General features: G+C 45.7%; 4 protein-coding genes across 6 annotated transcripts; 1 reads left to right on the forward strand and 3 right to left on the reverse strand.

Moving 5' to 3' along the window:
* Positions 1-8970: 8970 nt before the first annotated feature.
* Positions 8971-10309, reverse strand: LOC136522377 (thioredoxin-like protein Clot). Its single transcript, XM_066516197.1, has 2 exons — positions 9488-10309; positions 8971-9392 (listed from the first exon to the last, which is right to left on the reverse strand). The coding sequence occupies exons 1-2, from the start codon at positions 9639-9641 to the stop codon at positions 9124-9126; spliced, it is 423 nt and encodes a 140-aa protein (XP_066372294.1). The 5' UTR covers positions 9642-10309; the 3' UTR covers positions 8971-9123.
* Positions 10310-11568: 1259 nt separating this feature from the next.
* On the reverse strand, positions 11569-12692 carry LOC136520055 (thioredoxin-like protein Clot). The gene is made up of 2 exons (XM_066513459.1): positions 12406-12692; positions 11569-12310 (listed from the first exon to the last, which is right to left on the reverse strand). The coding sequence occupies exons 1-2, from the start codon at positions 12557-12559 to the stop codon at positions 12042-12044; spliced, it is 423 nt and encodes a 140-aa protein (XP_066369556.1). The 5' UTR covers positions 12560-12692; the 3' UTR covers positions 11569-12041.
* A 184-nt stretch (positions 12693-12876) lies between these two features.
* On the forward strand, positions 12877-18735 carry LOC136520053 (CDK5RAP3-like protein). The gene is made up of 10 exons (XM_066513454.1): positions 12877-13222; positions 13452-13546; positions 13633-13727; positions 13829-13964; positions 14105-14254; positions 14359-14889; positions 15124-15332; positions 15524-15656; positions 16261-16380; positions 16474-18735. The coding sequence occupies exons 1-10, from the start codon at positions 13027-13029 to the stop codon at positions 16909-16911; spliced, it is 2103 nt and encodes a 700-aa protein (XP_066369551.1). The 5' UTR covers positions 12877-13026; the 3' UTR covers positions 16912-18735.
* Positions 18736-18875: 140 nt separating this feature from the next.
* Positions 18876-28224, reverse strand: LOC136520054 (beta-glucosidase 24-like). Of its 3 annotated transcripts, XM_066513456.1 has the most exons (13): positions 27921-28224; positions 27741-27810; positions 21979-22037; positions 21821-21896; positions 21360-21437; positions 21203-21290; positions 20813-21068; positions 20244-20359; positions 19914-20131; positions 19796-19827; positions 19524-19626; positions 19321-19429; positions 18876-19187 (listed from the first exon to the last, which is right to left on the reverse strand). In XM_066513456.1, exons 1-13 carry the CDS (start codon positions 28056-28058, stop codon positions 19019-19021), a joined length of 1512 nt encoding a protein of 503 aa, XP_066369553.1. In that variant the 5' UTR covers positions 28059-28224; the 3' UTR covers positions 18876-19018. The 3 variants fall into 3 exon arrangements, with proteins under 3 accessions (XP_066369553.1, XP_066369555.1, XP_066369554.1); XM_066513458.1 differs by lacking the exons at positions 27741-27810; positions 27921-28224 and adding an exon at positions 23879-27090; XM_066513457.1 differs by lacking the exons at positions 27741-27810; positions 27921-28224 and adding an exon at positions 23879-27090 and having other exon boundaries at positions 21821-22037.
* Positions 28225-71076: the final 42852 nt, after the last annotated feature.

Here is a 71076-nt window from a genome sequence, read left to right on the forward strand (position 1 = left end):
TTTCATGTTTTAGGGATACATTCAGAGAGTCAAGGGGGCACAGCCCGGGTGCCAGGGGATGGGTCACGACGAGCCGGGGAGCCTACGGAAGAGGCACGCTGGGGCCAGGAGAAGGGGCGTGCGGCACCTTGGTGGGGCTATAGACAGGGCGGGCTAGGGCCGGCATGCGTCGCACTGTGGAAAGACGAGCCACGCGCTGTGGGAAGGCTAGGGTGAGTCGCTCGCATCGAATGGGCTCCTGTGGATCGCATCGTACGATTTGGAAGCTCTGTTCGGCCGTGCAGCATGGGCCGGACGTTCGGGCGCAAGTGCCTCCCTTCTGAATACAGGGTTTGTTTGGTAGGGATCCAAATTCACTAGATTTAGATTTAGTAGCTTGGATCCACCAAAAAATTTGCCAAACACACTAGATCCACTAGATTCAGATTCACCAAAATGGTAGATTTGGGGGCTGGATTCACCATTTTGGTGGATCTCCTCAGGGGGTGCTTCACCACGGGAGGCCGCAGTAGGGGCCGGCACCATGGGAGGCTACGGCAACCTCCTGCAGGTCGCGCCCCACCGCCCCAACATGCCCAACCAGCCTCACCGTGTGCCTATCCGCGGGCCACCCTGCAGGTCACGCCCCGCCACCCTAGCCTGCGCTTTTTTTCCTTGACGTGAATCTGTGTGAGGAGGAAGAAAGATGATAGACATTGACAGGTGGGTCCTATGCCAAGGGTAAATCTGGTCATTCCAACGAAAATACCCTTGCGTGGATCTGGAGCTGCTATATTTGCCAAGCAGTTCACTGAAGATCCACGGTGGACCTAATCCACAGTGAATCCTAAATCTAGATTCACTTTTTATGTGGTGAATCCATACCAAACATGTCCATAGCTATCCCAAGTTCTATCCACCAGCAGCGCGTCCAACTTTGGCTACTATATTCGTCGGTCTCTGGACAACTTCAGCTACTATGTTCGCTGATCTCTGGATGATTCAGATGAACATGTCTCATCCTCAAAGTGAACATTAAATTGTTTATATACTTAGGGTCTGTTTGGCACAACTCATAACAGCTAGCTATTTTTTTGCCAAACATCTTTTCTTAAAAAAGCTCCATGGGTGAAGCTATTTTTTCCTCGTCTCACAAAGGAATAGAATGGGAGAGAGCTGAAAAAAATAGCTTATCCCTCCTTCATCCAACATAAGTGGGCCCCACTAAGGACAAAAAGACTATTTCCCACCTGAGATGAGAGGGAGCGCGCGGCGAGGCCTTGCCGTGGACGTGGGTAGAGCTCGCCGGGGACGCGTGCAGCCTGGGGCGCGGCCGCCGGGCCTCGACACCTGAGGGTGCTGCCGCTGGGAGGCGTGGCCGTCTGGGGACCACCGAGCGCCAGGAGGCGCGACTGCCCAGGTGCTCCCATCTCGGGGTCGGGGGTGGGTGCTGCTGCCAAGGCGCTCCCGCTGGGGCCGTCGACGCCGGAGGGCATAGCCGCCGACAAGAGGCCAGGGCGAGACCGCTGGCGCGGAGCCAAGACGCGGCCCCTCCAGCGCGAGGCCAGGGTGTGACCTCCGGTGCGGGGCCAGCGCGTGGTTGCTGGAGCGAGACGCAGCCCGCGAGTACGCAGTGCTGGGCGCGGCCGCCTCGGCCTCAGTTGCCGGCGAAGTCCTCTACGTGGGGTCGATTCGGTAAGTTCTTGCGTGAGATTTCTGAGGAAGACGACGACGGAAGGAGTAGGAAACAAAAAAAGGTAAGTAGGGGCATAAGGGTCTTTTTATTCATTGTTGTCTCATGTAAAGTTGTTTTGCCAAATACTTTTTTCAAAATAGATTAGCATCACCTAGAAAGCTGATTGTAAAGTTATTTTATTAAAAAAAAAAACTTCACTATCAAAGCTGAGCTATGCAAAAAAGACCTTAATATGACATTTTTGTTCAGATTGTTCGAGCATGTACGGTCTACAAGGGAAAGAGCAAGTGCAAAGCATTGTACTGTCTACATTGCTGTTGCTGGCCTCTTTTACAACATCAACCGAATTGGACTGATCTGTTATTCTACTAGTGAGAATGTGTGTTGCATGAAACTATGAATAAATAATGATGAATTATCTTAGTCTTTACTCAACCCCGTGACATGCAATGATTTAATTAAACCTTATATTCGGATTCTGGGAATGTAGAACGAGAAACAGCACCATCGAGTTACTAGCTTCACTATTATCGAATTACTAGCTTTACTAGGTATTTCCCAGATTCTGGTTCCTCATACATGAACTGATTTATTTATTAGCTTCACACAATTTCCCAGCTTCTGGTTCGGCATACACGAGCTGAATTACAGATTGACGATGCTTTTACATGTGTGCCATTAAAAAAGTTGATAATTAACCACAAGTCAGTAAAAAAGTTGAGCTCTCACGAGTGCCACTGCTCTAAACTCTTTTGTCTCCCATGCCATTTCGTCGACCTTCCATTCATTTTTTACTGTTTGCTCGCCCTGACATGTGAGCCCGGTCAGCAAAGATGTCCAAACTAACCTTATCTCCCAATCCCTCTTCCCTCGGGCCGCTTATGCCTTCCTTTTGTGCACACCTCCATGCTCGCTGCGCCACCACTCTCGTTGCCGCACTCCCTCGTGCTGAGCTCGCCCATGACGCTCGTGATGGCGTGGCCAGAGCTCGTGCGCGTGCCATTCGTGGTGGCTGGGGCGTGGCTGAGATGGAGCTCGCCTCCTCGCGTCGTGTCTACTGGCCACCGAGGACCGTCTATGACATCTCCGTCGGCCATGGCAGCTAGGGTAGCAGCGCCATAGGCCAAGGCAGCTGCGCCCGCGATCAAGGAAGGCGTGCCCCCAGCCAGGCCACCAGCAACCACGGCCAGGTGGCTGCGCCCCGAGACACGAGGCCGGCCATGGCAGCTGCTATGGCAGAACCGCCTAATCTAATGCCTCATAGGAGTGCTTGTCTTCCATTAGACACTAAGCACTCGAAGGAGAACACTAAATTACTCGGTTCCGTCGGGCACACCCCTGGGAAGAACCCGAAAATCCACATTTTTGCCATCAGGATCACAAATGAGAGAATAAAGCTTACATCATTCTTAACTATTTCTTACATCACTTTTAATACAACATCGGAGGATAATATTTATTATTATAACAGCGGAATGTAATTATATTATCAGAGTATGAACAATTTAATTTAACAGCGAAATATAAACATGTGATCATACTTACAGCGAAAATAAATAGCTAATCATGACATGATGAGGTATTGATATATATATAAACTACGACAACAGATTATGAAACTTTTATTTACAAAAGCATTTGGTGAGAGTTATAAATAACAACTACAATTGCAGCGTAAAGAAATTCCTCGCTGAGCCCACCAGCAGGTATCCACACACAAGGGTCAGCTCTAGCATTCACCTATCACCTGCAATAGGGGAAATAAAACCCTGAGTACTCAATTGTACTCAGCAAGACTTACCCGATAGGAGGAAAGACAAGACTCCAAAGGTATGCAAGGCTATCTGGCTTGTGAGTTTATTGCATTTGCAGGAAGCATTACTAAGCGTGCGTCCTTATATTTAATTTTTATTAATAGTCACATTGGTTCATTAACTAACCATTCTATGTAAGCACCTGTGCTACTTCCAAGCAGGTGGTCAGCAATCAGATTTCCCTTTTTCCATCTTTCATCTTTTAGTTCTCACTACGATGCTAAATCGTAGACAAGCCGTACCGGATCGCCCGACGATTCGCGAATCAATGCCCCCAGCTAGGTACCCCAAAAACACATGCCACACTTGTACCCAAGGCACAAGCAAGACCAACCCATTACTCTCCTGTCCCGGGTGTCCAGGTCCCCGTCCAAACTGGGACTCCATGTCCCCGCCCCTGAGTCCTGGACTCAGTGCGGGGCAAGGACCTCCTCCACCAAAATAAAACCCTGACAGTTAGTCCAGATCCACGACAAGAGAGCAACAAGTCTTTCAAGCGCCCATACCCAAGTATGTGCTTGGGATAATAAGTCTGTGACTTGCCTCGATGGCTTATGCAACGAACGGTCCTTAACCGATCAGACAGGGAAAGTAGTGTAACCAAGCTATGCCCCGTGTCCACGGCGACACAACCTCTTACACTCACCAATACCCAAACCATATCCCTGCCTGGTCATCATTTTTCCTTTCCACCATTTATATTTCCCAGGTGATAATAATATAGTAATATATTTCCTAGCTCTCGCGAGTGACAGCCATCACTCGACTTCTACCGGAGTCCTGTAGCATAGCAATCTACACGATACTGTCATACTAGTAAGACTCATGGGATAAAGATATATATATGCAAGTGGGTTTCATTCAACTCCTTAAAACTTAATGCACAAATATAATTTAAACTGCAGAAAAGTAGGGGTTATGCACCGGGACTTGCCTGGGTAAGATATATATTAAAAAGTTAGTATCTGTATCTTCAGATCATCCACCATCAGCTGAATAACAAGTCCGTTGCATCATCTCCTAGAGAGAATACCCTTACACCATCTTCGGATTCCCAATCATCCTTCGATCGATCCGTTGATCTATCATCGCACCTATATGATATGCATGCGATGCAATGTAAAAATATAATTAATCAACTGCAATCGTGACTTGTAAAATAAGACGTACGCCTCTAGAGTTATCGGGCTAGTTCTAACGGCGACCATACTTAGCTATGTATCCATGATGCCGAATAAGGCGTTATTTCCCAACGATTATTTTAGTTATGTAAACCCAAGTTGCTTCTTTATTTTTTTATCAATTTACTCTTTATTTGAAATAGAGCATAATTATCTATTTAGCAAACTAATTATTCCGGAGCTATAAAAATTACAGTGAGTACCTAATATTGCTAGGAATCTACTATACAAATTTCAGATTCAACACTATTACCAATTTACCACAAAAATTTCTACAAGTTCTCCTTTTAACAATATTAAGCATTTTAAAATAATTAGAGCAATCCTAACAACATACCGAGTCTACGTGAATAAAATACACTACTAGGTGGATCAAGATTTTTGGAACTTGACAAAACTAGTTTCACCATTTTTGGACTCCTAAATGATTTTATATGTAAACAACAAAATTTGCTCAGAATTTATATTAGGAAATCCACTCCAATTCACTGGAAAACAGGAAATAATGCCGTGGCCCAGGCAGGCAAACCGGCTTGGCCCGTAGGCGCATGCACGACCTGCTTACCAGGCATGGCCCAGGCGGCAGTGGACCAAGGCCAGCCCAGGCGCAAGCAGCGAGCGGCCCACAGGCGCACACGGCAGGCCGGCCCAACAACTAGCATAGCCGGCGGCCCAGCGACAACGGTAGGCCAGCCCAGCGTGGCGCGGCGCGAGCGGCCCAACCGTACACAGGCGTGAACGGCCCAGGCGGGAAGACCTAGGGCACGACGTGTTTTTGCAGAAAACCCCCTCTACGATTATCTAATCGCCAAACCCAATTTGCACTATTTATCACTCTCTCTGTCTCTCCACCATAACCCCTACACTTACTCCTATTTAGAAACCCCAGTCCACGAAGACTCCAGAGCAAAGCACCGGCAGGGAGCGGTCCGGCGGCGGCCAAACCGGTCGAGGAGGGCACGGTGGCACCGGAGGGGTGACCGCTAGAGGCGCAGGGCCACCGGGGGGTTAGCACGACTACGCAGGACCCCATAAGCCCGTGGTGGCGTGCAGGGCACATTTGCCTGCGTGCAGACATAGATGTCGGCTATGGCATGCGCGTTCCGACCACCTACAACCTCGGAGACAAACAAAAATATGGAGGAGCATCAGGACCTTACCCCGGACACGGCTATGGTGTCGTCAGGAGTCGAAACAGCCCATGCAAGGATGGCCACATGCACGGTGAAGGGCGGCGGCACTCAGAGCATGGCGCGGTCGTGTTAGCTCATCGCCAATGAAGGCCCTAACCAAGCTAAGATGAGCACCAGATAGAGGAGGCCAAATCACAACTACTGATGCCACCAATTGAACCATTACCGATGGTGAAAGCCCTACCCCCAATCACACTCTGCTCCAGCGACGAACTGACTGACGACGACGGGACTCCAAAATAGGTCATCGCTAACACACGACTGTGACTCAATGCGGGTCGGGCGGTTGGCTAGCTCCGCGACCTAACTACTGACGCGAACAATTGCCCTGAGATGGCCCCTACGTTGGGAATTTGAACGACGCCCGTCGACAGCAGCACAAGGGCGTGGCAGAGCATAGCAGGCAACTGTGCACGTCACAGGGTGATTCGACATGCTGTGGCATGAGGGCGATAGGGCGACTGCGCTATGGGACAGTGGAGACGGCGTCTACTTGACGGGACCACTTGAAGCGAAATGGCCGAGCTTGAACAGAGCTCACCACTATTGGCTAGCGGGATAGGGTGGACAGGTGGGGCTGAGCCGGGAGGAGTCTCGTTGCAACAGCGGCGGGGCCAACGACATAGTCGCGATGACTTGGCGCACGCCCTAGTACTATTCGCTATTGGTGGAGCGGACGGTGAGGCAAACGCCATGTCAGCCAAGCGACAGTGGCTGCAGCGTTGGGCTCGACCCCACGCGATACGGCGGACAGCGCACGCGCGTGGGCTCACAGGGTTGGCAGCACGGTAGGGAATGGCTGGCCAACCCAGCCAGGCACGGGACCGACAGCCACAGGGCCGACCAGTGAGGCAACGACTACGGCCACAGCGCCAACCAAGGTAGTAGCGTGCGCGCGGTGACCACGCCCTAAGCCCGAACAGCTAGAAACGGTGCTACACACGCTTTTTAAAGTGAAACAAAAGCCACTTAGTATTTCGCTTGAGGTCCAACCGAAGCCACCAACCTAAAGTCGGCACTAACAGCTATCTAGCGAAGTAAACTTCATGACCAGTGAGCAACTAGAGAGGGAGATAAGGGACTGCCAACCTGAGTTCGTCACCTGGGTGCCAAAGTCATGGACAAGGTTCCACAATCTGTTTCCCTGTGCATTCTACGAAGATTAGGGCAAATTTGAAGAGTGCATCGCGACCTCGCACACCACCTCAAACTACACCACGCTCGTGAGCTCACTTAGTGACAACCAATAGTGCAAAAACATGCCACGGTTATTTATCATTTTTGTTAGAATTTAAATACCAAAGATGGCATTGTCAACAACAACTCGATGTTTGCCGACTTAGCCGAAAAGAGTGGAGTTAATTTCCAATTTGATTTTTGAGCTTCCAATAAAACTAACTAGCAACATTTATCTTCCCAAAATTAAAGTGACCTATTCCTCTACATATCTTCCCCATCAACTTAACTTAAGTAACATGCACAAGTTTATTATCTATGTTTTAAATAAAAAATTCGAGAAACTCGTTTCAAAAGTTTTACTTAGGTCTAAATCGCGGCGCTAAATAAGATCGTAACACCGGGGTGTTACAGCTGTGCCTTCCCTAATTTGCTCACGAACCAAGATTTGTTCATGTACCCTCTACCCTCTATCCCCAATCTCATTTTGAGAGTCAATAACAGCCAAGATTGATTCCAAGCCAAATTATGTTTCTCTTAAGCTAGCGGCAGAGCGCGCCCTTTCTCCAGCTCGCGTCCCTTTTCCAACTCCTTCATCTTCCGTCTCGAGGGGTTCTAGAAGCAGATCGGGGCGAGTGGCCGGCGACGACGCTGCCCATGGATGTTGTACCACGCAGGGCGAGCAGCTGGCACGACGCGGCGCTGGCCCTGAGCGCGCAGTGCCGTGGGGTGAGTGGCTGGCGGCAGCGCTGCCCCCTGGACACCGTATCGAGCAGGAAGAGTAGCCGACGGCGGTGGTGGGACGAGAGTCAAGAGAGACTTGGAGTCGGAGAAGCAAATTCGTACGCTCGAGCGACCCTTTGAGGACCGCAATGTAACCCTCGACACCTGCGCCCATGACTTCCTTGTCATCGGTTGTGGGCGGCATCCGGCGCGGGATTCACGGTTGGGTGGCGTCTGGCAGACTGCTCGTTGGCGGTGACGCAGGATTTACGGTGGCCTGCTAGATGGCGGCGTGTTGAGGTGCTAGAGCGCCTGCTCACGGTGGCCCGCGTGTTGCGTGTTGATTCGGCCACCGGGATGGCATCCCCCACGTAGGGGTGACAGACGGTGGCCGTGCCGTCTGCGCCTCCGCAGGCGGTGCCTAGGGTGCTGGCTGCGAGTCACTCGACAGCTTCGCTCGGCTACTCCGTAGAGAAGAGAGAGAGGAAAGTTTGGCGGTCCCCACTGTAGGGTAAAGTGATCATTTCATCTATCTGTTTAACACCGTTAGGGCATGTACAACCCACAGACAAGGTGCTATCTGTATGATGATGTCACATGACAAACAAACGGCTAAATAGATAGCTTGTACAGTGGGTTGTCTGTTTGGCTGTCTATTGTTTATCTAATGCTTGCATGTAGTTAATATCCGGTGTGAATATTATTGGTGTAAACCATTGTGATGCTTATTGATACAAAATCGATCAAACGAAAAATAATAAGATAATCATGGTTATAACATTTTTTTTGGAAGCATCAATATATATAGTATATTTATATATTATAATATAATATGATGGATTCTTTTTGAACCTATTTAAGGTCTTCGTTTATTATTTTATTTTTTATACAAATGAGATGTTCAGTGACAGAGCTGCATTCATTTATAAACAATACAGTGCATATATAACATGCCTCGCACACTCATCTAGCCACGGAGTCGCTCGCTACCATCGGTTGGTACAGCGGTAGACGAAGCCGTTAATTTGCCTAGGAGCACCATACGGGGCCATCGTCCCGTGAGACGACGGACACGCTCTCTCTCCACATTGAATACGTCGTATGGAGCTTGTATCTGCAAAAACAGCATTATCCAGACGGCCTTCCGCAGCGCGTTGTAAGTGCCCTTTGTAAGCGCCCTTAGAGATAAAACTAGACGGAATGGTTTTAGAAAGAGTTTAGAACAGTGACATTTAAGAGAGCTCAACTTTTTAATAGCATATGGTTAATTAACAAATTTTTAAATGCTACACAGGTACCGGCCTCCAGATTGATTGTTATAGCCGCTCTACGGGAAGGAACCCAACGGGAAACCGGATCTGTCAGTTGCCGCCAGAAGTGCAGAGGAGGGCGTCGACCTTATCCTTGAGGTGCGCCTCGTCGTCGCCGAGGCGGGCGGCGGCGGCGCCATCCTCCCACCGGATCAGCGTGGGCACGCCCTTGAGCCCGAACCTAGGGTCCACCCTCCATGGGTGCGCCGGGTCGCGCCACGTGGGCTTGTCCCCGACGTAGGCGCGCAGGAGCACCGCGTCCCTGCCCTGCAGTGCCTCCTCCAGCCGCTCGTAGATCACCGGCTCCGCCACGTTGCAGTCTGCGGCGCCGCACGGCGACGGTGAGTAAGCACGGGACCAGGGCGACACGACGACTATTGCTGAACGGAATCTCATTGGCGACGATTCTTCTTACCGGGGCACCAGGTGAGGGAGGAGTCAGGCTCGCGGTCGGCCAGGAAGAGCAGCAGCTTCACCTTGCCGTCGGAGGCGGCGTCCGGGGAAGCGAAGAGGCGGTCGAAGTAGGCGTCGAAGTCCGCCAGCGCCGCGTCCACCTTCTCCACCGTCATCTCGCCCTTCTCTCTTCTTTGGCTGGCAGCAAGAGCGGATTGGGGCAGCAAGAGCGGTTAGCGGATTGGGAGAGAGATTGGTGGGAAGACGAAGGAAGGAAGCAGACGAGACGGAGACGGCCGCCGAATTTATTCCCCGTTGTTCACGGGGCCGCGTGCCGCCTGATTCCTTTCTGGGATTCTTCGCAGGCTGCCAGTGGTCCCCGCACCGCAACCCGCGTGTCGCGTACGCGAGCCGGAATCGAGGGAGGTTTGGGCCGGCTCTATGGACTGAAGAGGCCCAAGCACTACTCTCAAGCCCAGCAACCAAGTGCAGCCGAGTCCAACGGAGTCATCCACCATTCACTCTCGTCGTCCATCTCCCCGATCGGCTCCGGCCTGCGTGCGGCGCTCGAGTTCGTCGTCCCCTTCCCCCTCGCCGGCCGGCCGCGTGATCCGCCCGCCGCGCGGACCCCGCGGGCGCGACGATGCGCGACCCGTCGGAGATCCGCAACCTCCCCATCGACATCGCCTTTGGCCGCCTCCAGGAGTGGCTCGTCGACCGCAAGCGAGTGCCGCACGACTGGCGGAAGCGCCTCGCCGGCATTCGCGCCCGTGTCACCGCCGCCTTCGCCGCCCTGCCGCGGGATCTGCACCCCTCGCTCCAAGCCCTCGACCCCGAAGGTGGCGGAGTTACAGCTGGGGTGTTACAGCTGGCGCTAAATAAGATCGTAACACCGGGGTGTTACAGCTGTGCCTTCCCTAATTTGCTCACGAACCAAGATTTGTTCATGTACCCTCTACCCTCTATCCCCAATCTCATTTTGAGAGTCAATAACAGCCAAGATTGATTCCAAGCCAAATTATGTTTCTCTTAAGCTAGCGGCAGAGCGCGCCCTTTCTCCAGCTCGCGTCCCTTTTCCAACTCCTTCATCTTCCGTCTCGAGGGGTTCTAGAAGCAGATCGGGGCGAGTGGCCGGCGACGACGCTGCCCATGGATGTTGTACCACGCAGGGCGAGCAGCTGGCACGACGCGGCGCTGGCCCTGAGCGCGCAGTGCCGTGGGGTGAGTGGCTGGCGGCAGCGCTGCCCCCTGGACACCGTATCGAGCAGGAAGAGTAGCCGACGGCGGTGGTGGGACGAGAGTCAAGAGAGACTTGGAGTCGGAGAAGCAAATTCGTACGCTCGAGCGACCCTTTGAGGACCGCAATGTAACCCTCGACACCTGCGCCCATGACTTCCTTGTCATCGGTTGTGGGCGGCATCCGGCGCGGGATTCACGGTTGGGTGGCGTCTGGCAGACTGCTCGTTGGCGGTGACGCAGGATTTACGGTGGCCTGCTAGATGGCGGCGTGTTGAGGTGCTAGAGCGCCCGCTCACGGTGGCCCGTGTGTTGCGTGTTGATTCGGCCACCGGGATGGCATCCCCCACGTAGGGGTGACAGACGGTGGCCGTGCCGTCTGTGCCTCCGCAGGCGGTGCCTAGGGTGCTGGCTGCGAGTCACTCGACAGCTTCGCTCGGCTACTCCGTAGAGAAGAGAGAGAGGAAAGTTTGGCGGTCCCCACTATAGGGTAAAGTGATCATTTCATCTATCTGTTTAACACCGTTAGGGCATGTACAACCCACAGACAAGGTGCTATCTGTATGATGATGTCACATGACAAACAAACGGCTAAATAGATAGCTTGTACAGTGGGTTGTCTGTTTGGCTGTCTATTGTTTATCTAATGCTTGCATGTAGTTAATATCCGGTGTGAATATTATTGGTGTAAACCATTGTGATGCTTATTGATACAAAATCGATCAAACGAAAAATAATAAGATAATCATGGTTATAACATTTTTTTTGGAAGCATCAATATATATAGTATATTTATATATTATAATATAATATGATGGATTCTTTTTGAACCTATTTAAGGTCTTCGTTTATTATTTTATTTTTTATACAAATGAGATGTTCAGTGACAGAGCTGCATTCATTTATAAACAATACAGTGCATATATAACATGCCTCGCACACTCATCTAGCCACGGAGTCGCTCGCTACCATCGGTTGGTACAGCGGTAGACGAAGCCGTCAATTTGCCTAGGAGCACCATACGGGGCCATCGTCCCGTGAGACGACGGACACGCTCTCTCTCCACATTGAATACGTCGTATGGAGCTTGTATCTGCAAAAACAGCATTATCCAGACGGCCTTCCGCAGCGCGTTGTAAGTGCCCTTTGTAAGCGCCCTTAGAGATAAAACTAGACGGAATGGTTTTAGAAAGAGTTTAGAACAGTGACATTTAAGAGAGCTCAACTTTTTAATAGCATATGGTTAATTAACAATTTTTTAAATGCTACACAGGTACCGGCCTCCAGATTGATTGTTATAGCCGCTCTACGGGAAGGAACCCAACGGGAAACCGGATCTGTCAGTTGCCGCCAGAAGTGCAGAGGAGGGCGTCGACCTTATCCTTGAGGTGCGCCTCGTCGTCGCCGAGGCGGGCGGCGGCGGCGCCATCCTCCCACCGGATCAGCGTGGGCACGCCCTTGAGCCCGAACCTGGGGTCCACCGTCCACGGGTGCGCCGGGTCGCGCCACGTGGGCTTGTCCCCGACGTAGGCGCGCAGGAGCACCGCGTCCCTGCCCTGCAGTGCCTCCTCCAGCCGCTCGTAGATCACCGGCTCCGCCACGTTGCAGTCTGCGGCGCCGCACGGCGACGGTGAGTAAGCACGGGACCAGGGCGACACGACGACTATTGCTGAACGGAATCTCATTGGCGACGATTCTTCTTACCGGGGCACCAGGTGAGGGAGGAGTCAGGCTCGCGGTCGGCCAGGAAGAGCAGCAGCTTCACCTTGCCGTCGGAGGCGGCGTCCGGGGAAGCGAAGAGGCGGTCGAAGTAGGCGTCGAAGTCCGCCAGCGCCGCGTCCACCTTCTCCACCGTCATCTCGCCCTTCTCTCTTCTTTGGCTGGCAGCAAGAGCGGATTGGGGCAGCAAGAGCGGTTAGCGGATTGGGAGAGAGATTGGTGGGAAGACGAAGGAAGGAAGCAGACGAGACGGAGACGGCCGCCGAATTTATTCCCCGTTGTTCACGGGGCCGCGTGCCGCCTGATTCCTTTCTGGGATTCTTCGCAGGCTGCCAGTGGTCCCCGCACCGCAACCCGCGTGTCGCGTACGCGAGCCGGAATCGAGGGAGGTTTGGGCCGGCTCTATGGACTGAAGAGGCCCAAGCACTACTCTCAAGCCCAGCAACCAAGTGCAGCCGAGTCCAACGGAGTCATCCACCATTCACTCTCGTCGTCCATCTCCCCGATCGGCTCCGGCCTGCGTGCGGCGCTCGAGTTCGTCGTCCCCTTCCCCCTCGCCGGCCGGCCGCGTGATCCGCCCGCCGCGCGGACCCCGCGGGCGCGACGATGCGCGACCCGTCGGAGATCCGCAACCTCCCCATCGACATCGCCTTTGGCCGCCTCCAGGAGTGGCTCGTCGACCGCAAGCGAGTGCCGCACGACTGGCGGAAGCGCCTCGCCGGCATTCGCGCCCGTGTCACCGCCGCCTTCGCCGCCCTGCCGCGGGATCTGCACCCCTCGCTCCAAGCCCTCGACCCCGAAGGTGGCGGAGTTGTCCCCCCCCCCCCCCCCCCCCCCCCCCCTCTTAGCGGATCGTCCGTGAAGGAATTTCGGCGAACTCGTCATGTTATTATAAACCCTCCCGCCGGCCGCCGAACCGCCCCCCTTCCGTCTTCCTTGCCTTGCTTCTTAGGGCGCGCGATTCGGTTTTCTCACTATCTGTGTCTGTGTGGAATGTAATCCTTTGCTTCTGATTCCTTGCCTTGGTTCAGAAATTGGCTACCTTGAAGCGAAGAAGATATACGGCATTCTTCTTGACTCCAACACCGAGAGTCGCAACATATTTGGCCGCCTGACGGGATCCGCGGTAGTGTTTGCTTTTCCTTCTGTGAGACAAATGCATCGTCGTTTGCTGGAATTGAAATCCCAACTGATTGCAATTGTATTTTCTAGGGTGAATGGGAGTCCATTGTTAAAGCTTATGAGAAGGACCATGTCTTCCTTGGAGAGGCAGCGCAGATCATGGTTCAAAATGTTAACTATGACATGTATGGAGTCTGTCTAGATATTGAGTCTGCCTGCTAACTAAATTTGCGTTTAGCTATGCTTGACCATGGTTAATTGATTTTATTTTTTTGGCTCCTTCAAGTCCATATCAGAGGAAGCAGATGCAGAAGACTCAGCAGCAGCTTGCAGAGCTTGATCGAAGGGAGGCTGACATCAAGCGTCTTGCAGCATTGTCAGCTACTAGATATGTAGAAGCTTGCCAGGAACTTAGTTTGCAAGTCAGCTTCTCTACCTTTTTCCCTACCTTTGAGGGCATTTGGCTTCTCTATCTGACCACCTGCACTAATTTTCCTACTACATTGCTCACCGCATCATACTGATCTGGAGTGCCACTTGTTTTAAACTTTGTCATCTGCAGGGAATAAATGTGAGGGAAGAACTAATAGATTCTGCAAAAACACTTCCATCTACTTTTAGCAGAATCTTGGAGGTCCTGAACAGTGATCCTGTCTCAAATGCCATGGAGTACTACACAACTTTTGTTAAGGACTGCCATACTGAGGACAAGGTACAATCAGGACTATGTAGAACATATCACTTACTGAATACACAATTTTAAGCTTCTAGAAACATTTTTGTGAATTTTAACCACTTTGTTCTTCTGAACTTCAGGGAAATTGTGATTCTGTGCTACACAAGCTGAAAGAGTTGCAGGCCAACCCTCCTTCTTTGCATGTCTCAGTATATAATGAGATCAAAAGTTCTCTTGGAGAGGCACCGGAATCTTATGGGTTTACTGTGAGCGCAGGACAAATTGACTCAAATGTTGCTGCTGATGATATTGATTGGGACATTTCTGTGGACGCTAATGAAATTGATTGGGACATTGGTGCTGTGGAACAGCCTGTCGAAGAATCTGGCAATGGCTTTGGATCGTATGAAATTATTGACGCTAATATAAAGCTGGCCGGTTCTGAAAATTATAATGTTAGTGTCTCAGACAAATCCTTGAACAAAGAAGATCTTGCATCATCTGAGTCTGGTATTTGCTGGGACATCACTGCTGATAGTTCTGAAGAAATTGCTAGTATACAGAATACTCCATCTGAATTAGAGCAACCACAGTCTCAAATGGTAACTGAAGATAGAAGTCGGTTGTTTGAAAAGGAATATAGGAATGACATTCTGGATGATTTACTTGAGGTATGTTGACCATCCCCCCTCCCTCCCCTCTCATTTCTAGTTCAGATGATATTGCATAATCTGTCTTATTAAGACCTTTCCTTTCATCTTGCCTGTACTGAATAATAATGTTATAATGTTATTTTAGAAATTCAGTTGGTGACTAGTGTTTTTGTTGTATGATGAGGCTGCTTTCTGGTTGCACCTTCTTATTGCATAGTGCTGTAATTCATTAATTTATGATAACTGAAACAGGTAAAATCATTTTTGACTCAACGCTTAGGGGAGATGAGGAATGCAGATACATCATCTCTACAGCATCAAGTGCAAGCTGTCTCACCTTTTGTTCTCCAGCAGCACGCTCCTGATAGTTTGGAGACTATGCTTGTAGAGGTTTCTTCAGCAATCTCATTGCTAACTAATCAGAAGACTCTTGACCTTATAATGATCCTTAATTCTAAAAGGTAAGGGATTATGAAGCTTCCTGCTCCTTAATGTCTTTCATTACTACTAGTTCAATAAAGTAATGCAAAAATTCTTTCTTAGCCTATTCTTGAAGGCTTGCATACTACACCAGTTTTTCCAGTTTCCACCATAAATGCATAATGTTTCTATATTTTCTTTGACTGGTTACTGTTTCTTTCCTCTTCCCAAGGTTTCTGGACAGATTAGTGTCAACCTTAGAAGAGAAGAAGCATCATGAGGTTAAATTACGGGAAGGTTTAGGTGATTTATCTGTTAAGCGTATGGAGCTGCAAAACGCACTGTCATCATCATGGCCAAAGCAAGTAAGTGAACAAAGTTTCCTTGGTAAAATTGGCTACAGAAAATACAATTTCATCAGTTGCTGAGACACTCTGTAAAAGCATTTTTATCTGATCGATGATGCAATTATCCTGGCCATTTGCTATTGAACTCAATGCTGCTCAGACACATGACACTCCATTTGCTGGTGGATGATGGAAAAGATCACCTTTAAATTTCCACATTTTTGACCAGCTAATTTCATTTTGCAAAGTAGCTCTGCAGGTGTGCCCTTGCAAATTCTAACGAAGTACTGTGTCTGGAAATCAATTTCAATTATATTCTGTTGTACTGTTCATCTGCACGTATACTTCTACAGTTTTACTGAGTTTAGTAAAAAAACACCATGTAGTAGCACATAATGCGAAGCTGTGACCTAAACTCAATAAGAGAGCATTGTTGCAAAAATACGTAGGCTTATGATTCATATTTGCTCTTTGCAAATTCGAGTTATTCTTCCATTATGTGCTAATAATGAACCAAAACACCAATATGTCTCCTTGGCCCTTGTGCTTTATATAGCCAATAAATCTATTTTAATTTGCTGAAGGTGGAGTGTGTTAAATATTTGCCTTTTCACATATACAGGAGGCAACAATTACAAAAGCAAGGGAACTAAAGAAGCTGTGTGAGTCAACACTATCGTCTGTTTTTGATGGAAGGCCAGTGCATATAATAGGAGATATCAATACTTTACTGAGCTCAAGTGTTAGTCAATTAGCTGTATGACTGTATTTTTGTTCCTGGACCAAATAAGATTGAGGTTGCAAAATTATTGTCTTATGTTGTATACTTCTGAAGGGGCGGGCCTATGAGGATCTTTTCCGACGTTTGAGTACGAAGGAAGGAGAGAAGGACATTTATAGGATGGCTAGGGTTCGCGACAGGAAGACGAGGGACTTCAACCAAGTCAAGTGCATAAAGGATGAGAGGGAGCAGCTTTTGGTGAAGGAGGATGAGATCAGACATAGATGGCAAGAGTATTTTGATAAATTGTTCAATGGTGAGAACGAGAACACCACTGTTCAGCTGGACGACTCGTTTGATGACACTAACAGGCACTTTGTGTGGAGGATTCAAGAATCGAAGGTCAGAGAAGCCTTGAAAAGGATGAAAGGGGGCAAAGCGATGGGCCCTGATGGTTATCCCAATCAAGGTGTGGAGATGCCTCGGGGATATAGCTATAGTATGGCTAACCAAGATGTTCAACAATGTCTTTCGATCAAACAAGATGTCTGATAAGTGGAGAAGAAGCATATTGGTACCAATATACAAGAACAAGGGAGATATCTAAAGTTGTACTAATTATCGGGGAATTAAGTTGATGAGCCATACTATGAAGTTATGGGAGAGAGTCGTCGAGCAACGCGTGCGAGGAAAGACGTAGATATCAACAAACCAATTTAGTTTTATGCCCGGAAGGTCAACCACAGAAGCAATCTTCTTAATAAGACAGGTTATGGAGCGGTTTAGAGAGCAGAAGAAAGACCTCCACTTGATTTTCTTTGACTTGGAGAAGGCTTATGACAAGATATCAAGAAATGTTATGTGGTGGTCTTTGGATAAACATAAAGTCCCATCAAAGTACGTGACCCTCATCAAGGACATGTACAACAATGTTGTGACTAGTGTTCGAACAAACAATGGTAACACAGATTACTTCCCGATTAAAATTGAATTTCATCAAGGGTCAGCCTTTAGCCCGTATCTCTTTGCCTTGGTAATGGATGAGGTTACTAGGAACATATAAGGGGATATCCTTTGGTGTATGTTTTTCGCTAATGATGTAGTGTTAGTGGACGAAAGCCAGGCGGAAGTAAATAGGAAACTAGAGTTATGGTGGCAGACCCTTGAGTCTAAAGGTTTTAGATTGAGCAGAACTAAAACTGAATACATGATATGCGACTTTGGCAGAGTTGTACAGGAGGAGGGGGATGTGAGTTTGGAAGGAAAGTAGTGCCTAAGAAGGATACCTTTCGGTATCTGGGATCGATGCTACAGAGGGATGGAGATATTGATGTGGACGTTAGCCATAGAATCAAAGCAGGGTGGATCAAGTGGCGACAAGCTTCTGGCATTCTCTGTGACAAGAGGGTACCACAAAAGCTAAAAGGCAAGTTTTATAGAACGGCGATTAGACCGGCTATGTTGTATGGAGCAGAATGTTGGCCAACAAAGATTCAACATGTTCAACAACTGAGTGTTGCAGAAATACGTATGTTGCAATGGATTTGCGGTCACACAAGAATGGACCGAGTTCAGAACGATGATATACGTGATCGCCTAGAGGTAGCACCAATTGAAGAAAAACTTGTCCAACATCGGTTGAGGTGGTTTGGCCATGTCCAAAGGAGACACCAGTGCATTGTGGAGTCCTAAGCCAAGCTAATAATATGAGGAGAGGTAGAGGAAGACCGAAATTGACATGGGGGGAGGCAATAAAAAGAGATTTGAAAGCTTGGGATATACCTAGAGATCTATGTTTGAATAGAAGTACTTGGAAAACAGCTATTGAAGTGGCTGAACCGTGACTTGAGGCTCTTAGTGGGTTTCAACTCTAGCCTACCCCAACTTGCTTGGGACTGAAAGGCTATGTTGTTGTTGTTGGTGTTGTTGTATGGTATATACTTCTGAATATTTATGATTTCCTGCTCCTGTTGCTTTACTGCTCAGAAGTCCGTATGTATGGGTTTGAATTAAAGTATCAGATTCATCATAGGGACAAGTCATAGCCCTCACAGGACAAAATGAATGCAGTTGAGTGGTGAAGAAAGTAATATACGATCACCAAAGGTTTCATTTATCAGTGATCTAATCAATGTTCCATAGAAGTTGACTGCCTTGTTCAGTCTTGTGCTTTTTCCTGATATACAGGGCAGTTGAACAACGTAATTAGCCAATTATAGGATTACTTGAAGACCTGTGCTATCTGTTATGAAATTTGAAAATGCCCAGTTGCAAGGCTAAACATGCTGATGTTTGCAACATTGATTTTAATGGTTTGAATTGTTTCTGTTCGTCTGTGATATGTATCTGTTTTGTGTGTAACATCTAATGTATGCTTATGTTGCAAAATGCCATTGTGTGAGTGACATGAGTATGCTTTTAAATCCTAACTATCAGAGTAGCATGACGGACTACAATGGTTTACAAGATATGCATTTTGTAGTATTACTCTAGAAATATCAGCATGCTCAGGGAAATTGCAGTCCAATCATCTTGGCTTTATAAGAATCACTTGTACAACACAACAACGGCAAGCTGGAAAGTACAAAAAAATATAGACGTTACATTTGTAATTGTAATGTTGCTCCATAGTACTTTTTGACTTGAGCAGTACAAAATTTCACTTATGAAGGAAATTCTGGAACCATTTGCTGGAACGCTTTGGATATCTTTTCAAACCATCCCTGTAGTCGATGTAATTAATACCAAATCTCACAGTATAACCATCCATCCACTCGAAATTGTCAAATAGTGACCATGCAAAGTACCCTCGTACATTAGTTCCTTCCCTGCCATGTCATAGAGTACTTTTCATTTTGGTGCATAAACATAAATAAACTTTTGTGTCTTATACATACATTTTCATGAATCGTGATCTATAATTCAATTATGCATCTACTACAAATCAAGCACCAGACTTACTTGAGGGCTCTTTGAATATGGAATAGGTGTTGCCGGTAGAATTCTATTCTGGTATTGTCGACTAAGGCTTCTTGAAGTGTTATGTTTACATTGTTAATTTCATCGATACCTGCAGCATAATGAGTAAATTTATCAGCTACTGCTCTTGATTCCTGAGTAAGCCACAGAACAAACTGATATAAAATGTAGTTAGACTGTTGAACCGTTTTCTGTGATGTAGATTGTAGGATTGTTGTATGTCTTCTTGGTGTATAGCAGGAGTTCTTCTATTCCTTTTGGATAGATGTAGAGCCAAGGAGATCCAGCCTGGATACAAAGATCCGTTGTTTTCATGCCTATGAATCTGCAATGACCTTCTAATTTTGTGCTAAATGACTAGATTATCTATAAATAACCCTTCATTATTTATCATCGACTCAGTTACACAACTGTCAAACATGAAGCAAGATAATTTTCCTTTTTGTGGAATTCATACCTTTGGACCAATAGCTGTCCCGTTTCTTTCGACTTTTGTTACAATACAGGTCCTGAAAACTCTTAGTCCACCCAAGTAATTTAAATATAGAATAGAAATAACATGATTACATAATTACCTGATTGATTAGTCCGTGAATCAGTACTATAGCTTTTGTTTCCATTGTTACTGTGTTTGGTATTCTGAACATATCTTGCTGTATAGTAGTTGAGGCCAATGAAGTCGAATGATCCATATACGGCCTTTGACTGTTCTTTTGTGAATCTTGGTAATCTATTACCAACTAGTGTTCTCATGTTGAGTGGGTAATCTCCCTTAGTTAGAGGATCCATGAACCTGTTCAAATTATGTAAATAGTTTCTTAGAAGAATCTTTCTGATTTTGATTTAGTGGAAACTTCAAGGACGAAACCTGAAGTCTATCTAGTAAGAACTAAATGAAAACTCACCATCCATACATAAATTCTAGCGCGCGCTTGGCAGCATCCTTATCTTGCTTGGAATTTGTGTAGGGAATCATCCAATTGCTGACTAGAGTAATTCCTATGCTGCCTTTTTGCTTCTCCTACATGATTATTAATTATCATTGTAAGTGCGAACTATCAAGCTGCCTAAGTATATGGAAACGATTAAATGAGTACTCGTGTTTTCAGTGGTTACTGGTTAGCTATCATAACAAGCTGGCTGAACCTTGGAATCCTCGGCTCTTGTCTGAGACACTTTTGATGTGCTAGTTTTGTTATCAAACATGGAGTAGAACTCTAGAAAATGCCCAGCACTACCATCTGTTGTTTATAGGAGCAGATTGTGGCTTTATGGCTTATATATAATATCTACTGTCATGTTCTACTTTTGGAGACCTAATTATGTAAAGATTTTCAATTAAATGTAATTAGAAGGTTTGTCGCAATATAGATATATTCTCTTGGCATGCCAGAATGTATCTTGTTATGTTAACTGCATATGTTTGATTTGTTTGTTGCTGAAAGGAATAACAATTTGGAAATCAAATTTGTACCTTGTATTTGCCTCTGTACACCTGAACTGCTGCTGCATGAGCTAGAAGTTGGTTATGAGCTACAATATAAGGTTCCCTTCCAGAGTCTCCCATGCTACATCCTGAATTTTCCCAAGCAGAACATCTGCCAGGTGCTAATATACCACTAGCATAGCCATTAATACTGAAACTCCAAGGCTCATTGAATGTTATCCAGTGCTTGACTCTGTCTCCGAACTCCCTAAAGCAGATGTTGGCGTAGTCACAGAAGTCTTCTCTGGTAATGATAGCTAAATATAGTAAGGTGTGATTCTTAGTTTGTTCTAATTTCAGTAGCATTATTATTATTGATCAGAGTAGATATAGTAAGGCTTTATGGCTTATATGACATGATTGGTCAAATGTACTTACACAATAAGCTGGCTCAAAAAGCCACCATACTGCTGTTCTAATGCTTGTGGGGAGTCCCAGTGAAAAAGGGTCACAAATGGTTGAATGCCTACATGTGTTTAGACATTATGATGCAAAGATATATAATTTTTTGACTATTTATGTTATGAGTATTTACCTTCTGAAATTAGCTTGTTAATGAGGTTGTTGTAGTATTTGATTCCTTCCATGTTGACCCCTCCACTCAGTTTTCCATCTGCATCCATGCCATCATTCCATCATTGCATCAACTAGAGGCTGAGGTTGATCTATGTGTTTAGCTGTTCTCTGTTTGAACTCTCTTACTGTTTGCTGCAAATCAAAGTAGAAGTCTCCAAATTTTGATTTATATAATAGCAGCAATTCCAAATGGTTGGCTAGAATATGTTCAAAGGCGATGGATGTTTGCTGCAGATCGAAGTTAAAGTCTCCAAATGTTTTACATTAGCAGTTCTAAGTGGTTGGCTAGGATATGTTCGAAGGTGATGGGTTTAAGTGCATGCAGCATACATGAGGTCTATTTAATCTCAAGTGGCAAGATTCTTCTACAATTTTCTGAGAACATGAACTGTATGATAATAGGCTAGAAGAATCACTTACTAGGCAGAATTCTTGTCCAAGAAATAGAAAATCTATAGGCATTAAAACCTATATCCTTCATGATTTTGACATCCTCCTGTATTCGGTGAATGGCATCTGATAAATGCTTGGAAAATAAAAATGGATTGGTTGATAGGATGTTCATTTTTCAACAATACCTGGTAACGGTGATAGGAATCAATTGCTATGTCTCCATTGCTTCCATCTGCTATCTTCTCTGTTGAGAAATTATGGGGCTTAGAACAAGAATCATGGTCTGGACTCTGGATCTGAACAAATTGTTGAGGTCTATCTCCATTCTCCATTTAGGATTTTATTTGATACGGTAGGTTAGATGGAGCATTGTTTTCAGGAAATTGTATAGTTGACTGCCTCGTGTGCTCCAGTGAGTTGTACAAGTTTGGACTTTTGACTTCTGAATAGACATCTCCATAGATTGGGTTCAGTTTGATCATATAATATATTCGTGTTCTTTTCCTTTTTGTTTGTTGCTGTCTGACATAAAGCAATCAAAGTATTGACTATAAAAGTTGTCATTAATAAACTAGCTAACACATTGTTCCATTTTGCAGATCCTCATCTATTCATTTATACTTTTTGTTCACATGTGCTTTTTTCCTTAGATTGGCAGGTCAAATGAAGATTTGTGGTCCTCACAGGCTCTGATCTTCCCACACAGCACACTGTAACACCTCAGGTGTTAGCCATTTGCTAAGCAATGGGTTTGAGCTCAAACATGACAAATCAAGAGGTAATGAGAAGCTTTAGTTCCTTATCTCTGAAATGGTGATGAAGGTGTTGAGGTCAAACATATGAAAATGAGCCCCAACTTGAACTTAGGCACATTTTGCTTACCTGTGACTTGTTAAGATTTTGCATGAGTAATGTTGAATATGCTTATTTCGTGAACATTACATCAACATGTATCCATCTTGACTAGTGGAAAAAGTTTCATGAAGTTTGAAGCCAAGGAGTCACATGGAATGATAAGTTATGACCTTTCTTAGATTGCTTCATCAGGTAAATGGGAACATGGGATGTCTACCAAACCTTGCTACCTTAACCAAATGACTCTAATTGAACTCTACATTAAAAGTCATGAAGGATTCATATTGAGCAAATGTCAAGAAAATACCTCAATTGGTTAAAAACCCTAATTCTAGGGTTTAACGAGGTGCTGCTTTGACCAAGATGAACCAATGATTTCGTTAACAGTGGTGAAGTTTAACCTTTAATAAAAGTTGAAGTTTGAGTGGAGTACAATAAACTTTATTTTTGGATAAGCCCTGATTCAACTCCTAAGTGACTCAAATAGTGGCCTCAAGTTTGAATGTAGTGTTCCTTTAGGATCTCAGAAATCTTTCTAAGTTCTTGATAGGCAACAGCAAGTTGACATGTTGTGATATTTTTATCATCTAAATTCATATGGTAACTCAACTGGATTCCTTAAAATGAGTTGAAGTACCCTTTGTGAAGGAAACAACAAAATAAGTCTCAGCAGATTTGGAGCTCATTTGGTTATTTAAAGGCTCTACAAAATGGCAATTTTATTGAATTCGGTCACACTGCTGAAACTCTGACATCCGAATTTTAGTTTCGTCTACTAATCTTTGGAGATTTGCATCTTCCTAACCAAGCCGAAACAATCCTAGATCCTTTAAGCAAAGTTGTAGTTTAGTGTAAGTAGAACTACTTTTGTTTAAGTATCAAGACCTAGTTCGGCCTCTAGCATAGCCAAATAGTGGACCAAAGTTTGAATCCAATGGCGTTTATCAGGTTCCAAAAATCGGCTAAGTCTGGGACTAAACTTTTTCAGTTTAAAGTTTGCAAGTACCCCACTTTGGGAATTAATATCTCGCAAACCATTTTGATTTGGACCAAACTCTTTTAATCAAAGTTGTAGTACTCGTGTTGCTCTATTACATGGTGCAATTGGTTGAACAAATCACTAACCGGTTTGAGAGATATGAAGGGGAGAATATGGAGTTTTAGTCATATTTTGGAGGTGGTATTGTCAGCTCTTTAGCTGATTTTGAACTGGAGCTTGTCATGGCTGACCTTGCGTAGGGGCTCAACGTCGCGTGCTGCTCGCATGACCGCCACCTCGCCCATGCTCGTCGATTTGGAGAAGTGCATATGTCTTGAGGTATAACCCTTAGATGATAATAATAAAGTTATAGATAACTTAATAAACTTTCTAAAAAGTTAAGAACCACATTTATTGGATGGATAGAACTCTAGATATACATCTCTGAAGTTCATATCAGTTTTTCTGTCCATTGTTTGTGTAGACCTGCTCCTTGGTGTATTTTGACTTGGCTAGCTTTAGAATCATCTCTGAGTGTAAATAAAAGAGTTATAGATAATTTTATTAGCTTTCCAGAAAGTCCAATATCACCTTTATTGAATTTTTGTAACTTTAGTTATGGTTGAAGCAAGTGACTGTTATGCTGCTGCCCAGAATCTGGGCATGTACATAAAGTTGTTTGCTTCACTTTGCATTGCTTTGTATGCTTGTTAGTGTTAGCTCATGACACTACTAGACTTAAATTGATCTACCTGAGGTATCTTATAAATGCGTTATATAATATTGGTCAAGCACGTAAGTAATAAATGGTCATGTATGCATGTTGCCACAAAATGATCTCGATGCATGTTTTGCTAGAGCTTTAATTATGTTGGTGTCGTTCACCACAGCCCTAGTTCTTATGTGATGCTAGGTTTAATTAGTTCTTGATTGTTAAATGCTTGTGATAGTTTGACTTGAGTTAACTGGTTTGTCATGCTTGTTATGCTTCCTATCCCTATGCTAGACTTGAGCGTTAGTTAGTTAAATGACTTGCTCTCTAAGTGCATATGTCTTGAGGTATAACCTTATACTTGTCTTGAATGCTTTTATATGATGCATCTTATGTTACCATTCTTCGCATTCATGCACTTGCATCTTGCATCTCATTTAGGGGAACCAAATAACATGATGTTAGAGCCGAACCCGAAGATGGTGTTTGGTGGACCTATCCCAAAGATGGAAGGACCCTTGGAGTGCATGCCTAGAGCGGAGATGCCACCAAGACGGTGCAAGCTAACTAAACTAACTTGTGTCGGATCTTAGGCAAGTCCCGAAGCATTTTAAGCCTCCTATATTTTTACAAATATCACTTGCGTCCTTTATGTTTGATATATTAGGTTATATGAGTTGATTAAAAACACTTGATGCATATAACTTCCTTGTCCAGAAATATACCTTAAACCCTATGTAGGTCCAGGATTGAGTATATGCTTAGTCATGCTTAGCTCGGTAGAAGTCGGGTGATTTCCTATCATCTCCGAGACATAGGTGGATACCGGAGCACGGTTGGCTATATTTGCTATTGTGGAAAAGAACCATGGGATAATGTAACTGGAGGCCGGCCAGAGTCTATGTGTAGGTTGACTCATGTGATTCCGTCTCTGCCAATTAAGGATCGCATCGTTGGAGGCCCTCTTGTCATTTTGAACGTATTCCTCTCACTTAGCTGGCTGGATAACTCGTTTCGATCGCGAAGCCGAGTAGCTCAACTCAGACCTAGCCTCGTTCTGTCAAAGTGCGCACTCTGGATGGTCGTAAAGATATGCGGGGAGCCAGATGTGAGCCCAAGGGTAGGGTAGTCCTGATCGTCCTGGCAGCTGGTTTTCCCTAGTTGTGCGGCGCTGATCAAACCCACGAAATGTGTAGCTGAGTTGTGACAAAGGTGACCTAAGACTACCTTGGCGCAGGTATGTCTAGGTTTGTGTTAGGAATAACTGCTTAGCTGGTTGTAATCGATTCGAATCGTCGTCTCTCCCGGATAGTGAGAAACTTGACGGAGCTTCTTCATTGCAGTAATTGGATTATGGAATATAATGGTTCTGATGAATATGAAAATCTTACACTGGCTATGGTTACTATTGTTATGCTATTAAATGATATACCACATATTTGGCACGTATTAGTTGCTAATCTAGAGATGAATAACTATAATTAACTTGGTTACCGAATTAAAAGAAATGTATAGCTCAACTAGTGGCTTTTATGCAAAATATTGTCAAGCTAGCTCCACTTATATTGCTTTGCATGATCTTTGGTGTCACTTTATTTTTGGTTTATAACGGGTAAGTCTAGCTGAGTACATTCGAGTACTCAGGGTTTATCCCACCATATTGCAGTGAAGTTCTTGGTCTACTGAAGATGGTGGCTAACCGCCGATAGACTCGATGACTCTATATAGTGTTCTTATCTATATGCTTTTATCAGAGGATGTCACATATGCTAACAATATATTTGGAACTTATATTATTGTAATTAGTTGAAAGTTATGCTGTTTTCACTAATCGGTTTTGAAACCTAAACTTGTATTATTATTTGTGAACTCATTGTAAATATTATTTTAGCTGCAACTCTGTGTACATGCTGTGTATTTGCTTAATCGTATGATCTTGGTTGTGATGTGGATTTACTGAGGTCCTTCGTGACATTCGGCGGACTAACGGATTTATATAAGTGAAAAGTATGCGCGCGTTAATGTATTAAACGGGGACAGCATCTTCCTGAACCATAGAAGATCGTTACCACCTATTATACGGCTTTCTAACTCCACCTTTTTTCTGGTTGTTCTGCAGTGGCGGATCAATGTTAGCCTTAGAGATCTGGTAACCTCTAATATTTGCGACGACACGGTTCTGTTTTGAGTTGCACACCTTTCTCCCTGGGGGCATACTATAGTATCACATCGTACACCCCACAGCAACTCTTCCTGATCAGTGAACCGGAACACAGTGGATAGGTACTCTTCAATATTGCGAGAACATGCTAAGATAACATACTGAAGTTCCACTGAACATCAGTTGTTTGGTAAGCACAATACAAACAAGTCCTGAATGTACTACATTTAGTTTTCCACAGATCAACTAAGCAAAATGATTGTCTTTATTTCTAGGTTTAATCATATGCCCTTTTGCATTATCTTGAATGTTTCATTGTTCAAGAAATTTGTTTTTGCTTGCAGTAGTTCTTTAGTCAATAAACATTAAACAAGGGGCTTGTATGCGATGTCATGGTTTCATTGCCTGATTAGCATACTTTACATGCTGTTGCAGGAAAGCACTGAACCCCGGCATTGTTTTTAGAAACTGTCTAATCGTTCTGTCAAGTTGTATTACTTTATGCTATCTTCAGTTGATTTTCGACAGATTGTCTGGTTGTCTGGCCGCAACTTGAGTGACAACTGACAAGGTTTACTATTGTTTTTTTCCTTCAAGATTCTGATTCGGCTTTAAGGTGATGGACACCCCTGCCCCCCCCCCCCCCCCCCCCCCCCCCCCCCCCGGATTTTTTATTGACTCTGGTTTATCTTTTGGAAGAAGAGATCAACAGGCAAGCTGTTCTGATCCTGTTAATGAGCAAGCATATCATTTGCATGCTCTTCCTCCTATACTCCTATGCAATTGTTAAGAAATACTGATTTGTTTGAGGTTTCTTGATGGTGCGCAATAGTGTTAGACTACTAAATCTTTCATTTGAGCAAGGAGCTACTTCCTAAGGTGTTACCATGCAACTTTTTAGTTCAGTCAACCGATGCTTGATGGCATGCTAATTTAGTGGGACTTTTTAGTTCTTAGTCCTGTACTCTTGTCCGAACTAGCATCATACAACGCACCATTTGGTCAAACTAGTCTTAATAACCTAAAATGTAGAAGTAGCATTTGATCCTGTTTGAGCCCTCACTGGTGTGGCCATTCGGCCACTAAAGTGATACTAAGCTATGTCGACATGGTCAGGATCATGATGATCGAGTAGCAATAAGCATTAGCAGGTAACAGCCACAGGCATATTGGCCTGGATGTGTCCCCTTAACTTTGATCAGATGGCAAGAGCTTGAAATGGAGGCAGGCATATTATGACCTGGGTGAGTGTGAGTGTAGGTGTCCCAGATGCTTGGCCCTCTGCCGCCTTCCCTCACCGCTCCTTCGTACTGCACACGCCAAATGCAGCATATATAAGAGCAAAACCACTCACGCTTCTTCCAGTAGCTAGCTAGCCTCTATTAGACGCTTGGAGAACTAATAAGCTACTAGTACTTACCTGGTAGGCAGAGGACGCTGTGCCAAAGAGGAAGCCCTTGGGGAACTGGCTCCTTGAGACGTTGCTGCTTGCCTTCGCGGCCGAGACGACGACGAGGAACGGCAAGACGAAGAGCAGGAGAAGAGCTACACGCGACATGGTTGTGCGTGCAGAGTTGCTGTGTACTTTCTAGCTTGCCCCGTGTTCATCATGCGTACCCCAGGCGCTGTATTTATAGGCTGGCTAGTTAATTCTTTGGAGGCGGTTTTGAGCTGGGCAAACCGGAGACCGTCATGTCATGTCCAGCACCAGTTGTTCCATATGCCACTGAGCGACCAGCGAAGTCCTTCAGTTGTTGATGCACAATCCATTTGGAGATGGGAGACCCTCCGTCTTTTTGACGCGATTAACAAAGCGCATGGCTGGCCTACTGTTTAGTGCTTCAGCTGTACTTCCAGGTGTTTCTCTGATTATTCTGTTTTGAAGGCAAAAGTGCATTTTCATGTATGTATAAAAAATGAACATGCTCAAACAGGGAAACTCTTAATTGGGTTAATTAGTTGTGATCTGTACTTGAAGTGCATAAACAGGCCGACCCCGCCTCTCTGCCCTGTGGGCCTTCCCTCTGGTGTGGGGCCCCCTGAGTTCTTCCTTGCTGGGTATGTAAGCTTGTGGGTCCATCTTGAAGTCGGTTCACCTTACATGTGGGCCATTCTATCTAAGTGCTTTCATCTCTAGCCATTGAGAAAAAACACAAGTTGATCCAAGGGTGGAGAATCACTTTGGAGTGCTTTCTCATGGATCATGGCAAGCTTGGGAGGCTGGTGGGCCCATAAGGGCTAGCTCATTTCTCTCCATTTTCTATAGTCCTGCATAGGAATACTCTAAGTTAAGTGGAACTTGTTATTTGATAAAATATGCTTATCTTCCTTTATTCTGAGACGGTTGACGGTGTTTTTGAGTATGCTCTAGCCACAAAATTGCTTAAGAGAAGTTTAGGGCAATTAGCAAAAGCATTAGTTGGTGTTTAGGCTAGTTTAGGCCACATTAGCGTATGGGTTTAGGTGTTAGCTTGGAGTTTAGCGAGGTTTGCACATCACTTTGCTGCCGGTGCTTGCATGCACCAAAGCTTGTACACACTAGGTGTCGGTGTTTCGAGTAAGCACCGGCTAGTAAATTTGTATATTGCGCGTCTGACTCGGATGGTGTGCTAAGAGAACACGAGGCTTATACTGGATCGGGCCGAATGTCCCTACATCCAGTTTCGAGCTGCTCGTGTTACTAGCACTGAGTTTGTAGTAGGGGGTTACAAACTGGCGAGAGAGGGAGGTAGCTCCCAAGTCTCTGGTGTGATGTGGGGTGTTTGTTTGATGAACCGATGTGTGATGAGTCGATCCCCCTAGTCGGATGCCCTGCTTTCCCTTTTATAGGTCAAGGGAAAGCAGATGTTACAACCGAAGGGAAGAGGAAAAAGAAAAGAGAAAAATAGAGCTCTCGGAGGTGTGCCGTTCTCCTCTTCTCGTGGGTCCCGCTGACTCTGTAGATCGTGGTAGTAGCGGCGTCGTACCGGGGTCCTGTTGGCCGCTGTAGCTTGCCTGTGGGCGTCGTGCGCCATCCTTGTCCTCTGCCCCGTCTGAGCGGACGAAACGGTTAGAGGGTCCCTTGACAGAAGCCATGCGGGGGGCTAGCGGTATAGTGCCAATCAACTAACGCTGGTTGACTGACGTTGGATGGTGGTCCGGCAGGAAGTTGGTAGCACAATGCTGGCCTGTTGACGCGATGGGCGACGTGAGTTTCCCAGCATGGCCCGATACGACCGCCAATCGCATCAGGACACGTCTGAGACGTGCTCCCGGGCGTGCGCTTCCATGCCATAGTGGTTGAAGCGGTTTGAGCCCCACCCTGGGACCACTGCTTGGGTCCGGTAGCAGATCCAATCCCTTAAGGATCGGGCAAGGCGAAAATCTCTCCCTGGGAGCCGGGCAAGACAGAATCCGACCCTCGGGGGTCAGACGAGGTGGGGTCCTCCCCGTTGGACCGAACAAGGCATGTCCCGGCTCCTGGAGGCCAGACGATGCGAAAACCTCATCCTCGGCGTCGGACGAGATGTGGCCCGGCCCCCGGGGGTCGGACGAGGCGAAAACCTCATCCTCGGAGTCGGACGAGGCCGTAGTTGCATTTTTAACCATCGGATGAGGTGACGTGATGCTTTTTAATAATTTGGCTTGGATACCCGGGTATAGATATCCGACAGTAGCCCCCGAGCCTTCGGAGGAGTGAGACACTCCTGCAAAGGCTTTTTTCATGATTTGTTGCTCCTATGGTCGTTGTGCCATGGAGGCAGGTCGTTATTGGAACTTCAGCATTTTTCCCTCGGTTTGTTAATCCGCATAGGATAACCGAGTAGGATTTAGATACCAAGCCTCCATGTGGGAGATTAGCAAAAGTGGACATGGGCACCCAGCCCCCGGGGAGGACATGCATCGGTAATTCATTTTCCACCGGGTGCGCTCGAGCGCACCTGGTGGGTGTAGCCCCTGAGCCTTTGGTGGGGTGAGACACTCCTGCAAAGGCTTTTTGTGGTCTGTTGCTTGAGGGCATACGGGAGTACTGTTTGTTATTGTCGTTTTGCAGGATGGCAGGTTACATATGATACTCGTCATTTGTCTGCGACCGCGTGTTCGATCTCCCTATGATGCCGAGCCCCCGAGCCCCCATGCATAGCAGAGGCTCGGTCGGGGGGGCGGTTCATCTTGTGATCATCATCCCTTATGCGTTCATTCGCTAGAACGAAGGGGCTGATTTGGGCCATGCTTTCCTCACTGGATGGAGCACAGTGCTCGGTGAGTTATTAACGGGCTTGTTCGAGTGGAGCCCCGGCATCCCCTTTGTGGGGGGCTCGGTTCGAGGTCAGCTGGTGACTGACTCTAGATTCTTGGTGGCTGGTTCATATAGTTCCTGGATCCGTTTGATTAGTCCAAGGGCTCGATGCCTTTCTTTCGAGGAAAAATCATGGACCTTGCATCATCCAAGACTCAAATCGAGGGTCCGGACGCCCGTGGCGCTTCACGTGCTTTGGGTATTGGCCACAAGCGGGCCCATCCTTAACCTTTCCTCACTCTAAGGTGCCCTAGAGCGACCGTGAACCCACTAGTGGGCCAGCCTTTGAACTCCTAGGCGTTAATGGGCCGTAGGAGCATTTTTAGCTCCATATCCCTCTTACCTACGGTGGCCCATGGGGAAGATTTGGATAGGCGTGCACTCGTCTCTCAAGGCAGCGAGGCAACTGATGCTGTGAGAAATAATGAGGGCTTGAGCCCTGAAGGAAATGGATCTAGTAGGGCATGCGGCGTGTTAATTTAGGCAGATGGTTTGCCCCTTGGCCGTTCTGCCCTTACCTTATAAACGAAGCGGTTTCTCCCTAGCCTCCATATGCATAGCCGCATCCTTTGCCCTTCCAATCTTTCTGCCTTTCGCTCCTGAGTCCTAGCCTTTATTTCCCTATTTTCACTCTGCCGCCGGTGAAGTTCTCGCTCTCTAGCCTTACGCCATCGCTGGATCTTCTGCATTGCCATCCTCATTCCTCGATGGAGCCATGGCCTCGCTCCGATGTTCTCCACATGTGCATGGAGGGTCTAGTCAAGAAGGGCCTTCTCTGCGCAAGGACCATGGCGAATGAGCGGATTATACCTAGAGGTGAGGATGTGCCGTCGCCGCCCGATGGCTACGTCGTCTCCTTCATCCTCTTCCAAGAGTGGGGGTTCTTGACTCCTCCCCACCGATTCCTCCGAGGGCTGTTGCACCACTATGGGCTAGAGCTGCAGCATCTGAATCCCAATGGGATTCAGCACATCTCGGCCTTTGTCGCGCTATGTGAGGGGTATCTGGGGATCGATCCCCACTTCGAGCTATGGAAGTACTTCTTCACCGTCGAGCTACAGAAGAAGGAGAAGAAGAAGCCGGACCTAGCGGTGCTAATGGGGTGCATGAGCATCCGTCTATGGGGTAGTCGGGTGTCGGGTCAAAGTCCAACAAGGGGTGACATAAGCTCTGGTTCTACCTGAAGAACAACGACATCGCCCCACTGCCAATCTTCACTGGCCGCCTGATCGAGGAGGTACTGGGGGCGTGGAGATACGGGCCCATTGAGAAGGAGCAGAAGATGCTCGGCGACCTGCTCAAGGCCATCGCGACTCTAAAGCACCACGACCTTTGCAGGACCGGTGTCATCAGAGCATACCACATCAGGAGGCTAGTGCCGCTGATGGCGTGTGCCCTTCCGATGTATAAGATGACACCGGATTCCACGCCTAAAGGGACGGTGATGGTTGCCGGCAAGGCTTTCAGCGTCGGTGAAATGGCACAACGCCTCAAGGAGGCGATGGAGTTCTCAATGGATCCCTCAGTCGATCTCACCCCAGTGTACCCAGTCCTAGGGCATCCCGCGATGTGGCCGAACGCGGGTTTCATCGAACTTGTAAGCCTTCTTCGAGTTTCTTTTATTTGCCAACCCTCCTCTGTTCTTAAATTCTAACCACCGAGATTTGTAGCCTGGCCTCATCGCCCGTGATTCTAACCCGCCGCTGCCAAAGGACATGGTGTGGAGGGTGGTGAACTATGCCATGGCTGAGGCGACGAAGGTGAAGAAGGATCGAAAGAAGGCGAGGAAGGAGCGAGGGAGGCTCCAACGTGGAAGGCGTCAGCAAGGCTTGGAGGAGAGCAATGGCGACAAGGAGGAGGAAGGGGAGGAGGACCCCTAATGGGAACGGGGATCCCAATCTTCTGTCAGGTAGAGGTAACTATTGTTGTGGTAGAGAATGACACACCGATCCGGCTTTAGATCGAAAGATCAAACCCTGCAATCTTAGCACCACAACTCCTCTGGTTATCAACCAAGACATGGATCCAGTTGACCTTGCCAAGAAGGCTAATCCCTACCTGCACAACAAAGAACACAAGAAAGAACAAGAAAGAAAGCAACTAAATTGCAGATGAATGATTAATCTCACGAAGTTGGGGTCTCACAAATCGATGAATGGCGAAACTGTTCTTGACAGATTAATCTAAGCAAAACCCAAAATCTAATAGCGGTGGTAGTGTATGATTATAAAGGTCTTAGGGTTGTCGCCTACCCTAGACACGGCCCCTAATGGGTCCAAACACGATACACGGTCCAACGGACCAAAAGACGGTGTCGTAGCACCCTGACAGATTCTAGATGCTGACTTGTTTTGATGATTCCTATTGATTCTAAAGGTCTTTTTGATGTGAGACCACTTGGATTAGCTTCCTTATCAAATTATCTTTCCAGCCATATGTGGATCGTCGAAAACAGAGTCCGGATGCGTCCTGGGTGACCAGTTTAAGGCAGACTGGTCCTAGAGGCCGAGGCAGACTCGAACTTGAGTTGCTTTGGGCCTCCACCCCGAGGACTCGAACCGAATTAGCCTCGGGCCTCCTTCTTGACTTGGACACCCTTGCTGGCCTCCTACCCCTCCATACCATGTTCTAAACATGGTCATATGCATGGGTGTCATGTCCTCATCATCCTCCCCTTCTTGACGAAAAGCCATCCTCGGCGTCGATTGTGCTTGAAACTGATCCTGCACAACATAAAAGAGAACAAGGTTGCGAAGACAAAGGGAACTAAAATAATTGTGAGAAGGAACGTGACCATGTTTCCAAGAAATTTCAGCAAGCCTATAAACTCTATGATCCGAATGCACACGATGTATGTCAACACTATCCTACAAAAGATTAGAACTAACCAAAGACAATGCAGGAATAGATGGTCTAGCAGACATAGGTAGCCACCAACAATGCTCCCCTTCTTGGAAGTGAACTTGTTTCTTTGAGAAACATGAGAAAATATTTGTATTATTATGGCTGCCCTCTAAACGATCATAACCTTGTACAACAAAAGGAAAATTCATATTACTACGAATGTATACTCGATGTATCATATATTGTCCCTTGTGGTTATATTTGCCAATAACATGATATGTGTGTTTAGAAAACCAAGGCAAATCAGCATATTTAAAAAGGCTCTCCTCCAAACAATCTAGGTTATACAAAACATCAAATTCAATATAACCCAAAGTATGTAAAGAAGACAATAGTTTGAACTCATCAGTTTTATTAGCAATATGAATAACATGTTTATTTTCAGGATAAGTGACTGGTTCCAAAACATGTAAAACTGAAGCATCATCAACCAATTCATCTTTATCACAAGGAACTTCAAGCAGATTATCATGGGACAGAGATAAATCAAGAGGGGGTTCCACTAACAATTGCTCTATGATAGCATGGTTTGCGGAAAAATTTAGTACATTAAAAAATTTCTCACCTTCCATGAGTGTAGCACCATGATCATTACCTGTGTTCTCAGCAGGAGTAATAGGTGCATTGTGAAGTGATGGTTCTGAATTTGCATATGAAGTTGTGAGCTCCTCATTTTTTCCATGTTCCTCTCGTTTATGGACATTATCCTACAGAAGGTTAGTCATAGCGAGAGGAATAACAACAGACTCTTCCTCTAAATGGTGCACCTCAGCATATGAAGTTAAAACAGGAGGTGGATTAACAAAGTTTTCTCGCAAAGAAGTTTCATATCATTCCAAGTTTGAGGTTTATTAGAAGGATCTAAAGACTCCCACCAAGATAAAGCAGAATGTCGCAAAACACTAGCTGCATTTTTTACCTTCCTCCTTGGACACATAAAGCGAGTAGTAAATATGTTATCTATGGCAATTTCCCACTCCATGTACTCATCAGCACATATACCATCACAAGTCGGTGGATACAAACAACCTATCATTGTTAGAAGACAGCAAAAGACAACACAAAAGTATTATCCCTATCAAATGACTATGTGGTTGTCGTGGTGTCACTTTTCACAGCAAGTGGAAGCATCTTACCAAGCTCTTACAAAGTTCTTACCAACACAAGCAGTGGGCGGTACAACCGACGGCTGGTTCGTGATACCTATGTGGTAGTAGTACTGAGATTGCAAGGCCCTTTTTCTATACTGATCTGAAGAGTTTGTGGAGCTCAGAAGGCACACAAAGAATAATATGTATATCTGGCACACAAGTGAAAGCTCTAGTTTGGTTTTGGTAAATTAATGAAACCCTAAGTGCTAACCAAGTTTATCAAGTGACCATGAGATAGGTAGCACACTCCAAGTGGCGAAGCAAATGAAGATCATAACATGACAATGATGATGCCATTGTGATGATCAAGTGCTTGGACTTGGAAAGAAGAAAGAGAAAAACAAAAAGCTCAAGGCAAAGGTATAAACCATAGGAGCTATTTTGTTTTGGTGATCAAGACACTTAGAGAGTGTGATCACATTTAGGTTTGATAGCTGTACTATTAAGAGGGGTGAAACTCGTATCGGAATGCGGTTATCAAAGTGCCACTAGATGCTCTAACTCATTGCATATGCATTTAGGATCTAGTGGAATGCTTACACCCTTGAAAATGTTTGTGAAAATATGCTAACACATATGCACAAGGTGATACACTTGGTGGTTGGCACATTTTGAACAAGGGTGAAGAAGTTAGAAGTGAAAAGGAGTTAGACTCGCTGGTCACAACGTGACCGGATGCTAGTCTCAGGTAGACCGACGCGTCCGGTCAGTTGTTACAGCAGAGAAGCTAGCATCGGTCAAACAACCGGACGCTGGGTCCTAAATGACCGGACACTGGTGAGGTGTGTTCGGTCCTGTTGTCGGGCAGCACACAAAAGCTAGGGTTTTTGACCGGACGCTGGCAGGGTCCGATCATGCTTGATCGGACGTGTCCGGTGGGCAAAAGGCATGGAACCTTACTAGAAACGACCGGACGCTGGTGGCTCAGCGTCCGGTTAGTTATAGCACAGTGTCCCATCAACTCAAGTTACCGTTGAAATCAGGACACGTGGCTGTCGTCGAGCGACCAGACACTGAGGTCCAGCGTCCGGTCAACATGACCAGGGCATCCGGTCAGCCCGTGTTGTGCCCAGTGAAGGGGTACAATGGCTCTATTTCGTGGAGGCTTCTATTTAAGCCCCATGGCCAGTTCAAGCTCACTCTCTTGGCCATTTGCATTGACATAGCAATCTTGTGAGCTTAGCCAAAGCCCTCCCACTCATCTCCATCATTGATTCATTATCTTTGTGAGATTGGGAGAGAATCCAAGTGCATTGCTTTAGTGTTTGAATCTAGAGGCACTTGGTGTTCGTGTTTCGCTGCGGGATTTACTTGTTACTCTTGGTGGTTGCCACCACCTAGACGGCTTGGAGCTACGAGGATCATCGAGTGGAGGTTGGTGATTGTCTTCGGCTCTGATCGTGGTGATTGTGAGGGGTTCTTGACCTTTCCCCGGCGGAGAGCCAAAAGGTACTCTAGTGGATTCCTCATGGCTTGTGTGATCCTCATGTTGTGTTGGTTGTGCGGCACCCTATTGAGGGTTTGATGTGTGAAGCCAATTAGCGCGTGAACCTCCAAGTGAGTGAATCGCCACAACGAGGACTAGCTTGCCGGCAAGCAAGTGAACCTCAGTAAAAAATCATTGTGTTCATCATTGATTCTGAGGTAATTGGTCTTTATTATTATTTATCCTTGTGATTGATTGGTTCCTTCATCTACACGGTGGTATAACCTTCTTTATCACTCTCTTTACATTACCATAAACTAGTCGTCAAGCTCTTTAGTGTAGCTAGTTGTGAGAGCTTGCTTGGTTGGTTGGTGTGGCTCTTTAGTTAGCCTTTGAGAGCACACTAACATAGGGTAGTGTCATAGCTATTGTGTGAATAGATACTATCTAAACTAGAATTGTGGTAGGTGGCTTGCATTTTGAGTAGGCTAGCACAACACTTGCTTCGCCTCATAATTGTCTAACCATTTTGTTAAGTGTTGTTGTAGAAATTTTTATTAGGCTATTCACCCCTCCTCTAGCCATTAGGACCTTTCAAGTGGTATCAGAGCTGAGGTCACCATGATTTGAGGCTTAACAACCTTCGGTGTAAAAATGGCTTAAATCAACAACACCAAGAAGCCACCCTAATTTCATGGCTCAAATTATCCTTATTGGAAGGCTAAGATGACAACATATATCAAGTCAATCAATAGGAAGATTTGGAAGGTGGTAGAAACAAAAATTGAGATTGAAGATGAAGATGCTCCCACCGCCGCCGAAGAAATACTTCTCTAAAACAATGACATTGCTCTTAGTGCCATCCATGATGCTTTGGATGAGAGAACCTTTGAGCAAATCAAGAACATTGAGAGAGCTCATGAGGCTTGGAAGAAATTGGAGGAATCATTTGAGGGCACTCAAGCCGTGAAGGGTGCAAAGGCATATATTCTCAAAGAGAAGTTTGCAAGCTTCAAGATGAAGGAGGATGAAAGTGTGCCGGACATGTTCCATCAGATGGAGGTAATTGTCAATGATCTCAAAGCACTTGGTGAGAAGATAGAGGACAAGGATTTCTCTAATAAGTTCTTGAGATGTTTATCCGCAAGATTTGGCATGTTGGTCACCTTGCTAGTAAGGACCGGGTTGGACACAATAACACCAAACCAAATCTTGGGAGATATTATGACCGATGATGCTTATAGAGATGATGATGAGAAGGAAGAAAAGAGGAAGAAGAAATATGAGAAGAAGAATGACAAGAAGAAGAGCGTGGCATTCAAGGCCACATCATCCAAGGTCAAAGCTAAGCAAGAAACATCAAGTAAAGAAGATGATTCATGGGATGATGATGATGATGAGAAGATGACCCTCTTTATCAAGAGATTTGGCAAGTTCATGGTGAAGAAGGGCTATCGTGCTAGAAGAAACAAGTCTTCATCCAAGAACAAAGAAGAGTCAAGAAGGTGCTTCAAGTGTGGAAGCAAAGATCATCTTGTTGCTCAATGTCCATACAATAGCGACAATGATGATGACAACAAGAAGAACAAGAAGAAGGACAAGAAGGAAAAGAAAGACAAGAAGGACAAGATGGCCTTCAAGAAGAAGAAGGGTGGTTCATATGTAGTCACTTGGGATAGTGATGCTTCATCAAGTGATGATGATGATGATAGTGATGATGTCAAGACCACCAAGAAGAAAGTTCTTGCAAGCATTGCTATCAATGAGAAGCCTTCTCTCTTTGAATCTTCATCATGCTTCATGGCTAAGGCCACTAAGGTATAATATTGTGATGATGAAAGTGATGAAGAACATGATGATGAAAAAGAACATGAAAATGATAGTGATAGTGATGATGATGAGCCTACCAAAGATGAATTGTTTGACATGCTAGAAGATGCTAAAGAACATTTTGACATTAAGAGAAGAGAATGCAAGAGCTTGAATAAGGAGGTAAAAGCCCTTAAGCAAGCCCTTGATGAGCTCAAAGCATCTCATGAGAGGCTAGAGGAAGCCAATGAGAAGCTTGGCAAAGCTCACAAAAAGCTTGAAAAGGCTCATTCCTCTTTGCTTAATGAGCAAAATAAAAAGAAGCATGTTGAAACTTGCAATGTAGGTTTAACTTGTGATATAATTGATGAATCATTATCTATGCCTATCATTGTTGCTCCCACTAATCCTTCTTGTAGTACTTCTACTTTCACCTCATCTAGTAGTGACGGTCTCACTTGTGATGCCTCACTAATGGTTGAGAATGAGAACCTCAAGAAGGAGGTCGATAAGCTCACTCACACCTTGGCTAAAGCCTATGGTGGTGAGGACCGCTTGCTTATGTGCTTGGGTAGCCAAAGAGCTTCTCTCTACAAAGAGGGATTGGGCTATACCCCCAAGAAAGGCAAGGCGGCCTTTGCTCCTCATAAGACTAGTTTTGTGAAGAACAATGGTCGGTTTTACACTAGTTGCGAGCAAATTGGTCATAAAGAGCATGAATGCAAAAACAAGAGCAAAAATGCTAATGTATCCTCAATTAAGATTAATTCTTTCTATGTGCTTACTAAGGGTACAAATGGTGTAAAGGCTAAGTTCATTGGTAAACCATGGATGGGCTCAAAGAAGAAAGCCATTTAGGTACCAAAGAGCTTAGTAACTAACCTTCAAGGACCCAAGCAAGTTTGGGTACCTAAAAAGAATTGATCTTCTTTTATAGGTCAATTACAAAGCCAGAGGAAGGCATTGGGTTCTTGATAGTGGGTGCACTCAACACATGACCGGTGATGCAAGAATGTTCAACTCAATCAACACCAATGACAATGATGGTTATGATAGTATCACATTTGGTGATAATGGCAAAGGCAAGATCAAAGGGCTTGGTAAGATCGCAATATCCAATGACATGAGCATATCCAATGTGTTGCTAGTAGACAGCTTGAACTTTAATTTGCTATCCATGGCTCAATTTTGTGATCTTGGATTTAAATGCATATTTGGGGTAGATGATGTGGAGATCATAAGTGTAGATGGCTCTAACTTGATCTTCAAAGGCTTTAGATATGAGAATCTATACTTGGTTGATTTCAATGCTAGTGAAGCTAGATTATCTACATGCTTGTTCACTAAGTCTAGCATGGGTTGGTTATGGCATAGAAGGCTTGGTCATATTGGAATGAAACAATTGAATAGATTGGTTATGCATGACTTGGTTAGAGGCTTGAAAGATGTTGTGTTTGAGAAGGATAAACTTTGTAGCTCTTGTCAAGCCGGCAAACAAGTTGGAAACACCCATCCTAAGAAAAGCATGATGAGCACTAGTAAAGCCTTTGAGTTATTGCACATGGACTTGTTTAGGCCAACACAATACACTAGTATTGGTGGTAACAAATATGGCTTTGTGATAGTGGATAATTATACTAGATACACATGGGTATTCTTTCTAGTGGACAAAAGTGATGTGTTTGCAACATTCAAACCATTTGTCAAAGGCATTCACAATGAGTTTGAAACAACCATCAAAAGATTTAGAAGTGACAATGGTAGTGAGTTGAAGAACACTAGAATTGATGAGTTGTGTGATGAATTTGGAATTAGACATCAATTCTCGGCCAAGTACACACCTCAATCAAATGGCCTTGTTGAGAGAAAGAATAGAACACTCATTGATATGGCAAGATCTATGCTTAGTGAGTACAATATGAGTCAATCTTTTTGGGCCAAAGCTATCAACATGGCTTGCTATTGTAGCAACCGCCTCTATTGTCACCGATTGAAAGAGAAGACACCATATGAGCTCTTGAATGGTAGAAAGCCAAATATTGCATATTTTTTGGTTTTTGGTTGTAAATGTTATATCTTGAAGAAAAGCACTAGTTGGGTAAGTTTGACAAGAAATGTGATGAACGATTCCTACTTGGTTATTCTACTATAAGCAAGGCATATAGAGTTTGGAATTTAGATAGTGGTGCTCTTGAGGAAGTTCATGATGTTGAATTTGATGAAACCAAGGGTTCACAAGTAGAGAATGAGAACTTAGAAGATGTTAGAGGCATTCAACTTTCAAATGCCATGAAGATCATGGATATTGGTGAATTAAGGCCTAGGCAAGTGAATGATGATGAAGATGATCAAGTGCAAGTGCTCTCTAACTCAAATGTGCAAGATGATACAAATCAAGTTAGTGCAAGTGGCTCTCATGATAATGAACAAGATCAAGTGGCTAGTACATCATCTCAACCAAATGATCAAGCAAGTGCAAGCAATCAAGTCTCAATTCTCCAACCAACCAATATTGCAAGAGATCATCCTTTGGACACTATCATTGGTGATATTTCAAGAGATGTACAAACAAGATCAAGATTGGCATCATTTTGTGAACACTTCTCATTTGTGTCATCCATTGAACCAAAGAAGATAGATGAAGCTTTGAAGGATGTTGATTGGGTGAATGCTATGCATAAAGAATTGAATAACTTCACAAGAAATCAAGTATGGGAGTTGGTAGAAAGACCAAAGGGACACAATATGATTGGAACCAAATGGGTCTTTAGAAACAAGCAAGATCAAGATGGGATAGTAGTAAGGAACAAAGCAAGATTAGTAGCATAAGGCTATACACAAGTTGAAGGTCTTGACTTTGGAGAAACATATGCCCCGGTTTCGCTACAGGATTTACTTGTTACTCTTGGTGGTTGCCACCACCTAGACGGCTTGGAGCAGCGAGGATCGTTAAGCGGAGGTTGGTGATTGTCTCCAGCTCCGATCATGGTGATTGTGAGGGGTTTTTGACCTTTCCCCGGTGGAGAGCCAAAAGGTACTCTAGTGGATTGCTCGTGGCTTGTGTGATCCTCATCTTGTGTTGGTTGTGTGGCACCCTATTGAGGGTTTGATGTGTGAAGCCAATTAGCGCGTGAACCTCCAAGTGAGTGAATCGCCACAACGAAGACTAGCTTGCCGACAAGCAAGTGAACCTCGATAAAAAATCATTGTGTTCATCATTGATTCTGAGGTGATTGGTCTTCATTGTTATTCATCCTTATGATTGATTGGTTCCTTCATCTACACGGCGGTATAACCTTCTTTATCACTCTCTTTACATTACCGCAAACTAGTTGTCAAGCTCTTTAGTGTAGCTAGTTGTGAGAGCTTGCTTGCTTGGTTGGTGTGGCTCTTTAGTTAGCCTTTGAGAGCACACGAACATAGGGTAGTGTCATAGCTATTGTTTGAATAGATACTATCTAAACTAGAATTGTGGTAGGTGGCTTGCATTTTGAGTAGGCTAGCGCAACACTTGCTTCGCCTCATAATTGTCTAACCATTTTGTTAAGTGTTGTTGTAGAAATTTTTATTAGGCTATTCACCCATCCTCTAGTCGTTAGGACCTTTCAACAAGTCAGTAACAGAAAGTAATGCTGAATCATAGTCCAAAGTACTTGTTCTCGTTGCTAGTCTAAAATGTTCCAAGTACCAGGTGTGTAACAAACAAGTATGGTGGATAGCAAGGTGACAGGGGTGTGAAAAACAAGTATGGTGGATGGCAACATCAACACAAATAAGAAACCAGACAGCACACGCTAACACAGCTTACTTTGGCCTTCTCTATGTGTTTCTCTAGATATTGTTTCTCTTTTACCCCTCTCTTTTTTCTATTTTTTGGGCTATCGTTGTTTTTTGGGAAATTTTGACTTTTTCTTTTATTTTTTTGATATTTTTTCTTCACTTAGGAGTACAAAAGAAGTAACCACAGAAAATATGAGCCTAAACAAGTGAAAGACATGGCCTGTGGAAATTTCAGAATATGTGCTAAAAAACAACAAAAAGCTTGTGACCACGAAAAGAGGATCTTGTGACCAGTTTTTGACCAAATTAAAATTCTCCAACCCCGACAAGGCAGGGGAAGGATGGATCCAAAATTTTTTCTGATTGATTTTGATATATGGAACGTTAAAATCTGAGTTCGTATGCAAAAACTAGACCAATGTGCGCAAAATTGGTCACCGAAGCAAAGATTTGATGGAAACGATGGGAGAAAACACACGAACTGGACTCTAACACGACCTAACCAGCAACAAGACCTCAACCAGGACACAAACTCAACACGACTGACTTTGAAACTAAAATATGCAAAGGCTATGGCGCAGAACGTTCTAGGACAGGAAAAAAACAAGTATCGCACTGGACTATGGGACGAATGCGAAACACTCAAAACTAGGGAATAAATGTGAACTTGACAGTATACCTTAGCTCTGATTACCACTTAATGGGAACGGAAATCCCAATCTTCCATCAAGTAGAGGTAACTATCATTGTGGCGGAGAATGACACACCGATCCAGCTTTAGATCAAAAGATCGAACCCTGCAATCTTAGCACCACAACTCCTCTGGTTATCAACCAAGACACGAATCTGGTAGACCTTGCCAAGAAGTCTAATCCCTACCTATGCAATGATGAACACAAGCAAGAACAAGAAAGAAAGCAACTAAAAAGCAGATGAATGATTAATCTCACGAAGTTGGGGTCTCACAAACCGATGAACGGCGAAACTATTCTTAATAGATTAATTTAAGAAAAACCCAAAACCAAATAGTGGCGGCGGCATATGATTATAAAGGTCTTAGGGTCATCACCTATCCTAGACGCACCCCCTAATGGGCCCAAACATGATACACGGTCCAACGGACCAAAAGACGGTGTCGCAGCACCCTGACAGATTCTGGATGCCAACTTGTTTTGATGATACCTATTGATTCTGAAGGGCTTTTGATATGAGACCATTTGGATTAGCTTCCTTATCAAATTATATTTCCAACCATATGTGGATTGTTGAAAATGGAGTCTAGATGCGTCCTGGGTGACCAGTTTAAGGCAGACTGATCCTGGAGTCCGAGGCAGACTCAAACTTGAGTTGCTTTGGGCCTCCACCTCGGGGACTCAAACTGAATTAGCCTCAGGCCTCCTTCTTGACTTGGACACCCTTGCTAGCCTCCTACCCCTCCATACCATGTTCCAAACATGGTCATATGCATGGGTGTCATGTCCTCATCAACCCCAACATTGCGTGGGGCATGCTGGCGCTCGAGGACGAGCAGGCCGATGCGGGGTGGATCAACTTGACCCCGATTCCACAGCACGTCCCATCACGAACTAAGGAGGACACGCCTCCAAGACTGGCAGGGGAGGATGTGCCCCTGAGGTTGGCGAAGCAGGTCCACCCTGCTCCGACCGAAACCAATGCGCCTCTAAGATCAGCAGGGGAGGACGCGCCCCTGAGATTGGTGAAGCACGTCTGCCCCGCTCCGATCGACCCCATTGCGCCTCCAAGATCGGCAGGGGTGGACGTACCCCTAAGGTTGGTAGAGCACGTTTGCCCCATTCTGACTGACCCCAATGTGCCTCCAAGATCGGTGTGGCTGGACGCACCCCTGAGGTTGGCGGAGCGAGTCCACCCTACTCCGAATGACCCTACTAGGGGATCGAAGCGGCCAATCGTCCAGGTGGCGGAGTCAGAGTCAAGTGGCTAGCCCCTAAAAGGATCTCGGGTAATGGCTTCAAGGTGAGTTAACGACTTCTTCATCCTTTCGTTGTATTCTCAGATTTTGTTATGTGATGTCAATGCTTTCCGTAGGACCGGCCTCCGTAGACCCCTAACGTTGGTGCCATAGAAGATCCTAGCGCATCGACCAATCTCACAGGAGCCGGTTGGTGTGGCGCCAGGGGCACGCCGTGATGGCACCGAGGCGGACACGGCATGACCTGAGGAAGCGGGGGAGGCGAAGGCACTAGTTGTGTCGGGGGAGGTGCTCATGGAATCAACGCCCGCACTGGTCGATGCACTCGAGGTAGGGCAGACAGGAGGAGGCACGGTCGAGGCATCCTCTATGGAAGCAGTGATGGCTTGGACTTTAGAGCCCAAGCTGCCAGCCTCCTTAGTCATCAGAGGGTCCACTCCTAAGGGAACGCCAGTGATGGAGGGGGTGCTGTTGGCCCCTGTCAGGCCAACACCGATGGTTGCCACGGTTGACCCCTCGGTTGGGACTGGGTCCTCCCGGTCCCTTGTCTGGCTAGGCAATGATCCGCTCATGTGGGGAGGAGGCTAGCTCCGATGGGCTAGGTGGCTAGACCTGAGCGACTCGGTGTTCACCCTCGATGACCCGGTGGAGGAGAGGGACTGGACAATCGTGTGCTCGGGACTTGAGTCCGTTATCTGCTCCCTGATCGACGCGTTGGGGTGCTAAAGGATGACATCACCCCGGTCCGCTAGGTTTGCCGTGTCTTCATGTTTTCTACTTTTGAGCCTTGTCTATATGATCCTGACCTGACTTTTTCATAGTCCCTTGTGATGCGCAGCCGAGAGAAGTCCCTATTCCTCCATCACAAGAGGGAGGTCAGGGGGCTTGCTGCTGAAGTGCCATGGCTATAGGAGGAAATGGCGAGCCTCCAGACCAAGGAACAGGAAGCCTGTCAACACACCGATGAGGCCGAGGACAAGCTCAAGGCTATGGTCACCAAGGCCAGGGAAGCTGCCATGGAGCTTGGATGACTCCACCTAGCCCTTGACTCTACTCAGCGTGTGCTCGAAAACAAGCATAAGTCGAGGGCCTGGCCGCCACCTTGGCCATGGATGTTGGCGCGCTCTAGACGGAGAAGGTGGTCCTCGAGGAGCAAGTGAATGGTGAGGCTCTAGTTACCTTTTTGGTTGTCGTTCAAAGTCAATTTTTTGACACTCTTTGGTGTTCGGCTTGGGCAGCCCTTCACAGGCAACTCTCCGAGGTGTGGGGTCAACTCCTATCGGAGAGAGACGACCATGATGCCCTGCGTGCTGCCGTCGGGTTGGTCTTCGATGACCTTGGGGTTGCCCCGGCCGTTGAGATGAGCTCACTCATAGTGCAGGTTACCCAGATCCCGGATTGGGTGTGCGCGCTCATAAGGGAGGCCCTACACATCGACGTCCATCATGCGTTCACCGTCGTCGGCTCCCACTACATCGATATCGACTTGCCGGCGATCAGTGAGGGCTTAGCGCCTGGCTACACTGACACTGAGCTGGACGAAATTGAGAAGGAAGCGGAGCCCCTGGCGCCGGACCTGGCGGAGAAGTTCAAAGAAGAAATCCTACCCAAGAAAGTTTAATTAGATAGCCGAGTCTGGCGTCGGTCTTTCTGTAAAAACTTTTATTATGGTCGAAAACTTTGTTTGACCCCTCTCTCTCTATATATATATAAACTTTGCTGTGATCCAACCCTTAATTTATGTTTAAGGTATTAGAAACTTAGGTTGCGAGCGACTAAGTAATGATCACGTTGGTGAGCAAGTGATGCCGTAGCTGTCGGGGCGTAAGCTTTTTGCATTCCGACCAGTTTTACTCATAATTAGTTTTCAGCAATTCTTACTTCTAGGTCTCGTCATAAAAAAGAAGGGTCGGATGAGAAAATGTTTCTGAGTATATGTACTCCTATTAGCCCCGAGTAAAACCCAACCCTAGGTAGTTGCCAGGGTTGGGTATTACTGCAGTTCAATCAGATCGGAAGCAAACCCAATAGGAGGTAACATTTTTTGGTTTTTGCATAAATATCACTTAGTTTGATAAGCATATCAAAAGCTTTGGAACTTGGAAGACTAAGGGTAAAAATGACATAGTTGTTCGATGTTCCAGACATTGGCGATGGCTTTGCTGTCCTCAGTCTTGAGCTTGTAGGTGTCGGGTCAGAGTACTTCTGTGATGTTGTACGTTCCTTCCCACGGCGTTGAAAGCTTGTGGTGATTTTTGTTGCTTTGGATGCGGCGAAGGATTAAATCACCTATGCTGAAGGCGTGACTCCACACGCGTTGGCTATGGTACCATCGCAGCGCCTGCTGGTATTTGGCCGAATGGAGCAGGGCGATGTCGCGTGCTTCATCAAGCAGGTCCATGGTGTCTTCCAAAGATGCTTTGTTTCCCTACTCGTTGTAGGCCTTGAACCTCAGCGCTCCATAGTCGAGGCCAGTTGGGAGGATGGCTTTGGTGTCGTAGACCATGAAAATGGCATGTAACCTGTTGCCCAGCTGCTAGACGTCTTTAGGCTCCAGAGTACTATAGGAAGCTTGGTGACCCATCGTCCACCAAACTTGTTTAAACGGTTGAAGATCCTAGACTTGAGGCACTATAGGACCATGCCATTTGCACGCTTGACCTACCCATTCATGTGGGGGTGCGCCATGGTAGCCCAATCAACATGGATGTGATGGTCATCACAGAACTGAAGGAATTTCTTCCCCATGAACTAAGTGTCATTAGCTATTATGATAGAGTTTGGGACTCCAAATCGGTGGATGATGTCCGTGAAGATCAACACAGCCTGCTCGAATTTGATCACGGTGATCGATCGAGCCTCTATCCACTTCATGAACTTGTCCACGGTGACAAGTAAGTGCGTGAAGCCCCTAGGCGCCCTCTTGAGGAGCCCTACCAGGTTGAGCCCCCAAACCACGAATGGCCACGTGATGGGGATCATCTGGAGCGCTTGAGCCGATAGGTGAGTTTGCCGAGCATAGTACTGGCATCCTTTGTAGGTGTGTACAACCTGCTCGGCGTCAGCCACCGTGGTCAGCTAGTAGAAACCTTGCCGGAATGCATTTCTGACCAAGGTTCTAGGTGTGGCATGATGTCCGTAGACCCCTCCATGGATGTCTTCCAGGAGATCCTTCCCCTACTTAGTGAGGATGCAGCGTTGTAGGATTCTGGTGAGGCTGTGCTTGTAGAGCTCCCCTTTGATGATGACGAAGGACTTGGCGCGACGTGCGAGCCGTTGGGCCTCCGTCTTGTCAGCAGGGAGCACCTTGTGGAGGAGGCAATCGAGATAAGGTGTTCTTTAGTCAGTCGGAGGGTTAGGCTCCACGAATGGGTCTTTGATGAGTTCCATGACCTCTAGGTTGGATGGGACTGAGGGTCGGTCAGCCCCTGAGCCTAGAACTGGCAGCTCATTGCTAGTCTATTCGAGTTCCTCATATCGGACTGAGGGCTTGTGCAGGTCGCTAGCGAAGTCGGTGGAGATCGGCTTTCAGCTCGATGCCATCTTCGCTAATGTGTCGACTGCTTCATTGAGCCACCTCGAGATATGGTTGAGTTCAAGGCCATCGAACTTGTCCTCCAACTATCGAACTTCATGACAATGCGCAACCATTTTAGCATTGTGATAGCTTGACTCCTTCATGACCTGGTCGATGACCAATTGTGAGTCGCCTCAGACGTCAAGCCATCAGATGCCAAACTTAATGGCGATGTGCAAGCCATTGACGAATGCCTCGTACTCAACCACATTATTTGAAACTAGGAAGTGGATGCGAATTGCATACCTCAAGCACACCCTGAGGGGGAAACAAACACTAGCCCGATGTTGGCGCCCTTCTAAATTAGTGATCCATCAAAGTATATCGTCCAGTACTCCTGATCGGCGGTCACTAGTGGCATCGGGGTCTCGGTCCATTCGACCACAAAGTCAGCCAGTACCTGAGACTTGATGGTCATTCGTGGGGTGTACATGACACCCTGATCCATTAGCTCGAGCGCCCATTTCGTGATTCTCCCCATGGCCTCCTAGTTCTAGATAACCTCGCCGAGGGGGAAGGATGACACGATGGTCACCTGGTGTGAGTCGAAGTAGTGGCGTAGCTTCCTCTTGGTGATCAGGATGTCATAAAGAAGCTTCTAGATCTGGGGGTAGCGTGTCTAGGAGTCCGACAAGACTTCGCTCTTGAAGTACATGGGGTGTTGTACCTTGAGGGCGTGTCCCTCTTCTCCCCATTCTACAACCAAGGCGGCACTGACCACCTGAGTCATAGCTATGACATAGAGTAGGAGCAGCTCTCCTTCAGCCGGCAAGACTAGAATTAGGGCCTTTGTCAAGAGCACTTTGAGTTTGTCAAGTGCCTCCTGAGCCTCAGCCATCCATGTGAATTGGTCGGTTTTATTTAGGAGCCAGTAAAGGGGGAGCCCCTGCTCATCGAGGCATGAAATGAAGCGACTAAGGGCTACGAGGCACCCGGTAATCTTCTAAACTCCCTTTAGGTTCAAAATCAGGCCCATCTTCATGATGGCTGAGATTTTTACTAGGTTGGCTTCGATGCCACGCTCGGAGATGATGAATCCAAGCAGCATGCCCCTTGAGACCCCAAAGATGCATTTCTCGGGGTTGAGCTTGATGCCATTCTCCTAGAGCTTTCCTAAAGGTCTGCTCTAGGTCGGCCATGAGCTAGTCGGTATGCTTGGACTCGACTACGATGTTGTCCATGCAAGCCTCAATGGTTCACCCAATGAGGTCTCCAAAACATTTGGTCATGCAGCGCTAGTACGTAGCCCCGACGTTCTTGAGTCCAAACGACATCATAACATAGCAGAATGATCTGAACATGGTGATGGAAGAGGTAATGAGCTGGTCAGACTCTTTCATTGTGATCTGATGATAACCAGAGTACACATCAAGAAAGAATAGGGTTTCACACCCTGAGGTCGAGTCAACTACCTGATCTACATGTGGCAAAGGAAATGAATCCTTCGGGCACACCTTATTGAGGCTCGTGTAGTCGACACACATTTTCCATTTCCCACTTTTCTTTTTTACAAGAACAGGATTGGATAACCACTCTGGGTGGTATACTTCCTTGAGAAAACCGGTTGCCAAGAGCTTAGCGATTTCTTCACCGATGAGCCTTCGCTTCTCCTTGTTGAAGCGGCGAAGGTGTTGATTGACTGGCCTAGAGCCTGGCCTGATCTTCAAGGCATGCTCAGTGACTTCCCTCGAAATCCCTGGCATATCTAAGGGTTTTCACACAAAGATGTCTTGATTGGCGTGGAGGAAGTCGATGAGCATGCCTTCCTACTTGGGGGAGAGGGTGGTGCTGATGCGCACCGTCTTGTTGGTGGAGTAGTCGGGGTCGACGAGGACCTCCTTGATGTTCTCTGTAGGCTCAAAGGATCCGGCCACCCGCTTCGCGTCGGGTGCTCCTTCGGTGATGTCCTTCTCGATGGCTATGAGCTCCTCAAAAGCGAGGGTCACTAAAGCAAGCTCGTAGCTCTCGACCTCGCACTCATAGGCCCTCTAGAAAGAAGTGCCGACGGTGATGACCTCGCAAGGGCCTGGCATCTTAAGCTTGAGGTAGGTGTAGTTGGGGATGGCCATGAACTTCGCGTAACATGGTCACCCAAAAATGGCGTGGTAGACCAGGGGGAACCCGACTACCTCGAAGGTGAGGGTCTCTGTCCTATAGTTGGATGGATTCCCGAAGGCTCCAAAACCACGTTCTCTTGCTTACCTTGAGAGAACACTATTTCATCAACCCGTTGTGGATTTCCTATTTGAACACCCAAATATTTCCAAGGAGAATATTTCTAGCAAAAGCAGTATGGCGGTGTAACTTGGTAAAGGTAGTTGGTCAACAACCTTGATGCCAGCGCGTGCCAAGCAGCATCACCATGTGGCAGCTGTTCCGAGTGATTCCGATTGAGTATCACCATTATGGATACTCCTCTCTATCATTGATTCATCATCATAGTGAATCAATGATAGACAGCAGCATCACTCCTAATCTCTCTATCTCCCAATCTCACTATGATGATGAATCAATGATAGAGAGCAGCATCACTCCCAATCTCACTATAATGATGAATCAATGATAGAGAGGAGTATCTCACTATCTCATGGCACCATAAGCTATTAACCAGGCAACTATTACCAACTTACACGCCCTGAAGGTGGTGGGGTCATAGACCATAGAATAAGAGGAGTATTGCAAGAAAAGATTCAAACAACAAGGGTTCCTTTCACAACAAGGGACAAGGAATTCAAATCCAATGACGGATTTGTTTTAAAAAGATTCAAGTGTTCTACTAGGACATCCACAATTAGTTGATACAGTGTCCTATGTTATCCAATCACGGCTGGTCTGCTGGTATTGAATGGCAACTTCTCTTGTAACCTGCTTAACATCGTCTTCGAAGACTCTAAGCACATCTCACGAAACTTAAGGGGAGATGGATGCAATAAACACAGCGAAATAAACAAAATGCACATTCCAATGGTCTTATACGGGTACAACATATAGTCATTCAGTCTCCCATTTATGACACATCATTCACCTTCCCTACGGTCGGACTATCTCAACAACTATGGACGAAAACAATGGCAAGAGTACAATACTAGAGAACAGCGATGAAAGGCACTACTAACTATGGTACATCTTCCCAAGGCAACTAATCTACTTTGGACCACGCATCTTCATTCTTAGGCTTAATAGATTCTTCTACCACCCTGGCTATGGATCTATCTCCTCTCTTGGCAAAGGCTGAGTGAGAGGAATCAAGGGTTCTACTTCTAACACTTCCGAGGGTGGGGGTGCTAGCGGTACGGCAACACCGGTTCTCCTTCTTTCTGGTGGGTGGACAGGGATCCCCTCCACGATCAAGGGATCCTACCATTCTGCAACCAACGTCCTCCGATTGGCCCTGGTGACTAGATAGGCTTCTCCCAACTAATGGGCATGCCAATCTTTAGCCTCCTTTAGAACTTCCAACATGGTAGTCTCCCGACTCTCCACGGCTGCCGCACTGGCATGGGCTTTGGCCAGCTGCACCTGGAGCATCCTAGAGAAGATATCGGCTTCTTTGGCACGCTAGAGGCATTTCCTTAGCTCCAAGGCTTGCTGGTCATACTGCTCATCTAGAGCAAGTAGGTACGTGGTCAAGTGCACCATGGTAGGACTATCTTCTTGCGCATCCCACCCTTGTAAAGGCTCCATGCGAGCCCTCCATGCCCGTTGATTCTTTTCCAAAGGTGGAAAGAACCTCATGGGGGTACAGGCAATGGGCTCTTCATAGATCTAGCAAAGATACCGCAAGGCTTTGTGGGCCACAACCTGGTAGGTATCGATGAAGCGAAACCCGGTTGCGGTCACATTCTAGGCTTCAGTGATGTCGCGAAACTCTTCACTCTTCCCAATGTAGACACCTCACATCGCTCGATGCCATGCTTTTCATACTCACAGCCCTCATACTCGGGATGATCTTTGACTCTAAGTTTTTGCAGGGTGGCATGTAGGATTTTGGGAAAACCCTCAATGTTTAGGCAGTAACTACTAACACAGGCTCCTACCATTCCTAGCGATGGTTGCACGGAAGGACTGAGCAAAAAGCTTGCTCAAAAGAAAAAGCAAGGCGAGCTAAAGTGCACCGAGTGGTGGTACCAATGGCTAAGCCAGGCCCTGCTTGTAAAGGCAGAGTGGTCAGTGGTCCTAGCACAGTCCACCAAGGTTCCTACGCGGGATCACTATAAACGAATCGACCCAAGTTTCACACGTTCGAGGCGAGCGATGTCCGAGGCCATTACTGATTAGTACGACTACAGGGCAAGTGCCCGACTAGAGTGTAGAAAAGAGTACGGGGAGACATGGGTCACAACAGGCATGAACCATAGGCGAACACGGAGCATGAAGTCACAATGTAGTAATAACTCCAAAACAAGGATGATCAGTCATGCACAATATGGCACACGTGATATCTATGGAGGGCGTATCCGCAAGCAATATGGGCACTACAATACACAAATAGGATATGCATGAATGCACATCCTATACATCCTTCCACCGTTGCCAATATATAGGGCAACCGTTCTTAGATTTTTGGCACATCGTTCTCCCCCTATAGCTAGTCGATACTATCGGACTATGCTCCGGGTGAGTGTACCTGTAGAAAAATTGATTAAGCCTACCTAAGTCAGCAGAGTGCCATCTATCCTAGATACATAACTATAGTAATAGGGCCACTTATATAATTTTGCATGCAACGTCCTAACTTTTTGCAAAAATGGGTTGTCAAATTTTAGTTTAGAAAAGGATTTTGAAGCTTTATTTCCTCATTTATGCTCTGATACCACCTGTGGCAAAACCGCCTAATCTAATGCCTCCTAGGAGTACTCGTCTTCCATTAGACACTAAGTACCTAAGGGAGGACACCAAATTACGTAGTTCCATTGAGCACACCTCAGTGGAGAACCCAAAAATCCACATTTTTCCATCAGGATCACAAATGAGAGAATAAAGCTTACAACATTTTAGCCATTTCTTACATCACTTTCCATGTAACATCAGAGTATGCTATTTATTATTTATGATAGCATAATACGAACATGTTATTAGAGTTATGAATAATTTTAATTTAATAGTGGAATATAAACATGTGATCAGAGTTACAACAGAAATAAATATCTATTCATGACATGATGAAGCATTGATATATAAACTATGACAACAGATTATAAACTTCTATTTATAAAAACATTTAGTGAGAGTTCTAAATAAAACTATGATCGCAGCATAAAGGGATTCCCTCTGAGCCCACCAAGAGAAATCCACACACAAGAGTCAGCTCTAGCATCTGCCTATCACCTACAACGGGGGGAAATAAAACCCTGAGTACTTAATTGTACTCAACAAGACTTACCCAACAGGGAAAAAGAAAAGACTCCAAGGATATGCAAGACTATTTGGCTTGTGGGTTTATTGCATCTGTAGGAGCATTACTAAGCGTGCGTCCTTATATTCAATTTTATTAGCAGTCAATATTAGTTCATTAACCAACCATTCTATGTAAGCACATGTGCTACTTTCAAGTAGATGGTAAGCAATCAGAATCATTTTACCATCTTTCATCTTCTAGTTCTTACTATGGTGCTAGAGTGTAGACAAGTCGTACTGAAATACTGGCGATTCATAAATCAATGTGCCCAGCTGGGTACCCCAAAACACATGCCCTACTTATACCCTAGGCACAAACAGGACCAACCCACTACCCTCCTATCACGGGGTCCAGGTCCCCATCCAAACTTGGACTCCAAGCCCCCACCTCTGAGTCCTAGACTCAGTGTGATGCTAGGACCTCCACCCAAAAACCACCCTGAAAGTCGGTCCAGAAAGAGCCAAAACCCATGACAAGAGAGTAACAAGTCTTCCTGTGCACATACCTAAGTATGTGCTCGGGATAATAAGTTTGTGACTTGCCTAGAGTCCAATGTAACGGCCGGTCCTTAACTGACACAGATAGGGAAACAGTGTAACCAAGCTATACCCCATTGGCCGTAGGACACAAGCTCTTACACCCACTAATACCCAAACTATATCCCTGTCCGGTCTCCATTTATCATTCATATATATATATTACGAGTGATAATAATATAGTAACAACAATAATATATTTCTTATCTCTCGCGAGTGACAGGCAATCACTTGACTTCTATCGGAGTCCTATAGCATAGCAATCTACATGATCCTATAATAGTAGTAAGACTCATAGGATAAAGATATATATATATATATATATATATATGCAAGTGGGTTTCATTCAACTCCTTAAAACTTAATGCACAAACATAATTTAAAATGCAGAAAAAGTAGGGGTTATGCACTAGGGCTTGCCTGGGTAAAATATAACCAAAATTTAGCATTTCATCTTTATGACACGATCATCAAGATACCATCTTTTCTGCTACTCTAGTTGATTCCACAATCCATCATCGTCCCTATTATGGTATGCAATGCGATGCAGAGATGATGCAACAGTTAATTAACAAGGCAACAACAACTCTTAAAACATGGTACATACTATGAACTAACAAGCTAGCTCTAATGACTAATGTCCTAATCTATGCATCAACATCGTCAAGAAAGGTGTCATTTCCCAACGAGCGTCTGAGTTATACAATTCCAAGGTGTTTCGTTATTCTATTCTCTCGATTTAATCTTTATTTGAAATAGGGCATCATTATCTATCTAGCAAACTAATTATTCTGGTGATACAAAAAATTACAGTGAGCAGCTCATAATATTAGTAATTTACTATAAAATTTTCGGAGTCAACACTATCACCGATTTATCATAGAAATTCCTACAAGTTCATATTTTAACAATACTAAACATTTTAAAATAATTAGAGCAACCCTGAAAACATTTTAAAACTAGATGAACCAAATACGCTAATAGCTAGATAGATCATGATTTTAGGAGCCTAATAAAATTGGTTTGGCATTTTTGTGATTTTTCTATATTTTATTATCAATTTCCAAGCATTCAGCCGATTACTGAAATTAACAAAACACCAAAAAAGAAAAAGGATCCTTGGGCCTAAAGCGGCCCAGCTCGGCCTGATCCAGCGGGCAAGGCAGCCTAGGTGGGGGGCGTGCGCGGCCACAGGCTATGGCCCATGGCGCAGCGAGCGCAACCCAAGTGCACAGCGCACACACGCGGCCTAGGCGCATAGTGAGCACACGCGGCCTAGGCGCGGGTGAGCAGCCAGCCCACGCACGGGGCAGGCTGGCCTAGGAGGGATCCATAGCGGCCATGGCAAACTTTCTAAAGAGTCCTCATTTTATCCCATAATTGCAAAACCATTGAGGCCACTATTCATGTGAGTCATACTATTCGCATTTTACTCCCTGGACAAGTCAAATTCAAGTTTTTGCAAATCCCTAGGAATCCAGAGCAGAGTAGCGCAGCAGGTCTTGGTCAGCAAGCACTGGTTCCGGTCGGTAGGGCTCGTCGGCGACGCGGGGCAAGCGACGAGGCATGCGGGCCCACGCACAGAGACAACTTGGCCATGGAGAGCGACCCGGGGGGGCAGGGAACCCGATGGTGGGCAAAGCATGACTGCCCATGTTGGCGTGGTTCATCGGCAGTGGCGCACGCGCTCCAACGAGGTGAGCATGGTACAGATTGATCTTAGGGGTGGGGAAGCAATAGGGTCTCACCTAGGTACTGCTTGAGGCATTAGTTCAGTCGAATATGCTGCGAGGAGAGCTACCCGCGTGCATCGGCATGGTGGTGGCGGTGAATCATAGCAGCGCCATCATTCCTAGTGGTACAAAGCTCCATCGGAGAACCTATTGCAGCAGAAGTGGCAAGGTAACAAGGTAGCTCCGAGAGGAGGTAAAAACAAGGAGGAGATGGACGAGGAGAGCATGCCCATGGAGAGCCAAGCTTCAGTGCCGATGGCAACCATGACGATGGCAAGGCCACGCACGGCTGCATTAGTGGACGTATATCGTCAAGGCTTCATCTGAAGGCTAGCTAAGGACCTAGTGTAGTCATGGGTGCGAGCAATTGGAGGGGGATGAGTTGAGCATGGCCAATTTGGAGAAGGAAGGGAGAGCATGAGGGAGACTATGGTGGATGGGTGCTCTGCTCGACTATGGCTTTTATAGCCGGTCAGGGCTAGCTAGCGGGGAAAGGCGTGGCTGGAAAGGTGCTTCCTAGGGCAATGGCGAGGGCACGCGACAGCTACACAATGGCTGGAGCTCACGCAATAGCCAGGCAGTGAGGCGGTGTGAAGCTCGACGTGTGGTGAGCATGAGCCTAGGGCGCACGGCATGGTCAGGGCACGGGGAGTAGGCCAAGGTGACATGGGTGCGTGAGAGAGATCTATAGAGGTGGTGGCTTAGGTAGAGAATAGGGAGAAGCATCTCTGAGTGGAGCTCTGCTCCGCTCCCATGGCGGACACGACCACGATGAGTACTTGGCTCGGTAGAGGCAGGCAATAGAGGCAAGCAAGACAAGCAGAGGTAGGCAACAAAAGCAGGCAACAGAGGTAGAGACCAAGAAAGAGAAAAAGCAGGGCAAATGCAGTACACAGCAGCCGTAGCTCGGGTAGGTGGAATGAACGGCCAAGAACGAGCGGGACGAGGTAGTTGAGGTGAGCGGCTGAGATCGCTCGCTACAGGTGTCGGTTCACAAATAGAGTGCCAACGACCCGGTTCAATGCATTCTAGCGAAGTTCGATCAATTTTTGCATGAGCATCATAACTCTAACATAACCACGACCTGCACCATGTCCTAGTATACACCTAACTACAACCGATTGTGCGAAAACATAGATGTAGTGCTTAACCATTTTCGTTGGAAATCAAACGCCAAAATAGCATTGTCTACTATCATTTGCTACTTAAAAGAATTTGAGGTTCCAGCAAGAACTAGCACTCCAAGCACTTTTGGTTGAATTTTTAAATGGTAAAAAATTTACCAAATTTCACCAACAACCATTTCTCAGCATAGCACACACTTTATACCAAACAATAGAATCAAAACATCAGGGCGTTATTTCACTATTTTACATTTTAAAAATCAGCAAAAAGTGTACTTTCAACACCACTTTGAATTTTTGTCGATTCACCGAAAAGGGCAAATTTTAATTTCCATTTTGATTTTTGAGCCATCAGAAATACCATGGAACAACATCTATTCACCAAATCAATGGTTGCATTTTCATCTACTAAACTTGCACTTCAAATTTTATTTAAATACCAATTATGAGTTATATTTTATTTTTGTATATAAAAATCATTTTTCATGCCAGCCAGTAAACTGCTTCTCATAATTTCTTGTTAAGATTTCATTAGCACATTTAAATAACTACTCACTATATTAATAGATCTATTTCTCCGATCGTAACCTCAGTGCTAAGCGAGCTCGTAACACCAGAGGTGTTATATATGGCCCCTCGAGCAGCTTATCGAAGTGATCGGGGGTGCCCTCGGTCATCGCCCAACCGGCCTTTCGCTCGGCGGTGGCCACAAGCGAGCTCCCATGCCCTTTCTAGTTCTTCTTCTTATTGGAGCGGTCAGAGGGGCCTTCGTCAGTGTCCTCGTCCCGCTTTGCCTTGCCTCTGGAGCGATCGAAAATTGCTTGCTCTGATACCACCTGTGGCAAAACCGCCTAATCTAATGCCTCCTAGGAGTACTCGTCTTCCATTAGACACTAAGTACCTAAGGGAGGACACCAAATTACGTAGTTCCATCGAGCACACCCTAGTGGAGAACCCAAAAATCCACATTTTTCCATCAGGATCACAAATGAGAGAATAAAGCTTACAACATTTTAGCCATTTCTTACATCACTTTCTATGTAACATCAGAGTATGCTATTTATTATTTATGATAGCAGAATACGAACATGTTATTAGAGTTATGAACAATTTTAATTTAATAGCGGAATATAAACATGTGATCAGAGTTACAACGGAAATAAATATCTATTCATGACATGATGAATCATTGATATATAAACTATGACAACAGATTATAAACTTCTATTTATAAAAACATTTAGTGAGAGTTCTAAATAAAACTATGATCGCAGCGTAAAGGGATCCCCTCTGAGCCCACCAAGAGAAATCCACACACAAGAGTCAGCTCTAGCATCTGCCTATCACCTATAACGGGGGGAAATAAAACCCTGAGTACTCAATTGTACTCAGCAAGACTTACCCGACAGGGGAAAAGAAAAGACTCCAAGGATATGCAAGGCTATCTGGCTTGTGGGTTTATTGCATCTGTAGGAGCATTACTAAGCGTGCGTCCTTATATTCAATTTTATTAGCAGTCAATATTAGTTCATTAACCAACCATTCTATGTAAGCACATGTGCTACTTTCAAGCAGATGGTAAGCAATCAAAATCATTTTACCATCTTTCATCTTCCAGTTCTTACTATGGTGCTAGAGTGTAGACAAGTCGTACCGAAATACTGGTGATTCATAAATCAATGTGCCCAGCTGGGTACCCCAAAACACATGCCCTACTTATACCCTAGGCACAAACAGGACCAACCCACTACCCTCCTATCATGGGGTCTAGGTCCCCGTCCAAACTTGGACTCCAAGCCCCCGCCTCTGAGTCCTGGACTCAGTGCGATGCTAGGACCTCCACCCAAAAACCACCCTGAAAGTTGGTCCAGAAAGAGCCGAAACCCATGACAAGAGAGTAACAAGTCTTCCTGTGCACATACCCAAGTATGTGCTCGGGATAATAAGTTTGTGACTTGCCTAGAGTCCAATGTAACGGCCGGTCCTTAACTGACACAGACAGGGAAATAGTGTAACCAAGCTATGCCCCGTTGGCCGTAGGACACAAGCTCTTACACCCACTAATACCCAAACTATATCCCTGTCCAGTCTCCATTTATCATTCATATATATATATATATATATATATATATATATTATGAGTGATAATAATATAGTAACAACAATAATATATTTCCTATCTCTCGCGAGTGTAGGCAATCACTTGACTTCTATTGAAGTCCTATAGCATAGCAATCTACATGATCCTGTAATAGTAGTAAGACTCATAGGATAAAGATATATATATATATATATATATATATATATATATATATATATATATATATGCATGTGGGTTTCATTCAACTCCTTAAAACTTAATGCACAAACATAATTTAAAATGCAGAAAAAATAGGGGTTATGTACTGGGGCTTGCCTGGGTAAAATATAACCAAAATTTAGCATTTCATCTTTATGACACAATCATCGAGATACCATCTTTTTTGCTACTCTAGTTGATTCCACAATCCATCATCGTCCCTATTATGCTATGCAATGCGATGCAAAGATGATGCAACAGTTAATTAACAAGGCAACAACAACTCTTAAAACATGGTACATACTATGAACTAACAAGCTAGCTCTAATGACTAACGTCCTAATCTATGCATCAACATCGTCAAGAAAGGTGTCATTTCCCAACGAGCGTCTGAGTATACAATTCCAAGGTGTTTCGTTATTCTATTCTCTCGATTTAATCTTTATTTGAAATAGGGCATCATTATCTATCTAGCAAACTAATTATTCTGGTGCTACAAAAATTACAGTGAGCAGCTCATAATATTAGTAATTTACTATAAAATTTTAGAGTCAACACTATCACCAATTTATCACAGAAATTCCTACAAGTTCATATTTAAATAATACTAAATATTTTAAAATAATTAGAGCAACCCTAGAAACATTTTAAAACTAGATGAACCAAATACGCTAATAGCTAGATAGATCATGATTTTAGGAGCCTAATAAAATTGGTTTGGCATTTTTGTGATTTTTCTATATTTTATTATCAATTTCCAAGCATTCAGCCGATTACTGAAATTAACAAAACACCAAAAAAGAAAAAGGATCCTTGGGCCTGAAGCGGCCCAGCTCGGCCTGATCCAGCGGGCAAGGCAGCCTAGGTGGGGGCCGTGCGCGGCCACAGGCTATGGCCCATGGCGCAGCGAGCGCAACCCAAGCTGCACAGCGCGCACACGCGGCCTAGGCGCATAGCTGAGCACACGCGGCCTAGGCGCGGGTGAGCAGCCAGCCCACGCACTGGGGCAGGTCTGGCATAGGAGGGATCCGTAGCGGCCAGTGGCAAACTTTCTAAAGAGTCCTCATTTTATCCCATAATTGCAAAACCATTGAGGCCACTATTCATGTGAGTCATACTATTCGCATTTTACTCCCTGGACAAGTCAAATTCAAGTTTTTGCAAATCCCTAGGAATCCAGAGCAGAGTAGCGCAGCAGGTCTTGGCCGACAAGCACTGGTTCTGGTCGGTAGGGCTCAGTCGGCGACGCAGGGGCGAATCGACGAGGCATGCGAGGCCCACGCACAGAGACATCTTGGCCATGGAGAGCGACCCGGGGGGGGCAGGGAACCCGATGGTGGGCAAAGCATGACTGCCCATGTTGGCAGTGGTTCATCGGCAGTGGCGCACGCGCTCCAACGAGGTGAGCATGGTACAGATTGATCTTAGGGGTGGGGAAGCAATAGGGTCTCACCTAGGTACTGCTTGAGGCATTAGTTCAGTCGAATATGCTACGAGGAGAGCTACCCACGTGCATCGGCATGGTGGTGGCGGTGAATCATAGCAGCGCCATCATTCCTAGTGGTACAAAGCTCCATCGGAGAACCTATTGCAGCAGAAGTGGCAAGGTAACAAGGTAGCTCTGAGAGGAGGTAAAAACAAGAGGAGATGGACGAGGAGAGCATGCCCATGGAGGAGCCAAGCTTCAGTGCCGATGGCAACCATGACGATGGCAAGGCCACGCACGGCTGCATTAGTGGACGTATATCGTCAAGGCTTCATCTGAAGGCTAGCTAAGGACCTAGTGTAGTCATGGGTGCGAGCAATTGGAGGGGGATGAGTTGAGCATGGCCAATTTGGAGAAGGAAGGGAGAGCATGAGGGAGACTATGGTGGATGGGTGCTCTGCTCGACTATGGCTTTTATAGCCGGTCAGGGGCTAGCTAGCGGGGAAAGGCAGTGGCTAGAAAGGTGCTTCCTAGGGCAATGGCTAGGGCACGCGACAGCTACACAATGGCTGGAGCTCGCGCGATAGCCAGGCAATGAGGCGGTGTGAAGCTTGATGCGTGGCAAGCACGAGCCTAGGGCGCACGGCATGGTCAGGGCATGGGGAGCAGGCCAAGGCGACATGGGTGCGCGAGAGAGATCTATAGAGGTGGTGGCTCGGGTAGAGAACAGGGAGAAGCATCTCTGGGTGGAGCTCTGCTCCGCTCCCATGGCGGACGCGACCACGATGAGTACTTGGCTCGATAGAGGCAGGCAATAGAGGCAGGCAAGACAAGCAGAGGTAGGCAACAAAAGCAGGCAACAGAGGCAGAGACCAAGAAAGAGAAAAAGCAGGGCAAATGCAGTACGCAGTAGCCGTAGCTTGGGTAGGTGGAATGAACGGCTGAGAATGAGCGGGATGAGGTAGTTGAGGTGAGCGGCTGAGATCGCTCGCTATAGGTGCCGGTTCACAAATAGAGCGCCAACGACCCTAGTTCAATGCATTCTAGTGAAGTTCGGATCAATTTTTGCATGAGCATCATAACTCTAACGTAACCACGACCTGCACCATGTCCTAGTATACACCTAACTACAACCGATTGTGCGAAAACATAGATGTAGTGCTTAACCATTTTCATTAGAAATCAAACGCCAAAATAGCATTGTCTACTATCAGTTTGCTACTTAAAAGAATTTGAGGTTCCAGCAAGAACTTAGCACTCCAAGCACTTTTGGTTGAATTTTTAAATGGTAAAAAATTTACCAAATTTCACCAACAACCATTTCTCAGCATAGCACACACTTTATACCAAACAATAGAATCAAAACATCAGGGGCATTATTTCACTATTTTGCATTTTAAAAATCACCAAAAAGTGTACTTTCAACACCACTTCGAATTTTTGTCGATTCACCGAAAAGGGCAAATTTTAATTTCCATTTTGATTTTTGAGCCATCAGAAATACCATGGAACAACATCTATTCACCAAATCAATGGTTGCATTTTCATCTACTAAACTTGCACTTCAAATTTTATTTAAATACCAATTATGAGTTATATTTTATTTTTGTATATAAAAATCATTTTTCATGCCAGCCAGTAAACTGCTTCTCATAATTTCTTATTAAGATTTCATTAGCACATTTAAGTAACTACTCACTATATTAATAGATCTATTTCTCCGATCAGTAACCTCAGATGCTAAGCGAGCTCGTAACACCAGAGGTGTTATATATGGCCCCTCGAGCAGCTTATCGAAGTGATCGGGGGTGCCCTCGGTCATCGCCCGACCGGCCTTTCGCTCGGCGGCGGCCACAAGCGAGCTCCCACGCCCTTTCTAGTTCTTCTTCTTATTGGAGCGGTCAGAGGGGCCTTCGTCAGTGTCCTCGTCCCAGCTTTGCCTTGCCTCTGGAGCGATCGAAAATTGCTCCCATCCGCCTCCTCGCTAGAAGCATGGCTAGGTCGTGATGTCGAGGAGTTCCTTGGTAGTCCATGGGCTCTTACATCCAAACTTGTGGACTAGGGACTCACAGGTGGTCCCTGACAGGAAGGCTCCAATGATGTCGGCATCGGCGACATTGGGAAGCTCATTGCACTATCGAGAGAAGCGTCGGATGTATTCGTGGAGAGTCTCACCCGATTTCTATCGGTAGTTCTTCAAGTCCCAGGGTTCCTAGGGCATGCGTAAGTGCCCTGGAAGTTCCCTATGAAGATTTATTTCAGGTCCGCCCAACTCTGAACGTAGTTGGGCAGAAGGTGCTCTAGCCATGTTCGCGCTGAGCCGGGCAGGAACAGGGGGAGATTATGGATGACGAAGTCATCACTGACCGCACTGCCGGCCCGATAGGTGAGCCGGTAGTCCTCGAGCCACAAGCCGGGGTTCATTTCCCCGGAGTATTTCGAGATGTTAGTCGGCGGGCGAAATCAGGGCGAGAGTGCCGCCTTGAGGATATGCCAACCGAAAGCCTAGGGCACTGTTGACTTGGGGCTATGACTCTAGTCCTCCTCACAATCATATTGTCTGCCCCGTCGAGTGTGGTAACCGCGGCTGGCTCATTCCCCCACATCATTGTGGGTACACCGGCGGGCATTGAGGGTGTCACGTGCATCACGGTTGTAGTCGAGGCGCTCCTGCACCAGAACCGTGATGCGTGGCTTACCGCCGTGCAGCGCTTGGTGGACTAAAGCATCCCTATCGGGTCGCATGGAGGGCGAGCACTGGCTGGCGTCGGGCTCCATCATTGAGACAGCGAGCTCTAAGGCTGCTATGCAGCCACATGCTCGAGCAGCGTTCGAACCTCACAGTGGGCCCTACCATGGGACCACTACTTGGGTCTAGTAGCAGTTTTGATCCCCTAAGGATTGGGTGAGGCAGAAATCTCTCCTCGGGAGCCAGGTGAGACAGAATCCAACCCCCGGGGGTCGGACGAGGCGGGGTCCTCCCCATGGGACCGAACGAGGCGTGTCCTGGCTCCTAGGGGTCGAACGATGCGGAAACCTCATCCTTGGTGTCGGACGAGACATGGCCCGGCCCCCTGGGGTCGGACGAGGCGGAAACCTCATCCTCGGAGTCGAATGAGGCCGTAGTTGCATTTTTATCCATCGGATGAGGCAACGTGATGCTTTTTAATCCTTTGGCTCAGATACCCGGGTATAGATATCCGACACTAGGGGCTTTGTAGTCTTGCAAGACCCTCGAACATGTGGAATGGCAGCCTAGGTTGTACACTTGTACCAAGGGGATGGGGCCCACGTCATTTTGGTCAGAAAACTTGATAGTGAAGACGACGAAGAACGATCCGAGAGAAGGCCACGCAGAGACCCACTTGTGCGTGGGGAAAGCGTGTGAGCTATCCACAAAGTTACATGATCGGGAGCTTGCCACTTGTGAGTGCATCCTTGCGAGGGGCACCAACAAGTACTGGGTGGAGCGTGAGCTTCCCAATACCTTAGAAAAAATTGTCAACATGGCAGTTTGCATTCTTTAACTCATTTACATTTCCCCTCTTACTTGCATTCCTTTGGATTTGTACTTACCTTTCCTAATCTAGCTTGATAGGTTATTTGATAGGGTTAGAACCTAAAGTATAAAACTTTTATTTGTTAGAGAGAGCAATAATACTTAGTAAAACCATAGTGCATATTCAGATAGTATTTTGTATAGGTTTGGATAAGTAGGTTTTAGAGGCCATTAGTTTTTAAGTTGCCTATTTTAACTCCTCTCTTAGGTGTCATGATTCCTACATAATATTGATATAATTTAAAGTGATTTGACAGTTTCATTGGTATGTGATTTGTTGAGTTTTTCTAGTAATAGTAAACTATCAAAACAATAATGTATCCTAATGTATGCATGTTTACACGCTCTACACGGTGGCACATAGCATTTCATTTGTAGAAGTGAGTAATTTAGAAACATATATAATAACATATACTTTGTGGTTATTGTGTTATTTTATATGATAGCTTATATTAGTATTTATATATAGACTAGGTAGCAGTACCCGTGCATTGCTACGGGACAGTAAAACTTTTGTACTAAAAACATAAGGAATCGCACGATAAAATAACAATACTGTGAAAATGTTAAAGTGACATTTAATCCAAAAAGTAAAATTCGTGAAATTAACATCATCACAGAGTGTGCGGCGTCGTAGGCTCACCGACTCGGTAAGGGCCTGAGCGATAACCTTGCCCATACCTATAACAATCCAAAACTTAATGCATTAACCATGAATTTATGAGTAATCAAGTATGTTTTAAGAAAGAAGAATTGATGTGGTAAAGATAGAAAGGATAAATAGATCAATAGAACTATCAGAATTGTCATGAACTCTTTAAGGTTTTTCCTAAGCAGTTAGTTCTCAGTTTACTATACAATGTCAAATGATTTGTGCATCCATCGGATAGCAATCTGGACACTAATAGACTTCAATCACATTAGAGAAGTTGCTGATGTCAGACCTTAATCTTTGTCCAAGAAAATATAAAAGATATGCCCTATAGCAATCGTCACCTATGTGGCCGGTGTATAGTAGTCACTGATGGTACTTCTCCTTATCCTTGGTCGTTCTTGGAGGCTGCAACTTCATGTCACCATTGAAATTGTAACATTCAACATTCAAGAAGAGAAGCACTACTGCAACATTCAAGCGGGGTATCAGCATGCTGCAAAAAATCATTGAATCACAAGGAATCTGATAGAGTAGGGGAAGCTTGCATGAGTCTAACGAGAAGAGAAGCATTGGGCATGATGGGCTGTTATGTGGGCTGAGCATGCCAGAGCTGTAGTTGTTGCTTGCCCGACTAGAGCCATGAAAGGGGGAGCCGCCCCTGTGATGCCGATGGAGAGTGGAAGGTTGAAGTAGCTAGATCAGGGGCCGCACCACCGCCAGGGGCTGCCGAGCACATGGGTTTGGCTAGGCTATTGCCGGGGGCCACGGAGCTCGATGGCCTAGCCGCACCTTGTCGAGCTAGGGAGGAGGAAAGGGTGTACCTTATCGATCTACTCGCTCCTCATCCCGCTCGATCTGCTTGCCCCCTCATCTCGCTTGAGGCTCCTCCTGCCTGCCGACTGGATCTGAGGGGGCATCGCCGCTGCCGGTGCCGCTGCGGGGTGGCCACGCCATCGCCCCTACACCTTGACGTGCCTATCCTGGGAGTCGCCCTAGGTGCCGGTGGCGCGGTGGGACAGGCTAGACCTAATGGCAGAACGTAGAACCCCAACGTCTGATGCTGAACCTTCCCAGCCAGTGGAAACATAAACGAAGTTCAGGTCAAAGTCACATGCAAGCATCACATTTTGAGAAAGAGTTCATTTCTATTCTGATACGGTGCTGCTTTACTTGCACTGATTGTGATTGCAACATGACTCCCATCTATCGCTCCTAAGCAGTTTTGCAAGGGAGAGAAGAGGTGCTATTTGTAATCAGTATATATGTAAGAAAAAGGTAAGAATTTTGAAATAGTACATATATTTGTTATATGTACCTAAAGTAAGGTGCAAAATATGGATTGGTCGATATTTTCCAATGGGTCTCAGATGATGGGGGCTTCACAAAATCAAAAGCCAATGAAGAGATTGCATCAAAGGCTATTGCGATATGTCTATGTATTATCTCTCCACTATGCTGAAACCTATCACACAATGCGGTAAAACTTGCATTTCGCGCAAGCATGTACATCAACATTGCTAGTTGTTCTTCTACAGTAACCCCTCTTGTACTCTTTAAAAGCCCTCTTAAACTAAGGTAATCTGCAAGTGCTTTGAAAATCCATGGCTCCATATGCAAATTATGATAAGAACGATGTGGATGGCCCTCAAGAAGTTCACGTGTATATTCTGAACCACTAAGCTTTGAAGTGTAACATGGAGTTCTTGTTCTAGTTCTGATAGAAGCTAAATATAGCGCTGGAAAAATAAGCATCATCATTTCATCTTCTTCTTCTTCCTCAGATACTAGTTTAGCCCTTTTATTATAATCCAAATCCACTGACTGGACATATCTATCTGAATTACCTAACGAACCAAACCATGAGAATTGAGAAAAGGGAACATTGCAAAGCAAAGCATGACCAAACAGCCTATATGTAGCACACTGCACACTTCCTCTGAAGTTATAGACGTGAATGCAAAAACAACAAGAATGCAGTCTGCAGTGTTATCCTAGGCTAGTGCGGCTCTACACAAAATGCACAAGTACTCCCTCTGTTTCCTGTTTTCAAATATATGATGTTTATAACAAGCTAATTACTTCATAATATATATCTAAAAAATGAAAATAGAGGGCAGGAGGGGACAGTGAGCTACTTCATAATATATGTATATTAGATATGTCATGTGCACTTGCACTCTAGATCAGTTTCTTTCCCTTCCACCTCTTCTAATTCGCATATACATATATGCAGTCATGCACGCACACTGCAGATGACTTGCACACAAGTTGCTTCAATTTGTTCTTCTCATGAGAAGCTGCATGCTTCTGTCATCAGGACCAAAATACTTGGCGTCCATGCGGATACCAGCCGAAGTCGACTGTAACACCCTAAAATTTGGATAGATTTAAATTGGTTAAATTGATTTACTTTTACTTGTGTGAGCATTTAAACATAGGCTAAATAATAAGTTTATAAGAATAAAATCAACATCAAAGTTAGAATACATGCTTGAGCATTCATGCTGGTGCATATTTTGTGTTGAATTGATTTGGTTTTGTTTGATTTCAAAAGGGAATTCAAATTCATTTGAAAAGGATTCAAAATGCTTGAAAAATAAAAAAAAGAAAAAGGAAAAGAACCCTCATTTTCTCTCTGCCCAGGCTTCTGGCCCAGCCGGCCTCCTCTTCCTCCCTCTGCCAGCCCAGCACGCCGGCAGCCCGCTCGTGCCTTCTCTCCTCCATTCTTGGGCCGACAGGCCGCTGGCCCAGGATGGCCAGCCCGCGAGCGCCCGCACGCCGCAGCAGCCCTCTCCCTCGCTGACAGCCGGGGCCTAGCTCGCAGCAGTCCGCCTCCTTCCTCTCTGCCTCGCTTACGAGGATGGCCCGCCTATCAGTCATCGTCTTCCTCCCGCCCGAGTCCGAGCCGAACACGCTGCCATTGAGTCCGCGCGTGCTACGTCGCCTTGGCGTGCTCCGGACGCTTTCATCCCTATAAATCATGAGAGCAAGCACGCCCGCGTCGTTCTCCTCTAAAAACCAAGCGCAACCACCCTCGTCTCGAGCACCCGCACCACCGAAACCCTAGACGCCGCCGTGCCGAGCTATATGCCGTCCACGATCCGCCTCGGCGTCCATCTTCTAGCTAGGTAAGGTCGTCTCGATCCCCGCTTTCATTTGACACCGGTCCTATCGAGTTTGGTGCACGAAATCACCCAAGCCGATTACGCCGGCGAGCTCCCCACCGCCGATAATGGCCGCCACCGCACTAGAGTACTATGTCGGCCGGCCAGCTCTCTCTTTTCCCCTTGGATCTGATCTCAGCCATCCGATCTGGATCGGACGATCCATCATAGAAGATACCCCTTCGCGTGGCACTTTTGCTAAAGAGCCCCTGCTATTTTTAATAATAGAACCCTGCAGTCCAAAGTGTATTCCAGGGAATACGTGTTCTCGTTTTGAAAACGTATTTTCCAGTTTGCAGATTCAAATAGAAATTCCAATTAATTATAGTTTTGCCACTGCCTTTAATTGCTCATAACTTCTTCGTTTTAACTCCAAATTGATCCGTTCAAGTTGCGTTAGATTCGTCTTTTCGAGATCTATCTGTTCATATAATTTGTCATCATGTTTTTGAACTTTAAAATTTGAGTTTATATTTAATCTATTTCTTTAATAGGAAAACTTGCTTTAATCATAACTTTCTCGTTATAGCTCCGTTTTTCGTGATCTTCGCGTCTGTGTGATCATAGCAACGAGTAGAATAGTTTTATAAACTTTTCAGAACTGTTTGTCTCTGTTGGTGTACTGTTCTAATTTAATCTATTTGTTTGCATCGTGTATGATTGCTCGGATGATTGTATGTTGCTGCTTGGTGTTGTTGATCGAGTATAGACGGTGAGGTTTTCGTTGGTGATCAAGAATTCATCTACGACCAGTAGGACTAGCAGGATCTTCAGGAGCCCTTTGATCAAGGCAAGTATAGCTAAGGACCTTCCTTGTTGTCCTATTCATGAGATGCACTAAAATTCATTTGCATGTGTCCACTTTGTTATCCTATGTAGGAAATCCTAGAATTTGATCTTGAATACCTTGAAACCTGGATTTATGCATTTGGGTAGTGTTATGCTAGCGCTAAACAATAACCATGATCTTGATACTTGACTGATAATTGAGCTTTAAACAATTTAAGATGACTTGTTAGCAATGACAGGAGGGTTTAATTCCCTCTCCTCAAGGACTTGTTTGTAAGTGATCATCCGGGACTTATAGTACAGCTGTGAGGGCTACATGGCTCTGGCTTTAGTTGCTTGGGAGACCTCTTCTAGCTGGCTTAGAGGATACTGTGAGTCGGGTATAGGACAACCTCTGTCCTATTGTGCCTTGCTATGGAAGCGGCCTTTTATTTTTTTTGGAAGGGGGGTTCCTATATCCGATGACCCTGCGGCCCTTCCCAGTTAGACAGAACTTCTGAGTAGCTTTATGTGGTTTTTGGTGTCTGGACAGTAATTAACCCATGCACTTGTAAAACCATGACTCACTAGTGAAAGTGTACACCTCTGCGCAGAGTTAATAAACTGGTATACTAGCCGTGCTCACGGTCACGAGCAGGCCAAGGGATTCTTACACCATAAATGAGCTCTTGTTTAATTGTGCTTAACTAAGTTGTCCTTAAGCTAATTGTTGTCTTAGTATAATGATCATGTGTTATGGGAATTATGGTACTACCTTGTTGCTAATAAATGCTAAACTTGATCATACACATAAAAGCTACTTGCAGTTCAACCTAGTGTCAGCTATTTCAGCCTCATGAACCCTTAGTTATCTTGTTAAGTACGACATGTACTTATGCCTTGCTTTATCTTTTATATTGGAAAAATTCCTGGATGGGTAACAGATCAAGATTGGATTGAAGATTATCATGATGAGTATTAGGCTTGGTGTTCACCAGTTGACGTCCCTGCTAGAGCTTCCGCAAGAGAGTTATCTTAGTAGTTATTCTATTTATGTTTGAGACTATGTGTTGAATATTTATTCGACTATGTAATAAACATTGTGTTGGTACAATTCACAATTTGTCCACTTATGTGTGCGACCGTTCCTGGGTGCACATAAGACTTTTATACATCCTCTTTTGTTCTTAAAACTGGGTGTGACAGATTGGTATCAGAGCACTGTTGACTGTAGGACGCAAGCCTAGTTAGAATGGTCGTTTTAGTGTTCTTTGCTTCACTTGTTTCTTGTTTTCCATCTTGATCTTGTTATTTGCTAAACTTTGACGCTCTTCTCTCGCATTCTATTACAAAATATTGCTTCTCTCTAACTAAAGTCTAAATTCTATAGATGTCTCGTGCACCCAAGAGAGCTCGCATGTCCGTTGGAGGCTGCAATCCACCCCGTTACGTGTACGAGCCTATGGAGCAAGATGAAGAGCCGAGTGTGTATCAAGACAAGCAAGTGGTCTACCCTGTTGTACCACCATCACCAATGCCATCTCCTACACCCAAGCCTGTAGAAGAAGAAGAAATAGAACCTATGGATGAGAGCCCTCAAGGGATCAACAATGTGAGCAGTGATGAAGAACAAGACGTCGATCAAGGTGATGGACAGCCCCATCGCCGTCACAAGATGGATCATCAGGAAGTGTGCCACCCCCATCAATGGGATGGACTGAAAGAATACTCTAGGATCTAGAATGCAACGTCAACATGCACCAACGTCTTGTAGAGCTCCTCACTGATCACTATGCTGATTGGAACGCTTCGGTGCACTACACATGCTCCCGGTTTACTCACCCCTTGGAGAACACCTACTGGAAGACCGTTGTGACCATCAGTGCATGGAATGAAGAGTTAAAGGCTAATGAGGTGGAGATAGCACATCGACACATGGGTCATCATGCTACTATGGAAGATAGCATGGAAGCTGCTTTGTACCATGCTTGGGTAACTCTCCAGTGGTAATCGCTTTGATGCTATAAGGCAAGGCCATGATCGTCATCTTCCCCATGCCGATAAGGACTTAGAAGATGGATGGGGCATGCTGGAACCTTTGGGTTTAGATGCAATCCGCATGTGGCGCGGTATACTTTGCCTATGATATGGTGAAAAAGAGCCAAAATTTGGAAGATACCGTGCGCCAGCAAGGAAGAGATCTCAAGAGATTGCAAAAGGAGAGTGATGACCTCAGGGAAAGACTTGGAGAACCAAGGATCTATGATTTGCTTCCCAGCCCGCTTCGACCATAGTTTTGGAGTCCCTTTTGTAATAAGACGCTAGAAGCGCAAGTTGAGTCTAGTCGAGTCTTTAAGTGTGGTGTGAACCTTGTGTGATTAATTGAGTTCTTATTATGCTTATGAGTGATTTGCTTCTTTGTAATGAGTGCTGGGATATTGTAGGCTTGTCTACAGATCCCTTAGTTAAGAATATTAAGTTTTAAGTTAGTAAATAGAAAGTTTGGGTTGGTTTATCTCTTCTCGGATTGGCTGGTTATTATAGGAGGTTTATTGAAGGTTTCTCCAAGCTTGTTAAACCCATGACAGCTCTACTGGAGAAGAATGCTAAGTTCGAGTGGTCTACTAAATGTCAAGCTAGTTTTGAAGAGTTAAAGAAGAGGTTGACCACCTGCCCCAGTGTTGATATTGCCAGATTTGAGCAAGAAGTTCTCTATCTATTGTGATGTGTCCCGTCAAGGTTTGGGATGTGTTCTTATGCAAGATGGTAGAGTTGTTGCATATGTATCAAGGCAGTTGAGGAAGCATGAATTGAATTATCCTACTCATGATTTGGGGTTAGCAGCTGTGGTTCATGCATTAAAGATCTAGAGACACTATCTAATTGGGCATAAGAGTGATATCTGCACCGATCATAAGAGCCTGAAGTACATATTCACCCAAACTGATCTAAATTTGAGACAACGTCGTTGGTTGGAGTTAATTAAGGATTATGATCTAGAAGTGCACTATCATCCTAGGTAAGGCAAACGTTGTGG

Source organism: Miscanthus floridulus, chromosome 18 (assembly GCF_019320115.1).
Source record: "Miscanthus floridulus cultivar M001 chromosome 18, ASM1932011v1, whole genome shotgun sequence".
Taxonomy (NCBI): Eukaryota; Viridiplantae; Streptophyta; class Magnoliopsida; order Poales; family Poaceae; genus Miscanthus; species Miscanthus floridulus.

Excerpts from the sequence above, each read along its gene's own strand:
- LOC136522377 (XM_066516197.1), bottom strand. The coding sequence starts at position 9,641 with ATGACGGTGGAGAAGGTGGACGCGGCGCTGGCGGACTTCGACGCCTAC. Across the intron at positions 9,393-9,487 it reads CTCCCTCACCTGGTGCCCCG|ACTGCAACGTGGCGGAGCCG; the intron begins GTAAGAAGAATC and ends GCGGCGCCGCAG.
- LOC136520055 (XM_066513459.1), bottom strand. The coding sequence starts at position 12,559 with ATGACGGTGGAGAAGGTGGACGCGGCGCTGGCGGACTTCGACGCCTAC. Across the intron at positions 12,311-12,405 it reads CTCCCTCACCTGGTGCCCCG|ACTGCAACGTGGCGGAGCCG; the intron begins GTAAGAAGAATC and ends GCGGCGCCGCAG.
- LOC136520053 (XM_066513454.1), top strand. The coding sequence starts at position 13,027 with ATGCGCGACCCGTCGGAGATCCGCAACCTCCCCATCGACATCGCCTTT. Across the intron at positions 15,333-15,523 it reads ATGATCCTTAATTCTAAAAG|GTTTCTGGACAGATTAGTGT; the intron begins GTAAGGGATTAT and ends CCTCTTCCCAAG. Across the intron at positions 15,657-16,260 it reads CATCATCATGGCCAAAGCAA|GAGGCAACAATTACAAAAGC; the intron begins GTAAGTGAACAA and ends TCACATATACAG.
- LOC136520054 (XM_066513456.1), bottom strand. The coding sequence starts at position 28,058 with ATGTCGCGTGTAGCTCTTCTCCTGCTCTTCGTCTTGCCGTTCCTCGTC. Across the intron at positions 21,291-21,359 it reads TAACAAGCTAATTTCAGAAG|GCATTCAACCATTTGTGACC; the intron begins GTAAATACTCAT and ends AAACACATGTAG. Across the intron at positions 19,828-19,913 it reads TTCACGGACTAATCAATCAG|TCGAAAGAAACGGGACAGCT; the intron begins GTAATTATGTAA and ends TTGTAACAAAAG.